We start from the raw sequence: 70,459 nt of genomic DNA, 5'->3' as shown, positions 1-70,459 counted from the left end.
ATATATGCCTAGGAGGTGGGCTCAATTTTCTTTAAGGGACTCACCACCAGCAGTTTGACCATGCTCTAGAGAGTATATGGGCAATACCAATTGGACTTGTCTCTCTTCCTCCTCCTCCTTCTCCTCTTTTTCTTCTTTTCTTCTCCTCCTCTTCCTTCTCTTTTTTTCTCCTCCTCTGGACTTGTTCTTCCTCCTCCTCCTCCTCCATCTACTTTTCCTCCTCCTTCTCTTCTTTTTCTAGGGGGAAGGTGGGGGACCTGACGGGGAGAGGCAGACCTGGGAGGACTGGGAAGTGAGTGCGCTCACTGTTCATGACGTGCAAGTCCCAAATAATCAATAAAACTATTATGAAAAAAACAGAAAAGAAAAGAAAAGAGAGGACACTAGAGAATGTAGGATGTGAGAGAAGACTGCAGAGAATGGCAGGGTGTGAGCTGGTAGCACCTCTGTTCCCCCTCGTCTTCAGTGTTCTTACTGTTCCTACTTCAGATTCCCACGTGCTTTCCAGTGTTGTTTTTGAAGCAGAGCCTGAACATTTTCGTAGAGAGCCAAATCGAGCACATCTTTCATTAGTCCCTGTTGCGCTTGAGCAGCCTTTGCCTGCTTTATATCATGTGGAAACTGTGTGTGAGTGGAGTTAGGGAAGTGTACAGCTCGTGAGGTCTGTGAACACTCTTTTGATTTCAGGAGTGACAGTTCTTCTAAAGGTAACAGCCATAATCCTCCATCCTCTTTATTGTCTGACTTGAGACCTCAATACTTTTTTTGTACATCGGGATTTCTCCTCTCATAAAATAAGGACAGGTTTGTAGGTTTGGGTTTTCTTGTTTGTTTTTGTTTTTGTTTTTGTTTTTCCTTGCAGCATTGTTGCAGTGGTGAATAGAAGAAAGGCTTATCAAGCATTGTAACCACACAGCAGAATTCTCTTGTTTGAGATTGTGGTTTTAGGGTCAGGGTCTTTGAATCCCATTTGCTTAGCTGACTAGTCTGTCTCTTTGATAACAGTGGTTAGAGTTTTATCCATACGGGGGAGGGACAAAATGATAAGTTGTTCTCTAGCTCATTAATACATTTATACTTTCTTTACAGATCTCTCTGGCTACTGCGTGGAGAGAGCTTGGGAAGGTAAAAAAATGTCAATGAAGGAGACCAGTCAGGCAGCTGGTGCATAAGCCAGATAGATACAAGGCAAAACCCAACTCGAGAAGTAAGTTCATTTATACGAGTCATGCAGGTAAACATCGGTTGCGCTGATGCCAACCCTCTCTCGCTTTCCCACTCACCAGAGGGGAACCATTCAGCTCAAACTCTAAAACAAGGCTGTCTTGTCTTCCTTCAATGCCAGCTTTGGCCACATGGTGGGACATTGCTTGGCTAAAACACTTGGTTATCGGACTCTGCTGTCTGATGTTTAAAATGGAGCAAATACCAGCACCCGCCTCACTGAATTGTGCTGAGCAACAGGGGACATGGCTGTGCGACATTCAAAATGGTTCTTTTCTGGAAGGAAGCACCGCCTGCTTTCGGGCTACCGCATCAAGGACAAAAACGGGACAATGAGGCTCATGACCCCTAGAGGCCAGCAGAGCAATAATTACAGAGGCACACAGCGACACATGCATATCAAAGATGAGGCATTGTCTAAAGAGAAAAAAAAGGGGGGGGAGGGTAAGAAGAAAGCTGCTACCTGCCATGCAACATGGAAGCCAGGAACCACTGAACACCCTTGGCCTGAGAAGTCTTCAAAATACCCTGAGTGTAAGCAGAGTCAAGGACATGAGTAAGTGCCCTGACAGGGAGGATCCGGGCACAGCTGTAAGGACACTTCTGAGGAGGCATATTGAGAGGGCCATCCAGGTCACCTTGGCTGTTGAAGCTGAGGGCTGGCGACCCTGTTTGTCTCCCTGTGACCCGGGTTTTCTCAGAGCATACCAGCTGGGTTATAATAGAACGTATCAAGGTAAGGACAGACCACATCACATTTTGTGGTCCAGCCTCAGACAGGATACGTGTCACAAACCTGCCAACTTAGAGGGGCACAGGATATAACCCCACTTATTTTGTGGTTTTTTTGTCACTTTTCTGTTGTTGTTTGCTTTGAATCGGAGTCTCGCTGTGCGTCCCAGGCTGTGCTTGAATTTGTCAACTCCCTGACTCAGCTCTCAAGTGTCAGGATTATAGACGTGTGTTACATTCCTGACTTTAGGCCTCACGTGTTGCTGAAGAGTTTAGATGAAAGATTCTGGGGGAGGAAGGGGAAGGGAGAAAACATGGTACAGGAAATATTTTGCCTGTTATTTTTAAGACAATCAAACATCAAGTAATTTTCTGCAAATGTGTGCTAGCTTCTGTGCTTCATTTTCACACATAAAGCATAAGCACTCCAGGTGCATCTAATCCCACTGCCTCCACCATTCCTAACAGCAGTCAGTCGCTGGAGGTGCAGGGACCTGCCCTCTGCAGTAGTCAGGATCCTGATGGGCTCTGCAGGAAGGCTGTCAGGATGATCAGTGTGGAGCAAAGTCCACGTTCATTGCTCTCCTCTGGTTTCTCACTTGAGGATCCCCAAACCCACTCCAACCGCATCTACCGCATGATTAAACTGGGCCTGGGCATTGATGAAGATGAAGTGACAGCAGAGGAGCCCAGTGCTGCTGTTCCTGATGAGATCCCCCCACTGGAGGGTGATGAGGATGCCTCTCGCATGGAAGAAGTGGATTAAAGACACCCCCTCCACCCCCCAGGCCTCTGTGCCCTCTGTATAGTTCTCCCTGTGGCTCCCCAGCAGCCTTGACTCACCCGGCTCTGTTCATGTCTAGAGGAATTTCTTCTATCCTATCCTTGTGGCCTTGTGCCTTAAGGCAGGAAAAATCCCCTCCCACAGAATAGCAGGGTTGGGTATTGTGTATTGTGGGTTTTTTTGTTTGTTTTATTCTGTTCTGAAATTAAAAGTATGCAAAATAAAGAAGATGCAGTTTAAAAAAAAAAAGAAAAGAAAAGTTTGGTGCATGCACTCCCAAGGGATGAGTGTGGGCTTCTCGGGAAAGGAAGTTGGGTCGAAATGTCTTTGCAGTGGTTGCATATATGGTTCTGTAGCTTTCAGAGATAGCGTGCTTGTTTGTTTGATTGTTTTCTTGTTTTTCAGTTTAAACATGTTTATTTAGCAAAACAAGGCAAAGACTCAAGGACTCCAGAGATAGACTGGCCTGAGCCTGGCTGAGGGGCATTAGCATACCATTGGGTTCTATATTTGAGATTTTCAAAGAACTTTTTGTGATTATTTATGAGGTGAATAACTGACCATTTCACCCTTCTTTTTTTAAACTTTATTTTATATATATATATATATATTATATTTATATAATTTATTATATATATATATCTATATTTACAATTTACCTGGTATCCCAATTGTTACCTCTTCAAGCCTCATCTCTTACCAGTCCCACCCTTCCTCCCTCTTCTCCCCTATGCCCCTCCCCTAGTCTACTGAAAGGGGGAGTCCTACTCCCCTACTATTTGACCATAGCCTAACAAGTTTCACTAGGACTGAAATCCTCTATCTCTCTGGGCTGGCAAGGCCACATCACCAGGGGGAAGTGATCGAAGAGCAGGCAACTAAGTTCATGTCAGAGATAGCCCCTACTCCCCTTACTAAGGAACCCACATAAAGACTGAGCTGCCTATCGGCTACATCTGAGCTGGGGGTCTAAATCCTCTTCATGCATGGTCTTTGGTTGATGTATCAGTCTCTGCAGGCCCCCGAGGTCCAGATTTTTTGGCTTTGTTGGTCTCTTTTTCAGCTCCTGTCCCCTCTATGTCCTTCCATACCCCACACACTTCTTCCATATAACTCCCTGCACTATGCCCAAAGTTTGGCTGTGGTTCTCTGCCTCATATTTTACCCCTGCTGGGTGGAGCCTTTCAGAGGACATCTATGGCAGGCTCCTGTCCGGTCCCCTATCTTCCACCACTTCCAGTTTCTATCCTGTTTGCCTTCTGAATGTGAATTAAGCATCCTCCCTAGGATCCTCCTTGTTCTTTAGCTTCTTTAGGTCTGTAGATTTTAGTATGTTTATTCTGTATTAATGGCTAATATCTGCTTATAAGTGAGTATATACCATGTGTGTCTTTCTGCTACTGGATTGCCTCACTCAGGATGATCTTTTCTAGTTCTATCCATTTGTCTGCAAATTTCATGGTTTCCTTGAAGCTATTAAAAACAAAGACATCATTTCACCTTTCTAAATCACCCTAGACGGGATTTCTTTTGCAGAATCCAGGATGCTTTCAAAAGCCCACAAGGCAGGAATCACATCCACATGTAAATATATTATAATGAAGTCAGGGTCTCCTGAGAATGTAGAGCCTGCTTGTGCTTGCATGCATGTGTGCATGAGTACATGTGTGTGTGTGCATGGGGATGGGGACAGGGAGGTAATGGAGAATTTCCCTGGGAAAGCACCAACCTAGGTTTCTGACGCAGCATAAAAATTCAGCTGAAGCTTCAAGAATGTTGAACCACATAGAGCCATTCTGACCATCAGGAGACACAACTGTCACAATCGAGCTGCAGTGACCTCTTCTCTACAGAGTTAGACTGCTTAAGGGATTGGGATCTGACTTACATCTAGGTTTAAAGGTCACAAAGGTTTTTTTTAATTGGTTAATATTTAAAAGTTAAGTAACATAGGATTTGATTTGCTTATATCTTATCTTTGAAAACATATTTTATGTGTGTAGGAGTGTTTGCTGCGTGTGTGCATGTGTACTGTGTGCAGGCCTGGCCAGCAGAGGTAGCAGATGCTCTGGAACTGGAGTCACAGTGGGTGTGAGCTGCCATGTGGGTGCAGGAAACTGAAGGCGGGGCCTCTGCAAGGATAGCAAGTGACCCTAACCATCGAGCCATCCACCAGCCCTGATATTCTTATCCTAAGGAATTTCTTTCTGTAAATGAAATCTCTCAGTTAATGAGGTGCCTTGCTCAGGATCATGGAGGACAGAATAATGGTGATAACCTAAAAAGCAAGGTCACAGAGGTCAAAGACATTTGGTTTTGGCCTAAAACAGATTTCAGTAGCTCTCAATTCTTCTGTTTAAAATGTTTCTCATAAAAGAGATCATTGTCTCTACATAGGCAATCATACAATAGGGACTTTTTTTTAACCTCCAGCCAGTGAGAAATAGAAACTAGAAGCCAGGATGTAAGGGGCTCTTTCTTCTTAATGTCCTTTTAATTTTCTGTGTTTCTGTTTTGTCTAACTCCCATCTTAGTTCAACCCAGCTTGCATTTCCACGTAGATTATCTTTCACACTTCCATCATGATCCCACACTACCTACAATGTTCACCTTAGTATTAATTACAGAGATTTTGGTCCTGTTACCTCTCATCTTGAATGTTCAATAGTTTCCTGATACACTCTGAACAAACGCCACGCCCCTAAATGCAAACCAAATGCCCTCCATGTTGAAGGTCTTGGTTAGCAGACCTTCAGGCTTTTTCTTCACACACACACACACACACACACACACACACACACACACACACACACACAGCCTGGCCTCCAACACCTGTGTGCATTTTTTTTTGTCCCAGGCCTCTCTCTTCACACCCATGCTATCTCTTCATTCAAGTCTTTGCTGAAACATTACCTCCCTAGCCCGCCTAGTATAACAAACACACCCTCAGACACTTTCTATCCCTTCATGCTCCTCAGTGCTCTTCAGCACTCATACTGTTGCAGGTCACACGAGGCACACACGTTATTCCTCCAATGCTGACTGTTTCCCTAGGAATGTAAGTGTTCCACAGGCAGGGCTGACGCCAGCTTGCTTTACTACTTCCTCAACAGTGCTTAGATTCATCCAACAGTTCAGATGAATTTTTATTAAACGGTGTGGTGTTTTGAATGAGAATGGCCAGGGCAATGATGTTTTGCTTCAAGCAGGGTAGCTAGCCCTGCCCATGTCTCCCTGGAACACAGCTGAGGTCAGGTTCCCCAGGGGCTCATCCAATTAACCACAGTGACTGGAATGGCCCACTCTTAGTTTCTTTTCTAACAGTGGTTCTCAACCTTCCTAACACAACAACCCTTTAATACACCTCATGTTGTGGTGACCCCCCCACCATAAAATTATTTTGTTTCTACCTCATAACTGTAATTTTGCTACCATTATGGAGTTTAATATAAGTCTCTGCTATGCAGTCCCTGTGGGAGCCGAGACCCACAGGTTAAGACCCACTGAACTGTTAGAAACTGCGAATCATTAGAGAATTTCTAACATAATCTGAAAGACTGAGGAGGTTGGTGGCAACCCTCTCTATATGCCCTGTTAGCATCATATACTTTTAATTGCCTGAGACGTTAATAAATGGGTCCATCAATGTCTGCTGTAACCTCAGTCTTGTGGAGAGCAGCAACTTGGGTTGATCACAATCAAGTCTGTGCCTGGCTCTCTAAGCATTGTCTGTGTGCATCCTCTGTAATTTAGCAATGAACCTGTAAGAGAGTTCTTCAACATCTGTGTGCCTCCAAATGCACAGAATAGGAAGCTCATAAAGCTGTGAGGGAGCTATTTCAATGGCAAGGAGAAAGCCTGGGATGCATGAATTATAGAAGGTCATCTACTCTGTAAAGGTTTTCCTTCCTGGGCACACACTCAGCAAACTAATGGGTTGTTCCCCTTAGCTCTGACCCAGCCTGATACAAGGGGCTGGAGTGTCAAGTGATCCTGGAAGCTTGAAAGACATGAGATGAAGAAGATCAAATGCAAACTCAAGAAGACAAAAACCTTAGCAAGGAAATTTCTCTCAAATGAAAGAAACACACACCATCTTGTCATCAGAGCTTGGCAAGTTTTTTTTTTTTTTTTTTTCATAGGAAGCAGACAGGCATTGCAGATGAGGTGAAACACTCACTGCCCACAAATTCAGGGAGCTCATATATCCCAGCAGAATAATTCCGCTTCATCATCCTTACTGCCCAGAATAACCGGTACACATCACCTGCCACCCTTCAATTGAGGTCCAGGGTAGTGCAATCTATAGTCTTCTAGATATAATATGAGCAGGCTCAGAGAGCAGACAATGATCTAGTCAAGGGGTGGGCCAAAAAACCATACAGGGCATTGACAAAGCCAGGATCCATTATACCATAGGTGCAAAGACATCAGAAATGAAGCTGTTTGTGTCTCCGCCAGGAAAGCTCTTCTGGGATGCCTTTAGTAGTCGAAACTAGATAGTACAACAAGATGGAGCCTGCCAGTGTAAGACAATTAACTGCATTTCGACAGTAGAAGGTGGGTGAGACACTGCAGAGCCAGGGTGGGGACAGATCTAGGGCAGAGAAGGTATCCGCTGCCTTCAAATCCAGACCACAGCAAGGCAAAATTCAGCACCTGCCTGTTGTCATCATCATTAAAAAAAATCATCTCTTAGCTTAGCATACATAGTGAGGTGCTCTGGTGTGGCATGGTCATACATATGTGACACAAATTAGTGTTTCCAGTTGTCCCCATTCCCCAACAGTGCTCTGACAACAAAGGAAGCTGTTCCCTCATAAGCAGGCATTTGTGGTACAGAAGATAACACAGCAGGCTCCCGTTCACCCGGCCCTATCCAATTGTTTCCTGTGATACCCGTTCCCTCTAAAACCTGGGTTCACGGATGTCAGCCCACCCTACGTTCTCTGCTTCCCCAACCTGAATTAAGTATCCCTTCTTTGTCCTCTTCATCACCCTCTACTCACTCTTGTGGTTGCGTTGGTGACAGTGGACTGTGGCCTCCATCTCTTGACTCTTTCTCACTTAACTCTGAGGTGCTTGAGGACAGGGTCTCTGGGGTTCCTCGGGGTATTTTTATTATGATTGATAATGAAATCAAGGCTGCTTGAGTTCTGTGTGTAAAATAGTGCAGTATTGCCACATGTCTATTGACTCTCCTGTCGATTTTAGGTTTCCTCTAGATTAATGTTAATGCCTTATGCTGTGATGCTTATGAAAGGACAAGAAGCAATTCTATGCGGACATATTCCCCCACCCCGCCCCAGGACATTTCAACACTCAGTTGATTGAATTATTCAATATGGAATCCGAGAACATAATGTTTTTAACTATCTGAAAAATCTATTTGAATAAATCGTTTGACTCCTGCTAAAGATGCTGGTTATTTATAATGTTCTAGCTCTCTCAGTAACTAAATAGAATAACCAAATAACGAAAATACAACCTTACTCATTGTTTACCTTGTAAAACGGGATCCTGATTATTACTTGAATTCTATTACTATACTATAGCTTTCTTATTAAGTCTTTACTCTTTCAAATCCATCTTGACCATAAATACCACAGTTCTTTTCCCAAAAAATACCATCGTGTGAAGCTATCCCTCTAGGATGGTTAAGGGAGATACAGCATGATGGGTGCAAGAAGAGAGTAATGTTTCTCTTCACTTCCTCTGAGGGATTTTACTCAGCATACACCAGGAGAACTAACCCTTTAGCCCCTTATCTAGTTAATTGCTCAGACCCACGAAGGCCAAATAGCCTTGACATGGTTCCTAGGCTAGGCCTCAAGGGTTATGAAGGTGGGAGCGCTCTTTCCTAAGGCATTTGTGGTCAATAGGGATGAAGCTCAGACTTGAGACATATCTCCGGTGATAAAAGCTGGAGACACCAATTGTGCCTTTGAAAAATGTGGTTAGAGTGAGCAACCAGGATCCAGGACTCTCCCAGATCTCAGAGGAACAGGGGAATTTTTGCTGTTGTTTATTTCTTTCTGTGTGTGTGTGTGTGTGTTTCCTCTCTCAGGAAGGGGAGCAAACATCTGTGTCTTAAATATAAATGGAGGAAATTCATTACTTTCCCCTCACCTATAGAAAATCCAGCTACTGTTAAAGAATGACTGGCTTTTGTAGGGGTTTTAGTGATTGTTTGAGATTGACTCTCACTTCATAGCCTCAGCAGGCCTTAAACAATCCTCCTTCCTCAACCCCCTGAGTGCTGACATCATGGGCAAGTACTAGCTCTCCTGGCTTTCTGCCTGATTTTATCATGTCACCTCAGGATTACTACAGTTTACATATGACCTCAGTAATACAGCCTGGGACAAGAGCAACTGGCTCACCTAATCCCCCCAACCCCCACCCCAGGAAGGTAGCTATACCTGTCTCTTACCCAGAATCTTATGTGTGCATTTGAAATTTTAACATTTAAACTTAACAGGCTCTCCAGGGTTATAAAAATATTATCTTCTTGGAAATTTTTAGCTTTATTCCACATATTTAAAGATTGGTCCATCTGTACTGTATTTGAAATATGGATGAAGATATGGATTTAGCTTTTCCCTGCAAATGGTTTTCTCATTGCCGTAAGCCCATTTCCAGAAATAATCAACTTTTCTTCCATGATTTAAAGTCTCGGTGGGATGAGAAGTATAGACAGATACATTTTAGCCTCATTTTATAATTAAGTCATCTTCACTGGTCAAGGATGGTTAAATGACTTAAAGTTAATAATAACAATAATAAAAAAAACCAATGATCCAGGAATAAAATTTCAATTAATACTTGCTCCAGAAAAAAAAAAAAAAGGCTTTCATGTAGTTGGCTTATTGAACCTAAAAGTAATCTACAGGGATATTCAATGGCAGAAGACAATGATATGTAGCCTTGATGGTTGGTCTTAGTCAAAACTATGACCAGTGTAATTTCGTCCTCCTGCAGCTTCTCAGAAGGAGTTCCAAGGTGGCATGGTACACTCCCCTTATCTATCAGCTCCACAGAACTGTCTTTTCTGATAATTGATGGCAAAAGTTTAGGGAATGTGTCAAATATGAATAAAAGGCTATGCTGACTTGAACACCAAATTAAAAAAAAAAAAACACTGCTATGGAAAGCAAAATGTTTAACTCTTTCTGGTCATAAAACAGTTTTTTTTAACATATAAAAGAAATATTTATTAATAACAAAATTTTGACATACAAATGATTTTGTCTCAATTTAAAAACATGGAAACAGTGACTTCTAGGCGCAACAGGACTGATGCACAAGCGAGGTCACAAAGACTGCAGCAGAACACGAAACATGTGCCACAGTTTCAAACTATGCATCCTGGGGAGCAAGTAGACATGAGCTCCAATCCCTGACCTAGAAGCTATCTGTAATTTATACCCACCACCAAAGGGAAAATCTGTTTTCTCTAATGGAGTGTCATTGGGTATACCAAGGCCCCATGTCCAAGTGTAGTTGGCCAACACAAAATAAATTCTAGGTATTTATTTGTGTGTGTGTGTGTGTGTGTGTGTGTGTGTGTGTGTGTGTGTGTTAAGGTGGGACTTTGTGTCTTGGCATTATTGTCTTATTTGTTTTTTTGTTTATATATTTGTTTTATGTTTTTTTTTTAAAGATAGAGAAGGGAAAACATAAACTTGGGTGAGTCAGGTAGAGGGGAGGAACTGGGATGAATTTAGGGAAGGGAAAAGAATGATCAAAATATCTTGTATGAATTTTTGAAAACCAATACTATTTAAACATTGACAAAATATATGATTCTAAAGAGTATAGATTTTTTGGTTTTAATATTCACAATGTTAATCTCATAAAATGGTTTCTTTGATATGTTAGATTTTTTCTTTTATTATTATTATTATTAATTACACTTTAATCATTTTATATCCCCCCATAAGCCCCTCCCTCCTCCCCTCCCCATCCAACCCTTCCTCCCCTTTCTGCATGCATGCCCCTCCCCAAGTCCACTGATAGGGGAGGTCTTCCACTCCTTCTTTCTAATCTTAGAATATCAGTTCTCATCAGAAGTGGCTGCATTCTCATCTTCTATGGCCTGGTAAGGCTGCTCCCCCCTCGGGGGGGTTATCAATGAGCAGGCCAATCAGATTATGTCAGAGGCAGTCCCTCTTCCCATTACTATGGAACCCACTTGGACACTGAACTGCCATGGGCTACATCTGTGCAGGGGTTCTAGGTTATCTCCATGAATAGTCCTTGGTTGGAGTATGAGTCTCTGGGAAGTTCCCTGTGTTCAAATTTTCTTGTTCTGTTGCTCTCCTTTTGGAGTTCCTGTCCTCTCCAGCTCTTGCTATTTCCCACTTCTTACATAAAATTCTATTCACTCTGCCCGACAGTTGGCCATCAGGCTCAGCATCTGCTTTGATAGTCTGCAGGGCAGAGGCTTTTAGAGGCCCTCTGTGGCAGGTTCTTAGGTTGTTTCCTGTTTTCTTCTTCTTCTGATGTCCATCCTCTTTGCCTTTCAGGATGGGGATTGAGCATTTTAGTTAGGGTCCTCTCTTTTGCTTAGTTTGTTTAGATGTACTGATTTTAGTGGGTTTATCCTATGTTGTATGTTTATATGAGTGAGTATATACCGTGTCTGTCTTTTTGCTTCTGGGACAGCTCACTCAGGATGATCTTTCCAGGTCCAAACATTTACCTGCAAATTTCATGATTTCCTTATTTTTCATTGCTGAGTAATATTCCATTGTAGAGATATACCACAATTTCTGCATCCATTTCAGTTGAGGGGCATCTGGGCTGTTTCCAGCTTCTGGCTATTACAAATAAAGATGCTACAAACATGGTTGAGCAAATGTCCTTGTTGTGTACTTGAGCCTCTTTTGGATATATGTATAGGAGTGGTAGGGCTGGATCTTGAGGAAGCACTATTCCTAGTTGTCTGAGAAAGCGCCAGATTGATTTCCAGAGTGGTTGTACAAGTTTACATTCCCACCAGCAGTGGAGGAGGGTTCCCCTTTCTCCACAACCTCTCCAGCATGTGTTGTCACTTGAGTTTTTCATCTTGGCCATTCTGATGGGTGTAAGGTGAAATCTAAGGGTTGTTTTGATTTGCATTTCCCTAATGGCTAATGAGGTTGAGCATTTCTTTAAGTGCTTCTCTGCCATTCGATATTCCTCTACAGAGAATTCTCTGTTTAGCTCTGTTCCCCACTTTTTAAGTGGATTACTTGGTTTGCTGCTTTTCAGCTTCTTTAGTTCTTTATATATACTGGATATGAGTCCTCTGTCAGATAAAGGGTTGGTGAAGATTCTTTCCCAATCTGTAGGCAGTCGCTTTGTTTTGATGACAGTGTCCTTTGCTTTACAGAAGCTTTTCAGTTTCATGAGGTCCCATTTATTGATTGTTGCTCTTAGAGCCTGTGCTCTTGGTGTTCTGTTCAGGAAGTTGTCTCCTGTACCAATGAGTTCTAGGGTCTTCCCCACTTTTTCTTCTAGCCGATTTAATGTGTCTGGTTTTATGTTGAGGTCTTTGATCCACTTGGACTTCAGTTTTGTGCAGGGTGATAAGTATGGATCTATTTCCATTTTTCTACATGTAGACATCCAGTTGGACCAGCACCATTTGTTGAAGATGCTATCTTTTTTCCATTGTATGGTTTTGGCATCTTTGTCAAAACTTAAGTGTCCATAAGTGTGTGGGTTTATTTCTGGGTCCTCTGTTCGGTTCCATTGATCCACCATTCTGTTTCCATGCCAGTACCATGCAGTTTTTATAACTGTTGCTCTACAGTACAGCTTGAGATCAGGGATGGAGATACTTCCAGAAGATCTTTTATTGTAGAGGATTGTTTTAGCAATTCTGGGTTTCTTGTTATTCCATACGAAGTTGAGAATTTTTCTTTCCAGGTCTGTAAAGAATTGTGTTGGCAATTTGATGGGAATTGCATTAAATCTGTAGATTGCTTTTGGTAAGATGGACATTTTTACTATGTTAATCCTGCCAAGCCATGAGCATGGGAGATCTTTCCATCTTCTCATATCTTCTTCTATTTCTTTCTTCAGAGACTTGAAATTTTTTTCATACAAGTCTTTGACTTGCTTAGTTAGGGTTACACCAAGGTACTTTATGTCATTTGTGGCTATTGTGAAGGGTGTTGTTTCCCTAATTCCTTTCTCGGCCATTTGTCTTTTGTATACAGGAGGGCTACTGATTTTTTTGAGTTAATTTTTTATCTGGCCACTTTGCTGAAGGTGTTTATCAGCTGTAGGAATTCCCTGGTAGAGTTTTTGGGGTCACTCACGTATACTATCATATCATCTGCAAATAGTGATAATTTGACTTCTTCCTTTCCAATCTGTATCCCCTTGATCACCTTCAACTGTCTTATTGCTCTAGCAAGGACTTCCAGCACTATGTTGAAGAGATATGGAGAGAGTGGGAAGCCTTGTCTTGTCCCTGATTTCAGTGGGATTGCTTTAAGTTTCTCTCGGTTCAGTTTGATGTTGGCTATAGGCTTGCTGTATATCGCCTTTAATATGTTTAGATATGTGCCTTGTATCCCTGATCTCTCCAATACTTTAAAAATGAATGGATGTTGAATTTTGTCAAAGGCTTTTTCAGCATCTAGGGAGATTATCATGTGGTTTTTTTCTTTCAATTTGTTAATATGGTGGATCACATTGATGGATTTCCGTATATTGATCCACCCCTGCATACCTGGGATGAAGCCTACTTGGTCATAGTGGATAATATCTTTGATGTGTTCTTGGATTCAGTTTGCAAGTATTTTGTTAAGTATTTTTGCATCAATGTTCATAAGGGAGATTGGCCTGAAATTCTTTTTCTTTGTTGAGTCTTTGTGAGGTTTAGGTACCAAGGTTACTGTGGCTTCATAGAATGAGTTTGGTAATGTTCCTTCTGTTTCTATTTTGTGGAATAGTTTGAAGAGAATTGGTGTTAGCTCTTCTTTGAAGGTCTGGTAGAATTCTGTGCTGAAGCCATCTGGTCCTGGGCTTTTTTTGGATGGGAGACTTTTGATGATTGCTTCTATTTCTTTGGGGGATATAGGACTATTTAATTGATTTACCTGGTCCTGATTCAGCTTTGGTAAGTCAAATCGATCAAGAAAATTATCCATTTCGTTTAGATTTTCAAATTTTGTGGCATATAGATTTTTGAAGTAAGTCCTAATGATTGTTTGGATTTCCTCAGTGTCTGTAGTTATGTCCCCCTTTTTATTTCTGATTTTGTTGACTTGGGTGGTATCTCTCTGCCTTTTAGTTAGCTTGGCTAAGAGTTTGTCGATCTTGTTGATTTTCTCAAAGAACCAGCTCTTGGTTTCATTGATTCTTTGAATTGTTTTATTTGTTTCTAATTGATTGATTTCAGCCATGAGTTTGATTATTTCCAGCTGTCTACTCCTTCTTGGTGTGTCTGCTTCTTCTTTTTCTAGGGTTTTTAAGTGAGCCATTAAGTTGCTTGAATGAGCTGTCTCACATTTCTTCTTGAAGGCACTTAGTGCTATGAACTTTCCTGTTAGCACTGCTTTCATTGTGTTCCACAAGTTTGGGTATGTTGTGTCTTCATTTTCATTGAGTTCTAGGAAGACTAATTTCTTTCTTTATTTCTTCCCTGACCCAGCTGTCATTTAGTAACAAGTTGTTCAGTTTCCATGTGTGTGTAAACTTTTTGCTATTTCTGTTATTGTTGAGGTCCAGCTTTATTCCATGGTGATCAGACAAGATACAGGGGATTATTTCAATCTTCTTGTATCTGTTGAGGCTTGCTTTGTGACCAACTATATGGTCTATTTTGGAGAAGGTTCCATGAGGTGCTGGGAAGAAGGTAAATTCTTTTGTGTTTGGGTGTAAAGTTCTGTAAATGTCTGTTAGGTCCATTTGATTCATGACCTCTGTTAGTCATTGTTTCTTTGTTTAATTTCTGTTTTGTTGACCTGTCCTTTGTTGAGAGTGGGGTGTTGAAGTCTGCCACTATTAATGTGTGGGGATCTATATGTGGTTTAAATTTTATCAATGTTTTTTTAACAAATGTGGGTGCTCTTGTATTTGGGGCATAGATGTTCAGGATTGTGATGTCTTCCTGGTGGAATTTTCCTTTGATGAGTATGAAGTGTCCTTCCCCACCTCTTTTTATTAATTTTGGTTGAAAGTCTATTTTATCAGATATTAGAATGGCTACTCCTGCTTGCTTCTTGGGTCCATTTGCTTGGAAAGTCGTCTTCCAACCCTTTACCCTCAGGTAATGTCTATCTTTGTGCCTTAGGTGTGTTTCTTGTATGCAACAGATTGCTGGGTTTTATTTATGTATCCATTCTGTTAATCTGTGTCTTTTTATTGGAGAGTTGAGTCCATTGATGTTGAGAGAGATTAATGACCAGTGGTTGTTAGATCCTTTGATTTTGATGTTGGCTGTGGTCATAAGGTTGTGTGCTTGGTTGCTTTTTGTTTTACTGTAGTAAGGTTAATTATTTCCTGTGTTTTCTTGAAAGGAGCTAATTTTTTTGGGTTGTATTTTCCCTTCCAGTGTCTTCTGTAAGGCTGGATTTGTGTGTAGGTATTGTTGAAATTTGTTTTTGTCATTGAATATCTTGTTTTCTCCATCTATGAGGACTGAGAGCTTTGCAGGGTATAGTAGCATGGGCTGACATCTGTGTTCTCTTAGGGTCTGCATGATATCCGTCCAGGCCCTTCTGGTTTTCATAGTCTCTGTTGAAAAGCCAGGTGTGATTATAATGGGTTTGCCATTATATGTTACTTGGCCTTTTTCCCTCGCAGCTTTTAGTATTTTTTTCTTTGTTCAGTATACTTACTGTTTTGATTATTATGTGGCGGGAGGATTTTCTTTTCTGGTCAAATTTGTTGGGTGTTCTGTAGGCTTCATGTATTCTAAATGGCCTCTCCTTTAACTTGGGGAAATTTTCTTCAATGATTTTGTTGAAAATATTTTCTGGACCTTGGAGAAGGGAGTCTTCTTTTTCCTCTATACCTATTATTCTTAGGTTTTGTCTTTTCATATTGTCTTGGATTTCTTGGACGGTCTGTGTCAGGAATTTTTTGGATTTAACATTTTCTTTGACAGATACATCGATTTCTTCCATTGTATCTTCTACACCTGAGATTCTTTCTTCCATCTCTTGTAGTCTGTTGGTTATGCTTACCTCTGTAGTTCCTGTTTTCTTCCCTAAATTCTTCCTCTCCATTATTTCCTCCATTTGTGTTTTCTTTAATTTTTCCAGTTCTATCTTCAGGTCTTGAGTTGTTTTTGTTACTTCCTTAACCTGTCTGATTGTACTTTCCTGTTTTTCTTTTAGTTCCTTCAACTCTGTTTCTTTTATTTCATTCAGTGCTTTAAGCATTTCCTTTCTAAAGGCCATAAACTGTTTGGCTGCAACTTCCTCTATTTCTTTATGGATGGCAATATTCTGTTTGAGTTTATCTTCCTCTATGTCTTTACGTATCTTATTTATTTCCTCTGTTATCATCTTCATGAGCATAGTTGTTAGGTCATCTTCTTGGATTTCAGTTATGCTGGGGTGTCCATGGCTACTTGCCCCTGGGTAACTGGGTTCTGGAGATGCCATATTGCTCTGTTTTTTGTTGCTTGAGCTTTTACGCTGGCCTCCACCCATTGTGCTATCTTAGGTGTTTGGGGTTATTTTCTGGTGGTTCCTGGGGATTCTGTGGTGGAGAGAATACCCTTGGCAGAAAGCTTGTTTTTCCTGAAGGAAGTCTTCTCAGCTTTTTGGGTATAGTCCCTGGATGGCTGATGTTTTTTCAGGAGTTGCTGCTGCTCACCTCAGGGATAGAGACCTGGTAACTATGGTCTTTGTTATTTGAGAGGGTTCTCCTCTCACCCAGGGAAGTCCTGAAGACAGCTGCCCTGTTTCTGGGTTTCTTGCTGTAAATTTAATGATCAGGTGCTGTGACCCAGTTGGACACCTGGCACGCAGCAACTGTTTGTGCCTGTGTCTGGAGCACAGCTGAGTGATGGAAGTTCAGCCCCGCCAGTCTGTGAGACTTTTTCCAGGGAAGGATTGGGTGATTTAAGTCAGTACAGTTTCCTTCCTTCCTTGTGAATTCTCTGGAGACAGGGACTCCCAGTCTCTTTTATGCCTTGGGGCGCACCGCTCCATCTCTGCCAGCTAGCTGGCGCACCGAAAATGCCTGTGTCTGCCTTTCCGGCCTTTGGGAGCCTGGGCATCTGCCTAAACTGAGTAATTTTCCTGAGACCTTTTCGGGGTGGGGGTGTCGGCTGAGTGCTCTGAGATCAGACCAGCCATTTCCCTCCCTGTGTGTTTGCACTGGACAGTGAAATGCAGTCTCTGGTGCCCTGGGGCCCACAGTTCCAACTGAGTCGGCAAATTGGGCGCACAGGCAGGGCTCTGTGCCGGAGCCTGGGTCCTTGGCTCTGGCTCCGGGCTGGCTCCTGGGGCGCCCTCGGAACCCGAGTCTTTTCCAGGGGATGTCTGGGTGACCTAAGGTCAGTCCCAATCATTTCCTGCACCGTTGGGTTATCTCTCGACTGAAAATTCCAGTCTCTGATAGTGTGGTGCACATGGTTCAGTCTGGGACCGTGACCAGAGACACTGGCTTGTGGCTCTGGGCTGGGGCTGGCAGCCAAGCGTCTGGCAGAACCGGGATCTCTTCTGAGGTTTAGCTGGGTGAGTTAAAAGCTGATTGAATCCCCCACTGTGAGGTATCCTCTCACCTGGGAAACAGAATCACCTGTGTTTAATTGCTGCGAGTCCTGATTGCTAATCACTGTGCCGATCCTGCCATGCTGCTGCTCAGAATGAGAGTCCCGCCACCATCTTCACAAGTACAGTTTTTAAAAGGGCTAGTCTGTGAGTTGTTTCTCTCCTAGGACCATTATTTCAGCTCTGCAATAGGGAGAATTTTACAAAATCACACAGTTTATAGTTAATATTTTATTTTTAATTAAAAAAATACTTAACAGGTCAGTGTAACTTATTTCACCTTTCCTTGAAAACCCACCTATTCACTAGAAATCTATTCGAGTAGGATTGAAAAAAAAAAAAACAAAACAGATTTTGAAATGTTTCTGGCCTGATCATGAAGCCAGCAGGGGGTCCTTATGAAGTGGAAACTGTCCTTCTACCCACAAATAAGTGTAATCTTCTGAGAGTGCCAGGGATGTCATGCCCACCCTGTGCTGGACACAGACCACAGAATCCACCTGCCCTAGAGACCGAGGAAAGAGTGTGTGTGGCAGACACTTTATCTCTAAGGTATTGCTGAGAACAGGAGAGCGGGGAGCTCTGAGGCAGTTACCCAGAGATCTTCTGCAGTGCCCCCAAAGCCAGTCCTCTTTGTACACGGTGTGACTTTATCCTTAAGAAGGTTCTCTAGCCAGGTGGTGGTGGCGCACACCTTTAATCCCAGCACTTGGAAGGCAGAAGCAGGTGGATCTCTGTGAGTGTGAGGCCAGCCTGGTCTCTACAGAGTGAGTCCAGGACAACCAGGGCTACAGAAAAAAACCCTGTCTCAAAAAAAAAAAAAAAGAAGAAGAAGAAGCTTCTCCTTTTAATAAGACTAAAATAGTTCCCATCTCTAGGACAGAGATGTGCCACTAAAGATGACAGAACAAAGCTAGTCCTACTTTTCTGTGAGCCTCCCCTTACTGCATGTGCAATGCCACCCACAGACCTTCTGTAAGACTCGAGTGAAGAGGAATCTTCAAGTAAACTGAAGAAAACCGCCAAACCTGGACCTCTGAGCTAGACTCAGAATAAAAATGCTGGTTTCATTTTTTTTTCTCCCTGGATCATTTCCAATCACCTTAGCATATTACTTATAAGATGAATAAATTGTCCACAATGTCCCAGAATTCTCCATGTCAGACATACAAGTTTCCATCAGCACAGCTCTAAGATCTTCCTTCCCTGTCATCTCAAGGAACCTTAGAGAAGGAATGTCTCTTTCTCTGGACCAGTCTCTTCATACATTAATTTTTTTTCTCCCCAGCTCCTACCTAGGATCTCATGGCTGACAATGGTAGGTTCAGACAGCTCTGTTAGTTCCCACAGAGTTACCCTATGACATCAAAGCAAGACGACTTGAGTTTACTTGACAAGATCATTACAGTAATATGGTATTTCATTATGCGTGAAGTATCCCCCAATACATACTGTCTCATTTCTCTTCTGTGTAGAAAGTATTATGAAAAGGAAATTATCTATAAATTCAATTATATTGGATATACATATAAGAAGACTCAGTGACAGCTTAGGCAAAACAAGATTCTTTTATTTAATGTGAGAAATGACCTTAGGGAGGGACAGAAATATAGTTCAGTGATCAGATACTTGTCTAGTGCCGATGAGATCCTGGAGTTGATTTCTGGTAACCTCTACCTCATCACCCCCAGAAAACTAAAAAGACACTAAGGATGAAGTTTTCTATGCTTGCCCACTTGACAGCAGCAGCCCAGATTCTGTTTCATCCTTTCTCAATGGGTGCTTTCCGCCCTCACGCCGACCTCAGGATAACCTTTCGGTTGCAGCTGTGCCCACCACAGTCTTGCTCTGGGTAAGAGGAGGAAAATGGAAGAAAGGTCACATCCCCCAGATGAGGTGCTTTCATCTGAAGTGATTTCTCATTGGTTACTTCGACCTGCAAGGGAAACTGGGAAATGCAGTTTGTTTGCTTAAACATTGACACTGCTCTACCCCTGTCTTTATAGCAGTTTGTTGTTTAAAAGGTAGGAGGACAGATCATCGGGTTCATAATTAGTAGTCTCTAACAGAGGTTGAAGGATAGACTGCGTGAAGTGGGCAGCTGGTTTCTTAGACCCGCCCCAAGATGCCTTCAGAGTATGCTTCAGTTGATAAATAACCCTAAGTGAGGTAGTGATATCATATTGTATCTAAGTGGAACTCTTTTGTACTTCAAAGGGTACCAATTGCTTATGCATTTATAAATGGCAGCATGTATCATTTTGCTACACTTGGTAAAATTTTGTATGTGCAACCTAGAGGCCTGGCTTGCCCCACGGTAGAGGTAGAGACTAGCGCCCATGGCTGCGTGTTTCACTATGAGGACCATGTGGTACCCTTTTATTCTGAGTAAGTCAGGCAGTTTGTACTGCACTGATTTGCTTCAAGTTGTTGTTGTTTTGGATGTGTTAATTATCCCTGACAGAAACAAGAGAGGAGAGGTTTATTTTGGCTCATGGTTCAAAGAATATAGTCCAGCATGGTGGGTAGGGATGACTGGGACAGCTCATGACAGCTGGCCACATCCCAGCCACCAGCAAAAAGCTCAGGCCAGAAGTGAATGGACTATAACCCATGAGACCTAACCTTCAGTGGCCCAAGTCTATCTGCTAGCCAGGCCTCCTGTCTCAAAGGCTCCTGAACTTCTCAAAACAGTGCCACCAGCTGGGAGCCAAGTGTTCAGACACTCAATCCTATGGCAGACACTACACATTCAAACTATAACAGAAAGTGTATGTGAACTGGAATTTCAGACTCTAATTTCTTTTTTCATTTCTCCTTTGACCAAGCTGCCATTGAGTAGAGAGTTGTTTAGTTTCCATGAGTATGTAGGCATTTTGTCATTTCTGTTGTTGTTGAGGTCTAGTTTTAGCTCATGGTGGTCTGATAGGATACACGGGATTATTTCAATCTTTGTGTATCTGTTGAGGCTTGCTTTGTGGTCAGTTTTTGAGAAAGGTCCATGAAGTGTAATTTCAGAGTTTTGTGTCCTGTGCCCCTCAGAAATGGTGCACACTGGTAGCTGCTATCTTGGACTCCTCCTCGAACTTCAGTTTTTTTGTTTGTTTGTTTGTTTTTTGGGTTTTTTTTAACTATTATCTGTCTCAGGAGTTGTAGGACTTCTGTGGCATTAATGAGGTGACACTTTGATTTTCCTCTAAGTATGGTCCATGAGTGTTGTTTTCTTTTTTATAATTATGAAGGATAAAAAGAAGCAGCTAGCACCATTTACTTTTTTTCCTTTTAATGAAAATAGAATCTTTTCTTATACCACACATCTTGATTACCATTTCCCCTATCTCTGTTCCTCCAAGTTCCTCCTCGTCTCACCTCTCTGGATCCATTCCCTTTCTTTCTACAAGAATAGGGTTGCAAGAGATAACCACCAAACACAGTAAAATAAAATATAATAAGAAAATTAAAAAAAAATACCACATGGAGACTAGACAAGGTAATGCAACAGAAGGAAGAGACTCCCAAGAGCAGGCACAAGAACCCACTCACTCACACACTCAGGAGTTCCACAAAATCACTAAGCTGAAAGCTATGACACATACACAGAGGACCTGGTGCAGATCCGCATTGGCCCAGCACTAGCAGCTTCAGTTTCTGCGAGTTCCTATGAGCTCTGATCAGTTGATTTAAAGGAATGATGTTTTGTTTTGCTGTTTTGTTTTGGGTGCCTTCCAACATCCCCCACAGGCTCTTACACATTTTTTTTGCCTCTTCTTCAAGGCACCTGAGCTGATGAAGGAAGGTATCTTGTCTAGACATCCCATTTAGAGCTGTGTGTACAAAGTACCCCCCGTCTCTGCGTAATGTCTGCTTGCAGGTCACTACGTCTGTTTCCATCTGCTGCATTATAAATAAAAGGAAATGTTTTCAACCATGGTTTTTAAAAATTATGTATTATATTTTTATGTTGCTATGCCACAAAGGAATAGTTTTAAAATAACTAGATGTATCCCATCCCCCCAAAATATTCTCTCTTCTTTTCACAATTGAATTTGGGTTGGAGTACAGTAAAAGATTCAGGTTAAATGAATTCTATTGTTTTAGGTTTTATTTTATTAAGTCAAGAGTGAAATCCCACTGGGATGTCGCTTTCCTGATAAGATGGAATATGGAGACGCCTTCATTATGCACAGATGTCTACTGAAGATGCATGGGGATGGGAGGGTTGTGATGTTAGGAAACAAGAAAGCCAATAGAGTCGTACAGTGTCTCTTGGGATCTTTCTTTAAGTGGAAACTAACTGAGTTAGAGAGGAATCTCTGGGAGAGGCCAGCAGAGTACCATGAACCTAGTGTGACAGAGAATTTCAAAGACTCCTCAACCACAGCACAAATGTGCTGCTGTCCATCCCAGGAAAGTAGAGGCAGTGAGTATTGACCACTCGCTCTGTTCACATTGTCCCAGAAGAAGAGGTGGTTAATATCACCCGCCTTCCGCTCCAGGGGCTCCCCGTGTTTCAAGAGTCGGGCTCTTCAAACCTTCCTTCCTCTTCAACAGAAAAACGTAAAGTTGAAAACAATTATTTTAAGTTTGGAGAGTACTCACTGAATACACTCGCTTTTGTTTCTATGGTGAATAGAGAAAGAGCCTCTGGAGAAGTGGATACAGTAACACATGGACGGATGACCACCGCATTAACTAGTAAATTACTTATCTAGTAAACATGCCATGGAGACTTTAATTCAGATGTTCCACTAAATGAATGAGTAACGAGTGTTTCCCAAAAACATTTCATTTCTAAGGAGAATTATGCCTCAGAAAAATCAAAGTCATATAATCAATCAAGGTCCAAAAAGCCAATTAAGTCAGAAAATGTATTGGCATCATCACGTCCTCACTGTGTTTCTTGTTACCTATGAATTCATGTTTTTTTAAAAAAAAAAAAAGAAAGAAAGAAAAAGAAAAAGATATTCCTTTAAGGAGCTAGGCAAGACAGTGCAGACATGCAACCCCAGGACTCTGAAGCTGTGGCAGGAAAATCCAAAACATCTTTACTACATAATGTGAGACACTCTGTCCAAAACCCAAACAAAAAGCCATCTACTTAAAAGTCAGTGTGGTGGGGGGCATGTGCATGTGCGTGTGTTTGTGTGTGTGTGTCTGTGCGAACATATGTGTGAGTATGAGTGTATGTGTGTTTGAGTGCATGAGTGTGAGAGAGTATGTGTGTTGTGTGTGTGTGTGTGTGTGTGTGTGCATGTGTGTGTGTGTTCTACTGTTGCTGTTTTTGTTGTTGTTCAGGAAAGGCAGAAGTTTGCCTCAATTACTTACTCAGTTTGGGAAAGACAAAAATAAGAAGTCACTGGAAAAACTCTTGACCAGACAAGCAGTTGATTCGTAAACTAGCATCAGACTGGCTTAGCACTGTTTAGCTCCTGCTACAACCACAGAGATGGGAATGGAAAGTCTATAAATTCAGTTAGTGATTTGCATACTGGAGCCACATGCAAATACTGGAAGACAGGCCCAGAACTTGGGCCTCTCTTGCATTTCCCACACCCTCTCTGAACTCCTTTCTCACTTGTAGTCAGCGCCAAACAGCTTACTGCATGGTCACTTGACAAGCTTGTTTGAACTCCACACACACACGCCGCAGAGACAAACGTCATGTCCATCCTGTTTCTTTCACAATTCCTTTCAGTTCCCTGCAAACATTCATTCATCCATCCACAAGTAAATATTAAAAGCCAGGACCTATTCTATCAATATGCCAAGAGAATGGCCTGAGCAAGGTTTCTAGTCCTAAGAGGTTTATGTGTAAACAAGATGAGTGAAAAATGCAAAGCATCAGAGGTGCTAAATATGGTGGCAGGATGGAGACAGAGAAAGGAACGTTGAATGAAATACCTCTCCACAAAATAGTGTTTAGATAATGACCTGAATGACCAAGAACACTCAAAGCCACCTGGGTTGATGTAACAACAGATCCACAGGAGCCAGAGAACAGCAAGAGAAGGCGTGTTTGAAATGAGCCCCGGAGACAGCAAGAAAGAGTACTCATGGTTTCTAAAAGCCACCACTAATCATGTGGAGTGCACTCTGAACACTGTTCAGGATTTAATTGAAAAAAAAAAAGAAATGTTCTATTTTAAACTTTTAAAAGGTTGCGCTGCCTGGTGTGTACAATTAGAAGTAACAAATAAAGAGAGAGAGAGAGAGAGAGAGAGAGAGAGAGAGAGAGAGAGAGAGAGAGTAGTCACATTACCACAATAGTCCATGAGAAAGATATTATTTGAGTCAGAGCAGTGTTAACAGAGATGAAAAAAAAATGTGGGTTCAGGAAATGTTTGGAAGATCTAGTCAAGAAGATTTGCTGATGGCACAGAAGCCTCAGATGACTAAGCTGTTAAGAGTAAGTGCTGCTTTTGCTGAGTACCTGGGTTCAGATCCCAGCACCCATGTTGGGCAACTCACAACTGCCTCTAACTTCAGCTCCAGGGAACCAACACCGTCTTCTGGCTCTCACACACAACTGCACACACACACCCCACAGAGACACAGAGACACAGAGAAATGGAGACACAGAGACAGAGATAGTGACAGAGAGATCAAAGATTGCCCATATGGTTGACATAAGAAATGGAACAAATGAGGATGTCTTTTCCTGAGCTGGGAGGAGGATCAGGTGCGCAGGAGGTGAGAGACATCAGGAAGGAAATCAAATTATTTTTAGTTTGAGATGCTCACTGAAGACACCAAGATTGAAATGTCAACAAAGCAGCTGAATACAATATCCAAATGAGAACTCACCAGCCCACATACGGTATCTGAAACCATGAAATTACATAAAATTACATCCAGTGGCTAAGTGGACAATTGAAAAGGGTGGGTGGGGGGATCCCTAAACAGGAAATAAACTGGCTGTTAGCAGAGACGCAAACTAAATACATAAGATGTAAAGTGAGTTTTCACAATGTATCAGAAGGCAGAAAATGAGTATCCAATTTCTCTCCAATGTTTAGCGGGAAATGACATTAATTAGAACATTGCTTTAATATCTTCACAAAGTCATTCAAAATAAGAGACTTTGATGAAAATCATAGAGTAATAGGAGAACAGACACAATTGCTTCATTGGAATTCCACTTAAGTGAAGATTTGTGTATGTCTCACATAGTTCACAAACCAGGCTGTGAGTGAACTCATTATTTTTAAGCAGAACATTGGAATGACATCTGCCTGCAATGTTCTATAATTCTCTTGATCTAAGAAATATAAAAAAAAATTTTTAAAGGTTCACTGGAATTTTATTGTAGCTCCTTTCAAAAAGTTTCGGTTTAATAAGCATACAAATAAAACTGAAAGATGATAGATTGGAATAATGAAGTCCTTTCTTAGAAAAAAAAACTTACATTCCCCTCTCTTAAAGGCTTTTATATGAAGTATGCAAATAATAAAACATTGTTTTAAAAATCAAAGGTAAAACTCACACCCATTCTGTCAGCACTTTCCAATCATAGGACTGTCTTTAGATGAATCAAGTTGCCAGATTTTTATGAATATCTGGAGCCCCTTGCTCTTTTGCATGCGTGTGGGCTTGTGAGCATGTATGTGTGTGCACCTATGTGGGAAAGGGATATCACTGAGGGCATAAAAAGAAGTTGTTGCCGCTTCCTCTTGGTCCCCTTTTATGATACAGCTAGAGGTGACTGCTGATAACAGCCCTTTTCTTTGGAGAATTATTGATCAAAGAGAAATATGATCACCCCCCTTCCCGGGGATAGTAAGCAGAGCACACGCGGTGGAAAGTGAGCAGACACAGAGATACAAACAGTGAGGGATCCCTTCGGTGCTTTGTGAGCCCTTGAGCACCTCAGCTTGATAAAGCAAGCAAGCTCCTCCGAGTCCACTTTCCTGCTTAGCATCCATCTCCCATCCCAAGCTGCTTCTCTCTTCCCCCTTCTCCTTCGAGGAAGCGTGATTCAATAAAGGCCTAGACCATCATCAGCTTAGCCTCGGCTCTCTGAAACTCAGTTAAGATTGTTTCGCTATAGTCAAGACACGGAATTACTCAGATATTATAATAGTGTGTGTGTATGTGTGTTAATACGCATGTAAGTGTGTTTTACTGGGTGTGCTTGAGTGACTGTGTGTGTGTGTGTGTGTGTGTGTGTGTGTGTGTGTGTAAACTTACTGAGCCCATTTGGTGTTGCTTATGTGAACATGTGTTTCAGGCTGACCATTTGGAATTGGATAACCTATCAGACTGAGTCTACCTCTGTTAGAAGCCATTGATCGTTGCCTGTTGCTTGTCATTTAGGGGTAGAGCGTTAAAAGATTCCCCTTACCCCCACACACATTGGCATATAGCCTGTTGTTATGCTATCATTATGTGGGGCTTGTTTAGGCTGCCTTATTGCTGAGATTTCATGGCTGTAGTTTTCCTTTCATGCCTAGAAGACTGTATAGCAGCAAGTGCCCTGGTCCTATGGCCTTCACACTTTTTCCACCCCGTCTAGTAGATGTACCAGTCAGGGCTTGATACCCTACAATCACTTATTCCCTGCATTTTGACCAGATGCAAATCTCTTAGAGGTAGCCTCCAGCTTCTGCAAAAAGCAGCTTGTTTGGTGAGAGGTTAGAGCTATGGGGATAGGGATAAGTACTTAGAATACAGTTCAAAATTAGGTTTGGGAAAATGGCAACAGTAAGTGCTGGGCACCACACAGGGAAGTCATGTTCCTCAAAAGGGCCATAAAACTATCTAACAAGAGAGGAGTGGGGGAGAAGCCTCGAATTCCTGGTCCGGATGATCCAAGAGACTCTTAAACCAATACAAGTTATTTCCATTGTCCTGGGCTTCTTCCTAGAACATGAAGACAAAACCCTATTGCTGGACCTACCATATGCTGTAGACACCTGACTCGGAGGAATCAAGCTGGAACTGACCTGAAAGCCTCTTCCATAAGGACAATCTCTCAGAATGTGCTATGCAAGCTGCCAAGAGAAAAAAGCAATACTCTTTCCTGAGTGTAAAGCCTGTGAACTAAAGCAATGCTTGAGATTCCCAATAGTACAATGGTGGCACCATCATTTCGTAGCTTACCAACAGCTGTCTAATTGAACTCAGTGCCCTCTCAATAGGAAGGGATTCATGCCTGGTACTGGAAACCCAGCCAGCTACCCATGTCTGGAAGTAATTTCCATGTTTTAAGAGTAAACTTTGCAAAAATACTTTTTGGAATTTTTGTTGAGATTGTAATGAACTCATAATGTAATTTGGGAAAATTTCTATCATTGAAAGACTAAATCTTTTCAATCTTTAACACTGGGTTTGTTCCCTAACATAACAGCTATGCTGGCTAGTTTATGTCAACTTGACACAAGCTAAAGTCATCTGAGAGGGGAACTTCAATTAAGAAAGTGCCTCCATAGGATCAGGCTGTAGCTTTTCCCTGAGTTGTGCGGAGACGGAGGCTCAGGTTCCTTCAAGGTTCTGCCTCACCCTTAATCCACCGCCATGGCAGAGGAAGGTATTGCTGCTGAAGGTGTAACTTATGTCAGTACTGTTCTACAAGAGGTGCTGAAGACCCCCTCATCCACGATGGCCTAGCACGTGGCATATGCAAAGCTGCCAAAGCCTTAGACAAGCGCCAGGCTCATCTTTGCGTGCTTGCATCCAATGCATCCAACTCATCCAACCGTGATGAGCCCACGAATGTCAAGCTGGTGGAGGTGCTCTGTGCTGAGCACCAGATCAAGCTGATTAATGTTGATGACAACAAGAAACTGGGAGGATGGGTAGGCCTCTGTGGAATCCAGTAAGAGCGGAAGCCACGGAAAGTGGTTGGTTGCAGGTGTGTAGTGGATAAAGACTATGGCAAAGGATCTCAGGCCAAGGATGCCACTGAGGAGTACTTCAAATGCAAGAAATGAATAAATAGACATGTTGGCTCATTTTAAAAAAATCAGGCTGTAGGCAAGCCTGCAGGAAATTTTCCTAATTAGTAATTGATGGGGGAGGATGATACCATCCCTGGGATGGTGGTCCTGGGTTCTATGAGAAAGCAAGCTGAGCAAGCCAGGGGGAGCAGGCTAGTAAGCAGCACCCTCCTGGCCTCTTCATCAGCTCCTGCCTCTAGGTTCCTCCCCTGTTTGAATCTCTGCCCTGACTCCCTTCAATAATGAACAGTGATGTGGAAGTATATGTCAAATAAACCCTTTCCTCCCCAAGTGGCTTTGGTCATGGTGTTTTCTCACAACAGTAGAAACCTTCACTAAGACACCAGGTTTTCCTTCACAGGTTCTGAGATACAAAAATCTCCGTTTTCTCAATCTCCTCTATATTTACATTATCTCAGGACAAAGTATAATCATTTTCTTTAGACTTCAAAATTGCCACCAGCTGCTCTACAGTCAAGATTTATTTAAAAGAAAAAAAATGAGTAACTTCTTGCCCCAACTGCTCTAAGCTGCCATGGCTTTGGCTTATTTTATCACAACAACTTCCTTGTTGTGGTTAAAACATGACTTCCCTTCAGTCAGCCTGCTCAACACAGTAACCAGAATGAGACAATCTCCTGCCGGTCAGATAACATCATGCTTGGGAGCCTTTGATGGCTTTTCATTTCACTCTTATCATCACTACGTGGTAATTCTAGCTATTAGAATGACTCTTCCCAAACCTCTTCTCCAATCCAGACATCTCTCTTGCCAACTCCAGACTGGCCTCCCAACTCTCCACTGACCCTCTCCTCTCAAAATAGTTTGAACTAAGCATGGCTCAATCTGATCTTGTGATTTTCATGCTTTTGCCTAAGCTTACTGTTCCAACTGTCTTCTCCGGCTCTGTAAATGACATCGTTATATTTACATGATCTCAGGTAGAACATGATCATTCTCTTCAGACTTCAACTTCAGCTCTTCAAACTGCTGCTCTACAGTCAAGATTCATTTTAAAATAGTATCTAATGACTGTTTATCACCACTGCTCCATGCACCTCTGGTCTTTTTGTTGGCTTATTAAACAGCTTCCTTCTTGCTCTCGATGCTTCTCTGTAGTAACCAGAATGAGACTGCTATCTGTGAGTCAGACAACATCATGCATCTGCCTACGAGCTTCCAGTGTGTTTTTACTCAGGACTAAGCATTAGAGCCTTCTTCCTTGGGATTCTGATGTGTCCTGAAGACCAGCTGAGACATCCAGCTGGATTCTTAGTCTTTACATTGGTAGACAGCCATTGTTGGATGAACTGGACCACAACCTGTAATCCCTGTGTGTATGAATATATATATGTGTGTGTGTGTGTGTGTGTGTGTGTGTGTGTGTGTGTGTATTCATTCTGTTCAGTCAGTTCTGTTCCTCTAGAGAACCCTGACTAACCCTGACTAATACACCTTTCTTCCTGGAGTTGGTTTTGTCAGCCATTTTTGCTGTGACAGTTCAGCTTTGGAATTATCTTGACTAGGATGATGGGGAATAAAGAAACAGATACACATACAAAAAAGAAGAAGAAGAAGAAGAAGAAGAAGAAGAAGAAGAAGAAGAAGAAGAAGAAGAAGAAGAAGAAGAAAGGAAAAAGCTGGGATGGTTGTGTCATGCATTCTGATGGAGATGCATCAGCAGCCTGGAAACTCAGCTAATTTTTATATCCTGCTGAATGAGGAGGCGGGTTTATTATATACAGATGAACTAGGTTAAGTTAATCTTGGTATGAGGTCTCTAAGGGAAGCTATCACTAATACATAAGTTCTTCTTTTTAAAGGCTTATTTATTTATTACCTTTATACAATATTCTGCCTGTATGTATGCCTGCAGGCTAGAAGGGGGCACCGAATCACATTATAGATGGTTATAAGCCACCTTGAACTCAGGACCTCTGGAAGAACAGCCAGTGCTCTTGACCTCTGAGCCATCTATCCAACACCAATATATAAGTTCTTGATTTTAAAGTAATCAAATACCTGTTTTACTTTTAATATCTAATGTTCTTAACCTTTTTTTTGTTTTTTTTTTATTTTTTTATTTTTTATTTTTTTTATCAGTTACCTTTTATTAACTCTGTATCCCAGCCGTGTCCCGATCCCTCATTCCCTCCCAGTCCCTCCCTCCCTCCCTCATCTCCACCGTGCCCTTTTCCAAGTCCACTGATAGGGGGGACCTCCTCCCCATTCATCTGATCCTGTTTTATCAGGTACCTTCAGGACTGGCTGCAAAGCCCTCCTCTGTGGCCTAACAGGACTGCTCCTCCCTTCGGGGGTGGGGAGACCAAAGAGCCAGTCATTGAGTTCCTGTTAGAAATAGTCCTTGTTCCCCTCACTTTGAGAAACCAATTGGTTACTGAGCTACCACAGGCTACATCTGAGTGGAGGTTCTAGGTTATATCCATACATGGTCCTTGGTTGAATGTCAGTCTCAGAAAAGACCCTGTGCCCAGATATATTTGGTCCTTGTGGAGCTCCTATCCTTTCCCCATCAGACTAACTCCCCTTCTTTCTTATGATTCCCTGTACTCTGCCAAAGGTTTGGTCATGAGTCTTTGCTTTGAAAACACTGCTAGTTAGAGTCTTTCGGACAGAATAAGAGATGCCACACTAGCTTTGACCTGAGGGACAGCATAACGTAACAGAAGCAGTTTGGTGTGAGGATAATATTAGCCAACTGCTGCCACATAACAGCAAGCCACAGCTTCTTAGTGCCATGCAAGCTGCTTCTGTCTGAGCATGCCTAGACAGCCCACTTCATGGTCTGGCTTTGAGGTCAAGGCTGTAAGCAAGTGACCCTTGGTAAGTTTTCATGGAGCTTTCAAATGTACAAGGGCAGGAGCTTGGCCTCACAGTCTTGTTTTGTTTTTGTTGTATGTTTTAAAGATTTATTTATTTATTTGTGTGTGTGTGTGTATGTGTGTGAGAGTGTTTTGCCTATATGCTCTCAAATGTGTACCATGTACGGGCCTATGGAGGTCAGGTGAGAGCATCAGGTCCTCTGGAACCAGAAGCAAAAGTGATTGTGAGCTGTCATGTGATTACTGGGAGCTGAACCCAGGTCCTTCAGGAGCAGCAAATGCTCACAACTTCTGAGCCACCTCCGTGGCCCTGCCATCCTGTTTCAAGCCCTGTCTAGGGTCAAGTTCTCTAACATCCCATTGTAAAGTGACCCTGGAATCCAAAAAGGACATATTCTTCTCCCACTCTGAGACGGTGAGAGCACGCACACCAGAGGGAAGTATTAGGATCCGTAAGTCTCTTCTGTCACCATCACTGTGTTAGTGACTGATAGGAGTGGGCATCTGGCTGTGACGTTATATGGCGCCATCTCACTGCTTTGGTTGTGTCATTTTCTGTGTGGACTTAGTTCCAAACAGTCAGTGAGGAGCAAGGTTGAGGCTTAAGGGATTGAGGTAGAGCGAGATCCCAGCACACGGGAGGCAGAGGCAGGCGGATTTCCGTTGAGTTATTGACCATGGTGGTTTACAGAGTAGGACAGCCAAGCTCCACAAAGAAACCCTGCCTCAAAACAAAGAAAGAAATCGAGGCCGATCACTGTTGATGTGTGTGGGATAGGTGATGGGAGGTGAGCCAGGCAGCAGGGCTTCCCTGTGGACCCTGTGGGCCTCTGGAGGTGTGGCTAGTCTGCCAAGCCCTTTGGTTTCTTCACCAATAAGACTTGACCTCAACTCCTTAAACAGCAGGTTTCAAACATTGGTGCTTTCTGCTCCTACTTTTTGTTGCCCAGTTTGGGGGTGTGCAAAAGCTTGGCCAAAGCCCAAAGTCAACAGAAATGACTTTAAAAGCCAAATGTGGTAAGGCAGCTAACCAGAATAAAAAACATTGAATGTATGGACATCTGTTACCATAGAGTAGTGCTTTAAATAATGTAGAATGTTGAATTTTAGGGCTCAACCATGTTTATAGCAGCTCTATTTGTAATAGCCAGAACCTGGAAACAACCCAGATGTCCATCAACGGTGGAATGGGTACAGAAATTGTGGTATTTTTATACAATGGAATACTACTCAGCAATCGAAAAGGAGGAAATCATGAAATTTGCAGGCAAATGGTGGGATCTAGAAAAGATCATTCTGAGTGAAATATCCCAGAAGGAGAAAGACAAACATGGGATATACTCACTGACATAGACCTATAAGATATGATAAACATAATGAAATCTATACACCTAAAAAAGATAATCAATTGAGCGGACATGGGGTAAGATGATCAATCCTCATTTAGAAAGACAGATGGGATGTGCATTGAACGTATGTTCTTAACCTTTAATATAGGGTGTAGTTTAAATTTTTCACAGAACAAGGTAAGAAAATTTCCACTTCAACTCACTTCCAAAACCTTGAAGCATCAGCTTTCACATTCAAGGCTCTAGTTCATCTAGAACTGAATTTTACTCACAGTGTGAGCTTATATTGGAACAGTGTTCCTAGCACCAGGTACTGACCAGTCCCTCTTCTCTCTAGTCATCTGAGAGGTTAAGCAGGAACTACAACCAACAGCCTGCCTTCCTATGGCTCCTTTCTGAGCTCTGTCCCCTGCCCTGATCCTTTTGTTTTTCATTCATGAATACATCACCTTTCATCATCATATCTTTGTAAGTCATAATCTCTCACGGGACAGATTCCTCACCTACTTGTTCTTCAGTGGCAGCTGGGATTTCTCACCATCCCATTTCCTATTCATTCTAGAATTTGTTGATAAGCTCTATTTTAATATGAACAAAGACAAAAAACAGTTGAAATCACCCTTCAGTTTCTGTTGCAGAATAATTTGAGAAGTATTGGTATTAGTTCTACTTTGAAGGTCTGATGGAATTTTGCACTACAGTGAGTCTATCTGGACATGGACTTATTTTGGTTGGAATATATGTATGTTCTTAATTAAGTTTTTTATACAATATATTCTGATCACCATGGTTTCTCCTCTTCCAACTCCTCCCAGATCCTTTCCACCTCCCCACTCACCCAATGTCATGCCATTCATACTCTTCTTTTAGAAAATAAACAGGTAAGCATAATGATGATAATAATAATATTTTTAAAAACACAGGAAACATGCATGCACACACATGAACAAAACATATATTTAGAAACCATTATATATAGCCAAAAGGCTAATAAGACAAAAAAATGCCATAACAAAGCAATGTGAGAAAAAAAAGTCTACAGAAATACAATTGATTTTATTTTGTACTGGTCACCTAAAGCTGGGCATGGAGCTTGGAATGGAGATATTGTTGTGTGTATCTTTAAATTACTGCATCTTAATTTAGCTTCAGTATGTTAAATATATATATATGTATATATAAACTTATAATCAAGAAATCTGTTCATTTATTTGAGGTTTTCCTGTTTGGTGTAACTCCTCCCCTAATACAAAACCACACAAAGACCCAGAAAAAAAAGAAAATTACGGTCAAATATCCATATTTTCAAAACACATATACAAAAATCTTCATAATTTTAAACTAATTCAAGAACGCATTAAAAATATCAACTATTTGATCAAGCTGCCTTTACCTCAGAGATGTAGGTATGAGTCAATAAACATAAACCAATAGATATAACTCACCATGTAACATACTGAAAGACAAAAACTACATGATTATCTTATTAGATACAAAAAAGGCCTTTGGCAAAATCCAACATTTCTTCATGATAAAAGAGACTAGGGATACAAGAACCTCAACCTTAGGCCTGATATTCTGAACATGATAGAAGAGAAGGTGGAGAATGACCTTGAATTCATGACACAGGAAAGGACTTTCTGAACAGGACATTGATAGCACAAACACTAAGAACAGCAATTAATACATGGACACCGTGAAGCTGAAAAGCTTCTCTACAGCAAAAGACACCATCGTTTAAGCCAAGTGGCAGCCTACAGAATAGGAAAAAGTCTTCATCAATTAGACATCTGGTAGACAATCATTATCTAGACTACAGAAAAAAAAACTTAAAAAACTGACCTTGGGATTCTGATGTGTCCTGAAGACCAGCCGAGACATCCAGCTAGATTCTTAGTCTTTACATTGGTAGACAGCCATTGTTTCAGCATCTAAGGAGATGGTCATGTGGTTTTTCTCCTTCAGTTTGTTTATGTGGTGGATCACATTGATGGATTTCCATATATTGAACCACCCCTGCATGCCCCAACACAATTCTTTACAGACTTTGAAAGAAAAATTCTCAACTTCATATGCAATAACAAGAAACCCAGAATTGCTAAAATAATCCTCTACAATAAAAGATCTTCTGGAGGTATCTCCATCCCTGATCTTAAGCTGTACTATAGAGCAACAGTTTTAAAAACTGCATGGTACTGGCATAGAAACAGAATGGTGGATCAATGGAACCGAACAGAGGACCCAGAAATAAACCCACACACTTACAGACACCTGATCTTTGACAAAGACGCCAAAACCATTCAATGGAAAAAAGATAGCATCTTCAACAAATGGTGCTGGTCCAACTGGATGTCTACATGTAGAAAAATGAAAATAGATCCATACTTATCCTTAGCAATAAGGGATATTAAGACTTCCTTGAGATTTCATCTTACCCAAGTCAGGATGGTGAAGATCAGTGAAACAAGTGAAAGAAGATCCTGGTGAGGATGCACAAAGGGGGAACACTTCTACACTGCTGGTGGAGGTTTCTCAAAAAGCTGAGACTACTCTTGAGCGTATACACAAAAGGATGTGCTAACCCATGTTTCTTGCTGCTCTATTCAGAATACCCAGAAATTGGAAAGTATAAATGTCCAACAACTGGAGAACGGAAAATGAAAATTTGGCACATTTACATGCTGAAACACTTACTAAACTGTTAAGAAAAAATGAAATTTTCAGGTAAAGGGATGGATCTAGAAACAATAACCTTGACTGAGGTAATCCAGACCCAATCCAGAAAATATTGCATGTTTTCTCTGTGTGGGTGTTTGCTTTTAAACATTCCATATTAGTGCTTCAATCTGCATAACTGTAGAAGTTAGATATCTAGAAAGGGACCAGGTGGGAAGAAGATATCCCAAGGAAGAAAAAAAAAAAAGAATATAATTTTAAGGAGAGATAAAGGCAAAACTAAAATAGGAGGATTAAATAGGAAGAGGGAGAGGAGATGAGGGAAAGGAAGGAAGTAATCGGGAAGAGAATAACCCCACTAGCATCTTTTCCCACTGTGTTTGTCAGCATTCTCTAGAATAAGAGAACTTATAGAATAAATCCATGTGTATCAAACCCCAACCCAAACATCGCAGGCTATTGCTCACTCCACAACCCAAAAGTGAGGCCCTGTTGCCAAAAACAATGCTTAACTTACGCAGATAAATTGATCTGATCCCAGCTAAAAGCTTCATTCCTTCTGACCAGCATTCCTGATCTTGGTAGGTATTCAGCAAGCCACCAGAGGAGAAAAATTAATCATCAATATCATTCAGCTTCAAAACCTGAGATCTATATCAGAGATATTTCTACAAGACATAGTGATAGAAATGTTATGGTATAACCAACTACTTTTCATTAGATTTAAGGCCCACTCCATGAGATGAAACCTATACTTCTGACCAAGAATGACCAAGAATCTGACACTAGCTAGTTTTGTGGCCCTGCTGCTCCATGTCTGTCTCTTCCCCTGGAGTTAGCTGGGCCCTTTGTGTCACAGGCTAGACTGGAGGGAGTTAGGCTTGGCTGGGGAGGAGGGATGCAGGTAGGATCTTGGTTGGCATGGTTACAGTGCGGACAAGGAACCAACCGGGAATAGCTTTGGAGAACTAGTTGGTTTGGGGTGGGGTGGGTTATGCCTCTCAGGAGTTGGCCAGGGTCTCTGAGGCAAGGTTTATGTTGCTGTGTACCACGGCCAGGGCAGGGGTGTTGGAAGATGCTTCATCTGCATACTCAGGGGTGGGAGGGGTGAACCTTGAAGGAGGCAGGAAGCCTGACAGCTATCAAGGTAATAAATTCTTACTAGAGTTGATGGTGGGGCAGCTGACTTTATGGTACCAGGTTGGGAAGTGGGGAGGTAGCCAACGTGTGCCATCATCTGAGGTATCCAGGGTTGAAGATCTCCTGGACCCTTCCTTTAAAATCCTGGGCAATTATGGTCCCACATGGCCCTAGAGAGAAAACCTATGACTGTTGTTCTACTAAAAGAATATGGTGATAAAATGATTCTCAGCAAGATATTGTTAAAGTCTCATCAGAAAAACTGCTCATAGACAGTCATTGACACAGAGAGCCACAACTGGAAAACATGCAGAGAGTGAGAGTCTGGAACACTCAGTCCGTCAAACTCCTCCCCTCAGAGATCAGGCAACTATGTGGAAGAAGAAGTCGAAACATTTTAAGAGCCAGAGGTTATGGGTGGCTCCAAGGAAACAGTGCCATCCAAACACAACAAGACTCATGCATTATTAACTCAGAGAAACGATGGCAGCACCCACAAGGCCTGCAAAGATTAGAGCAAGAAAGAAAGTCAGAGCCCCGGCTCTGAGAAGGGGAGCTGCAAATCCCCATCTCTAACCGGAAAGGTATTTGTAATTGGTTCCTGTAGACAAAAAAAGAAAATCAGTTTCACTTCAACCACACTCCAGGATAATCTCCATGTTCAGGACCAATCTAAAACTGGCTCTATATTTGTTTAGGCTTCTTATCTTTTCTTTTGTTTTCTGCCTTACTGATTTTTTTTGTTTACTTTGATTTTTGTTTGGTTTTTTGTTGTTATTGTTGTTTGGAGAGAGAGAATATGCATTTGGGTAGGTAGAGTTGGGGAGGAATTGGGGAGAGGGCAGAGACATCATCAAAATATATTGTATAAATTTTTAATTTTTAAAATATTTATTTATTCACTTACATCCTGATAATAGCCACTCTCTCCTCCAAATCCTACCCTCCATCCCTCTTTCTTAAAAAAAAAAAGACAATAACTCAGCCACTCAGATCTAACAATCCCATGTTACCCCATGAGAGTAGATGAGGCTTCAGCTTTGGTCTACACTAAAGCTTGTCATTCTTTTCTTATTCTTTGTCTAACAAGGTAAGAAAAGCACTGTTTTCTCCTTAGAATCATCTTAGGAGTTCAGCAGTTATTCTCTCTCTCTTTCTCATGATGACAGGACCTACGAAGCATGTAAGAATGAGTCACATAGGAGTTCACACCAGGACATCTGTTATATGTAACTGGCATTCCCTCCCTCTAAAGGTAAAACTTAAAGCCAGGCCTCAGGGAAGAAGACTTACAAGAATGAATCAAAGCAGTGTAGTGTCAGTTCCTGCTGGGGATTGACGGTGAGTTAGTAGTGCTAGACGGATCCCTAAGCAATCAGAGAGAATTCCGGCACAAGCAAGGAGAAACCTGTCTGTTTTGGGGGCTAGGTTACCAGTGACTCAATAACAAGAGCTCATCTTCTGCTCTCATGCGACACAATGGCTATTAGGCCTTGTTACCAAGGTGTGACTGGGTTGACATTTAAGATGCTAACATTAGCCAAGTACGTACAGTGATAAAGAGAACAAAACCAGGGCTTTAAGTGGCCAGAGGTGAGTGAAGACTTGTGAGAAAATCACTTATCCTCCCCTTCCCCTTGCTTTGTTTGTTTTAAGAGAAAGGAACATGGAGCACATTTGGGAGGTGAGAGCAGTGACCACGGAGCAGGAGCCACAGAGGACCCCGGGAAGCCAGAAATGGGACCAAGTTCATCAGTGAACACAGAACAAAAAAGGGAAGAAGTTTTACTTCCGACAGAACTAATTTAGCATTGCCTCTTCGGTCAGTATTCCCGTTTGAAGCAGGGACACACTGGCTCACAGTGAATGAACTGCAGTGACACTCAATGATGGGGATACTTTATCCTGAGCCTAGAGCTAGTGGACATTCTGTTTTCTCTTGTTTGGGAGCTGAAACTCAACTGGATGTGGATTTAGAGTTCACAGACCTAGACCACAGCTCAAAGCCACTTGAAAGGCAGAGGAATCTCATATCATTTCTGCTAAATGTTAGCAGAGCCCACCTAGTGGCCTGATCACCCCAACTCGGCTTAGGGGTTTCCCTCCCACACATGCTTTTGACCATTAATCAGTAATCCACAGAGGGGGAAAAAAACTGTACTTTCGAAATTGGTTTTAAAAATCCCACCAGAGCTGGGTTTCTTCATGGTTTACCTGCCCCCCAACCCCCTAATATTACTTCAATGACAGCAGCTTAGGGGCAATAGGTAAGGTGGCGGTTGGTAAAATTTCTTTCTTGCAACTTAAAGCCAAAGCAATGTGGTAGGACCCAGCTGAGAAGCTCACTTCCTGTCAGTGCACAGTTCGCTCCAAGCCACTCTTGCTCTGGGCTGCCAGGGCCTGTGGTCTGAACTATGTGACACCAAGATTCAATTACTGTAAAGTGTCTGTTTACTAACTGACATTTCCAGTAATCTTGTTGTGGGTTCAACATGCTCTGAGGCTAATCAGAAAAGCTTCAAAGAGGAGACTAAAAAATGTTTTATTGACAAATGGTCACTCTCAGTTTTGCTCAAAGTATGGAAGAGTTCTCAGAACTCAGCAGGCATGACTAAGTAAATTTAGTTGAGCTTTGGGGTTGGGAGACTTGGAGGCCTGGAAGGCTGCAGTGCTTCTCTTGGTGGGAGAGGTCCGGAGAAGTTCTTCTGGAGTCCTCCTTCACTCTCCCTGGCCTGGTGACAAATGCACAGCCTCTCACATTGTTCCTCACTGTGAGCAAACAACACCATTCCAAACAACACTCGGCCCACCTACCATCAACGACTATAATTCAAACACTTCTTTTTATATACAATAAGGCGTGCTCATTTGGGGGAACTAATGTTTAGACTTTAACGAATTTATAAATGCACATAGCTTATAAAATAATGCAAACATCTCTTACAACCCCCCAAGTTTTCTTGGTTGGAGAGTCCTAATCATTTTGTTTCTACTACAGATTTTTTAAGTAAGTCCTCTCCTCCCTCTAGTTTTAGGGTATCAGTAAAGCCATAAATTCTTACCGATCTTGACCCTCAGAAATGTATGGGACTTGGTCTCAAAATATCAAATGTCACGCTATAAGATTGGTTGAAGGAAACTCGGTGAAAGTTCATATATCTTTCCTTTCTTCTTCAAGGATGCACAGCTGATAAGGTAAGATGAAAATGGCCAAATGTACCCAGACTTTTATGATTCAGGTTGAAGAGTTTTCTTTAATACTATTTTGTATGGTTGGCTATGACTAGTGTGACATATTACCTATCCCTGCATAGTTTCACTAGGAAAGTCTATGCTTGAACATCTCTAATAAAACAGTGTGGCACATGTTTTCAAGCCCAATGAAAGAACCATCAGCACCTGAAGTTGGCTTATTTCATCACTATTTTGGGAGTTTAGGGTCCAACATTTTTTTTTAGAATTAAACAACTCTTTCCAGGACAATTTTTGAGGCTTCCCCACATGACTAGTGGAGCCATCACAAATCCTTCACCCAACCATGTCCCCTAGGTCTTTTCATATGTTCCATGAAAAAAAAAATTAAACCTCAAAGCTTGAAAGGTGCCTAAGGAGAAATTTCTTTGTGCACTCAGGTTGAAAACATGTGCCGTACTGTTTTATTGGGGATGTTCAAGCATAGAGCTTCATAGTGAAGCGATGCAGGTGAGGGACCACCCGGGAATGAGAAAAACAACTGGAATTATTTGAACTGAAGCCAGGTGCAGATAGCTCTTGAAGGGCAGGGTGAACTGTTCTGAGAAAAACCATAAGCAACCGGCTGTAAACTATCTACAACCAGCTGTAAACTATCTTCATGCTATTCTTGCTGACCAATCAATGTATAGAGCAAAAGCGGTCTGATTTTCAGGTATAAAAACACTGTGCTTTGCATGTTTGGGGTCGTCTCCTGTCTTTGGAGGGGCGACCCCATTGTGATTGAAATAAACCTCTTGCTTTTGCATCGAGTTGTGGTCTGTGAGTGCTCCTGGGAAGGGTGTTATCCTGAGCTCCTGAGCTGTGAGACTCCAGGTCTTACACAGGGATACATAATATGTCATACTATTCATAGCCAACCATATAAAAGAGTTAGTAAAGGACTTTTACAACTTGACTAAGCTTCCTCCCCTCCAGCAGATGACCTGTCCCAAACCTGGCTCAGAAGAGAAAGAATCCCTCAGGAGACCAGAGGTGGCTTTCACTCCAAGTGGAAAAGGCTCCAGACATTATTATGGGCACAGGGATAATGGCAGGCAAAATTTGGATGTCTTGTAGGTAGAAGATAATCCCACGTCAAAAGAAGAAAATTAAGACATGTTGGACCTACTGAAGATCCATGTGGAACATGATAGGTGCCATTCAAATGTACTGCAGTTTCTGCATACATCACAGATGGGAATGCTTCTAAGAATGCAAAAATAAGAAATGGTTATAACAAACAACCTAATCCAGGTCTTTCTTGGTGCCAGTGTTATCTAGCAGCTTCTCTGCAAGGCTAGACAGTGCAGCCACGTTCTGATTTCTGAGCCATCCATGGTATGACAACACAAGTTTTGTGGTATATTTATTTCTCTTCCTTTTTTTTTTTTTTTTTTTTGTGCCCGGGTTCTCTTCTCAACTCTTCGCCAACAAGCTCTGAAGAAGCTGTGCAGATTGAATGTATATGAATAACTTAATGAAGTTTTCATGCTTGATTAGACCCAAAGAAGCACCGTGAGTCTCGAGTGTTTCTCTGGGCTTTGGAAGCCTGAGGTCTGAGATGAAATACAGTAATCTGAAAGACTGGGACTGAAGTATGGGTAGTTTGCTAGAATGTATTAATTATAGTAGACAATCAGATCGTTCCGGTTTTCGTAAGTTTGTAATAAAAATAAACCTGTGCTATTTGAATTTGTAGCAGCAAATTAAATAAATAGTAGAACTGAAAATAAATAGTAGAACTGAAAAAAAACATCTCCTAAAAGAGCAGGTCCAAGTCCAACCCCAATAGATACATCTACAAAACACCCCCACACCTAATGCTCGGAGAACACTAAGGAAGAGGAAGCTGAAGGATTGTAAGGGCCAGAGGATCAGGGCATTTGCTATGAGGTGTGTCTCCTAGTAACGTCAGAAGCTATGATCATAAAGTCTTATCCACATGACTGCCCAGGTGTGAGCTGAACAAGGAAGACACACACAAAAAAATTACAGACTGGATGAAGATATGTTCGTGAAGCCGCAACCCTACGCAAAGGTCTCAGAAAACTGAGGCAATCTGGGAGCAGAAGAGGTGGGTCGTCCCAGGGGAGAGTATACCAATTGGTTGTCCAGTGCCAAATGGTCAGCACTGAAACCATACATACAGGTAGCAGGATAGGGTCTGAACAAGTCACATTTAAGAATACATGTATATGAATATATGTGTGTGTGTGTGTGTGTGTGTGTGTGTGCATGCAATAACAATTAATGAATTTGTCAATTTGAAGGAGAGTGGCAAGGGGTGTTTAGCAGGGTTTAGAGGGAGAAAAGGAAGGAAGAAATGTGGTTAATTTATAATCTCAAAAGTTAAATATTAAAAACGAACAGTTTATCCCGACCTGTGTTCTTCACAAGTATGTGACTAGACTCTATCTTCTCCAACAGGGCTTCAGTGTTTACACGGGGAAAAATTATTCTCAAATTTTAAAATAAAAATACAAAAGTAGACAGAAGCATGCTAGTAATAAATGAGCTTCGATGAATTTTTTTATCCTTGAAAAGTCAAATTCAGGAAGGGTTTAAAGGACTCAGTGATGCATCCTAATGGGAAATGATTACGGCTTCCTACACAGCACCTTTGCCTACAGTAGCTGCCCTGTGATTAGGGTCAGTGTCCATTTGTAGGTTTCTCCCAAGAAGATACAGAACACCACACAGCCTCTACTGATAGAACTTTATGACTTACAATGAGACCATTCATAACAGTAGCAAAATTAGTTAAAAAGTAGCAATAAAATAATTTTATGGTGGAGGACACAACATGAGAAACTGTATTAAAATGTCACAGCATTAGAAAGGGTGAGAACCACTGCTTTAAGAGAACAATGTAGCAACCAGCCTTACTTGCCTTGGATTTCCCAGGTAACCAACTTTTGAAACTTAAACTACTGCAGAGTACCAGTCTTCTGTGCTCTGGACCCAAGCAGTGCGTATATATGATTTGATGAAAGGAGCAAATTCAAAAGTTGAAAGCAACTTCCTTAAATAAAGCACAAAGATTAAAATTTCTGTACATTGGCTGATAGATAATGATGTTTGTTAGCCTGTTAAGTTAGGATCACTTGGAGCCAGAAACTTGACATCTTGTAAAACTTTATGAAAGATTTCTATAAAGAATCTCATTCTTTCCCCATGTGATGCCTTTTATGCTGCTTAATAAATACAGAGCTAGACAGACACCACTCATATGCACAGACACATACAGTCCGTACAGACACACACAGATCATATGACAAATAATGACACATAGGGATAGATAGACGCAGACACATGGACAAACAGATTCATGAGATAGGCTTCAGGCAGGCACAGACTCACAATGCACAGAGGGCAGAAGACACAGGGAGTAGGGAGCAGATTATTCAAATCTGGACTAGCTCTTGGTTAACCAATCCAAGGAGAAATGCTTTTATTTCTTTTCTTAATGCAGCACTATTGGAAACTCCGACTTAATCACTGATGTATTGTAATCTGTGCAGGGTACGGCAATACAGAGAGTGTCTGAGGTTAATGAATCAGAAAGCAAAGGTAATAAGACTACTGCACACATTAAAAAAAGTGAAACTCCGAGAAAGAAACAAAAATATGTAAACCATCAGGTACTTAAACAAGCAGAATAAAAGGAGAATAAAAAAATAAAATTATAAAATTTAAAAAATGGAAGGAGACATGAAAAGCCATCATGCTCATAAAATAGAAACATAGGATAATGACATGGTCAGCTTTGTGCAAATAACTACAATGGTAAAGGATTTGATGACTTCTAAAAAGCTAAAAAGGTCAGAGACTCATTCCTAAGCTGTTAGAGTAAGTCTAGATGAAACACTCACTGACTTAGCTATGGTCCAAAACCAAGACTTTTTCTTACTTTCCTGTATACAATTCAGCACCTTATTTAATATGGACCAGACTTCCCAGTATTCCTGGACACAAAAGCCCATCCCTCCTTCCCACACAACTCTCTAAAACACCACCTTAAAACAGCCTACTTACAGGCCAAACAGGTAGAAGGCAAATCTCATAGATGGCCAAGACAAGAGTGAGATAAAGAGGAAGAATAGGATATAAGATACATTAACTGGAGCAGTTTAAGGAGCAGCTGAAGGGTGACACCGAAAGTAGTGACAAAATGCATGGTAAGTCTGATCCTGACAGTCAGGGTGGAAGTGATGTCATCCGGCTGAGCAATGATAGACATGGTGGGACACACTAAGAAGGAGACAGGGACATAGAAGTTTACAATTCTATCATATATTTAAGGTGTATAAACTTAATTTTACCATATCTAGTACTTCTGATATATATATATATATTAATATATATCATATATATATATATATGAGATGGTGAACATTGTGAACATTGGGGGTATTTTGTTTTATTCAGCACTTCACCATGAATTTTCTGCCATTTGTGAATAACATGTCACCACCTGCCACATCCTTTAAGGTGATTACATCATGTGGTGATTTGAATAGGAATGGCTCCCATAGGCTCATCTATTTGACCACTTAATCACCAGGGAGAAGCACTATTAAAAAGATTAAGAGGTGTGGCCTTGTCCACTGAGGGTGGGCTTGGAGATTTCAAAAGCCATGGCAGGCCCCGTCTCTCCTTCTTCCTGTTGCCTTCAGATCAGGTTATAGGACTCTCAGCCACTGCTTCAGGACCTGCCTATATGCTGCCATGCTGTCCACCATGATGATAATAGACTAAAACCTCTAAAACTGTAAGCCAGCCCCCATTAAGTGTTTTCTCTTATAAGGGTTGCTTTGGTCATGCCATCACGTCACACCAACGGGACCATGGCAAGGACAGATCCATCCGTGTCATCTGCCTCTGGTAATCTGCATACAGCTGCCTTGGTCATGGTGATGCAACACATACTCACAAATATGCTCAGTAGGCTCTTATTTCCATATTTCAAATATGAAGAAAACGAGTAGTCAATATTCTGTTGAGTATAACTTAACCTCTTAAATTCAAACATATATATAGATGTTAGGAACTTTTTTTTTAAATGCCTCAGTATGCCTAATGTGGTTGTGCCCTAGCATAGAGAGATAAGATTAATTAATATTACATTTCCAGTAAGAAGCCTGGGTTAATTTTTTTTAATAATGTGCATAGTATCATTATACTCACCTATGAATTTCATTCTAGGAGTAGAAAGTAATATTACAAAGTAGTTCTTTTAATTATCTCCAACCTTCTTTCCCAAGGGGCATAGGCTTCCAGTAGGCTCAGGTCTTGGCAACACCTGTGACGATGTTCATTCTCATCACCAAATATTCTGTCATCCCCAGTCCTTCTCTACAAAACAAAACCATAACTCTCCCTCTGCAGATGGCTACACTAAATTCTGCAGTCCGGCCTCTTCTTCTGCGAGGATGGCAGGTGTTAGCCGGACTTCCTGTGCACACACTGGTATAGTTCAGAAGCAACTCTCACAACACCTTTGGGTAGCTTATAGCCTGGGAAGCAGCGAGTTAGTATACTTTGGTCATCAAGAAGTGTTACACAGCCACTAAGTGGGAAAAAAAATAGAAAGCAGCTATCTTCCCACTGCAAAAACTAAACAACACAAAATTCAAGGTACTAGTTATAGAACACACTGTCCCCCACAAGAGTCCTCAAAATTTCATTCACAGGATGGAATTGACTGAAAAAAAAAAAAAGAGTCATCTCCATGTCCTAGGAAAGCTGCGCCACTGCTCAGAAGATCTCATTCCCCTTTAGGGCAGGAATGAAGGGGACAATTATGCATTAACTCATTAACTTGAAGCTCCTGTACCCAGAGAGCCAAATATCAGACAGGGTCAGGATCCATTGCTACATTCACTCCTTCACCCATCCATCTGACCAAATACTTACTGTGCCCTCAGTCAAAGAAAAGCAGAATAAAACAGTAAAAACACTCTCTCTCTCTCTCTCTCTCTCTCTCTCTCTCTCTCTCTCTCTCTCGTGCTGTGAAACAGTGCCACAAGCTTACTAGATATTACTGGTGCAGAATGTTCCAGAATCACACATGAGTCACCTACTTATGGGGAGAACTTTAAAGCTTTTCTAAGATGAGGAGCCAGAGGCAGAGCAGCAAGCAGCCGACCAGAGGACCCCAGAGGAAGAACAGAGGGAAGGAGTGCCACAGTGTATGCACAATAACCCCTCAGGGTCCTCTGAGCATCATTCCAAGGTCCCCACACATACCGAAGCCCACTCATGCTCAAGCCCTTTACAGCAGACAAGGTAAACCGTTCATTTCCTTTCTGCTTCCTGCGATTTCAAGTACGTGCATGCAACTTCAAGCACACCCTTCCCCAGGACAAGGTTGTGGACAGCTCTGTCCACAGCCAATCCCCTAGCAGAAGCAAAGAGTAGCTGCTGTGTGAATGAAAGATGGGTGGGTATTTTGTCTACAAATTCGCAGTTTTTGCCTAAGCCACTACTTACATTTACTCAGAATATGGTTCAAAGGGGATATTTACGTACTTTAAAATGTCCTATTCTGTAGCTTACGCAGGAACCCAGAACACTGCACTCAGAAGCTCTAGGAATTCAGTGCACAGAAACCGTTTAAAGACTAAAACATTATGAGTTAAAACTTTAAAAATACACTTAATTTTTTTTGTGGCGGGTGAGAAAAAACTAGCTGTCCTAGCTGGGGAAATCTGAGCTGCTTCAATAAAACCCAGCTGTAGAGGCAGTATTTACCCAAGACACGGGTTATAGCTGGGGTTCTCAGAGTTGGTGTCTAATATGCAAGAAGAGGGTTAGCCTACAAACGTCTGCATGATAACGTAAGATGGAGTTTACGGATGAAAAGCTGTTATGTCTATAACGTATCTCCCAGCTCTGCAACCCAACACACGTACAGCTCTTTTTTCCATGAGAACCGGGAACTACTTTTCCTCAACTAATCACCATATTGAATTGATGATTTTAAATAGTGGTTCTCAACCTGTGGGTCAAGACTTCTTTGCAGGATCAAATGACCCTTTCACAGGGGCCTCCTAAGACCACTGGAAAACACAGATATATACATTATGATTCATAATAGTAGCAAAAGTACAGTTATAAAGTAGCAACAAAAATAATTTTATGGCTTGGGATCACCACAGCAAGAGGAACTGCATTAAAGGTTGAAACATTAGAACGGCTGAGAACTACTGATTTAAAAGAGAGGCTGCCATGCTACCTTGGGTCTTTGCTTTGGGGATTTTTTTCAAGATGCCTCCGTATAATGAAATTATCTATACAGAACAATTAAAGTATATCCAATGCTTTGACTCAGCAGCATCTAAACTTCTAGTCAATCTTCTACAGTGACATGTGTAAGTATTTGTGTTACAACAATAGCTCATAGAGCACCAAAGCCAACAGAGAAACTACCAGCTCAACCTGTAAATCAAGAGAGATGGTCGGGGGTGACACAGTTTTAAGCTACCTAACTTAGGAATGATTCATTTAAACAACTGTAATTACGCTAACAAAGAGGCCTCATAAGCAAAGATTATTATTTCATCTGTGTATCCATAAAACTTGGACCAGGAGAGTCCTCACTGCATACAGAGCGGATATTATGTCCTGTCTTTCAGGGGCCTGCTTAGAGCAATACCTGCCCTTCTGCTATCAGTGGAGTCTGAAACAGTTCCTACAGGCACGTATGGGCAAAGCTCAGCTTATCTCTCGGTAGTATTGGGGAGTAGTAGAAAATGGAAGAGGGAGACTCTGCCATTGGAGACATGTCCTTGAAGGAGAGATGGGAGACCACTCTACCTTTTTTTTCTTTTACTTCCCTACCATGAGGTGAACAAATCTGGCCCGCCTCCTCCTCCTGACATGTGAGGTAGGCTCCCACCAGAGACCTCAAAGCAAAGATCACACCTACTATGGGATGAAAAGTATAACTGTAAACAAAAATAAAATTCTGTTTGTTTGTTTGTTTGAAGTGACTATCATAGCAGAAAGCTAGTATTCCATCTATCCTACCATCCTATGACTAAGTGTGTCCCAAATTCATATATGGAAGTCTAGCCTCCTATGGCATGGTATTTAGTACTGAGGCCTTCAAAAGCTGGTTAGATTATAAGGAGGAGCCTATACAAACGGGAATAATCATCTTACAAAAAAGACTTCACAGAATTGCCACGTCATTCAGCCATGTGGCCCACAAGAACAAGACCTATCTCACCAGAAACAGAATCTTCCAATGCCTTAGTCAGAAACTGTTCAGTCTCTGACCAAGAGGAGTGCATCTTCTTTGCTTAAGTCACCCAGTCTGCATTATTTTTATTATAACAGCTCAAGGAAGTAATCCATACTGAAGACACTATAATGACATAACATAATACTAGAGGACAATAAACAGAGGAGGAAAATTAGATTCTCAAAACATAGATCTTTATTGGACAAATGCTTTCCTGGACCTGTCCCAAAGGTTTTCCATCAAGTACCCCCATACAACCTTGTCAAAAATCAAAAAAATGTCTAGTTGCTCGTGCCCCCAAAAGTGTCAAGGTATCTATCATCTTACTGACTTCCTTAAGCGTCTTCCTCCCATAGTAACCTCAAACCAGGGTTTCTGGAGAGAGTAGATGTCAGAGATAAGAGTAAAAGAAACTCCTCTAATCTACTGACATAGCAATACATCACTAGGAATCATTTTATTGCTGTGTCTCTATCAGAATAATAGTAATATGTATTGTCCTGGAGCTCATGATCTATGTAGTCTCCGTTTGTTAGCTACTTTAGCAGTGTCAGTTATGAGTTCCATCTCATGGAGTGGGCATTAAGGCCCATTTTAAAAAGTGGTTGGTGACTCCCATAATAACTCTGCTTCTCGCTCCACAGTGTTTGGTAAACAACAGAACCTCATCTTTAGTCTGAGCTCTTGCCTCTTCTCCATATCGAGGTGTGTTTCTCTTTTTAGCCACTCGGTGCTTATTTCCAATTCACACTACTCCTCTTTCCTGCTCTAGTGTCTTGTGTTTCATGCCTGTTTGTGTGTGTTTTTTTTTAACACTAGAATAAAATAGGCACTGTGCGAAACACATCACACAAATTATCTCACCTAGTCCTTTCACCAGCCCCATGAGCTATGTGTTCTTGTTCTTAATCTACAAGTAAGAAAACCTGGGCTTGTAGAGATTAAGCACTGAGTTCAAAGTACCACAGCTAATACAGCAGCCAAATGCAATACCTAAACCCAAACAGACATGTAATACAGGATCTGAGAAACTGGGAAAGTAATCAAGCATGAAGTTAACGCACGCCTTTGGCGGTAAGGAATGAGGAAAGATGAAGACAAGCAACAGATTTTTATGAAAACAAACATGGAACTTGTTAAGCATGGTACATACTGGATTGCCCAAGGGAAAAAATGCTTTCCTTCCCAGTTCTGTGGAGTATATGAGGAAGCCATCTTCCTCTTTTTCTTAGAACTCTTACTCTGCAGGGTCAAAATGAGCAAACAGCAACCACATAAGTGAAGAGGTGGATTGAGATGTGATCAGAAATTCATTCTTGTGGTCATCATAAAATTCTGTACCACAACCCTTCTTCAGAAGGCAGATCACGCAATCAAAAAGGACAGGCTTCTAAATTCTGCATGAAGTGCTGTACTGGGGCACAGGAATGGAAGAAGCTGACTCATTGCCAGGGGCAAAGAACACGTCTAGAGTTGCTGAGTTTTCTAGGCTGCTGTGAATACCCGAGGAGGTTAGCTAAAGATGGAACAAGCATATTTTAGTAAGATTCCTAACAACCAAATGCCACCATCCAGAGGTGAATCTCCAGATGTTTCAACCCGGTACCGCTCTGTATTTGCAACACATTGATAGACAGTAAATATTGCAGCCAAGCCAAAGTCTAACTAATGTGTGATCAGACTTTGTTTGCAACTGAGAATTTCACTTAAATCCATACAAGTCGTTAATTCTACCCCCAGAATTTCATTCGGTATCATGAAGATCAGTTTGACTGCTGCTGCTACACATTTCCCAGAAGGAAGGACAGGCTTCTAGCTGTCTGGTGCCAGTCCTAGTCCAGCTGGGAAACATGCAAACAAGCTATGGTTTCTAGTCATAAGATTTAAAAAGCAGCATGAAATGGGATTGTTTGGATCCAAACCCTATCTCTGCCATTAATCTACTGATGTAGCAATACGTCATTGCTGTGTCTTTACTAGAATAATAGTAATATGTATTCTCCTGGAGCTCATGATCTATCTAGCCTCAGTTCGTTAGCCACTTTAGAAGTGTGAGTTAGGAGTTCCACCTCATGGAGTTGGGCGTTAAGTCCAATTTTAAAAAGTGGTTGGTGACACCCACAATATTTGTGACACTAGATTGCACTAGTATATTTTGCAGGCAGGTAATGGTTGCAGGTCACAGTGTTTGTAGCTAAATGATACTGATGAATACTTTTCTCATCCAGTATAGTGAATGCTAGTCATTTGGGGTGAAGCTTCTGGCTAGGCATCTGGGTGACTTCTCTTTGTTCCATGACATAAGTACATGTAGTCTTCAGCAGCAGGACCTTACCATAGAATAACTAACTTGGGCAGATGACACTGTCCCTGCCACTTGCCAGAGCCATAGTCGACATCAATGGCTGATGGAGAGCCCTTGGACCGTGTCTCCTTCCAGCTGTTTGCAGACCAAGTTCCAAAGACAGCAGAAAACTTTTATACTCTGAGCACTGGAGAGAAAAGATTTGAATAAAAGGGTTCCTCCTTTCACAGAATTAATCCAGGATTCATGTGCCAGGGTGGTGACTTCACATCCTGTAATGGCACAGATGGCAGGTCCATCTACAGGGAGAATTTTGAGGGTAAGAACCTTGTCCTAATGCATACAGGTCCTGTCCATGGCAAATGCTGGACCAAACAGAAATGGTTCCCGGGTTTTTATCTGCGCTGCCAAGACTGAGTGGCTGGATGGCAAGCAGGTGGTCTTTGGGAAGGTGAAAGAGTGCATGAGCACTGTGGAAGCCATGGAGCATTTTGGGTCCAGGAATGGCAAGACCAGCAAGAAGATCATTTCCGACTGTGGAAAACTCTAATTCTTTTGACTTGCTTGCATCTTACTCACCAGACCCTTCCTTCTGTAGCTCAGGAGAGAACCTCTGCCCCCCTACCCCCCGTCTGCTTGCAGTACCCTGTAATCTCTGCTCTTGCTGAAGTTCTCTGGGTTCCACATTTTCCTCATTCCCCTCCAAGTCTAGCTGGGTTGCAGAGCTAAATTTATGATTATGAACAAAAACTAAATAAGGAAAAAAAGAAGAACTAACTTTCAAATTTTATTTTCCTGAGTCTTGTTTTCTCAGGAGTTTTAGAGGCTGTGAGGCCACTTGCCTTGTACAGACCTCTTGCCTTTTACAGTCTCCTGTGCTACGACTATGCCGGCCCTTTGCTCGTCTTCAAACATTGCAGGAACATTCCAACTTGGAGCTTTTGCTATTTCCTCAGATCTCACCAGACTGTCTTCTCCAGATAGCCCCCTTTCCAGTCTACTGAGATGCTGTTCAACGGCCTCTTGCTCACACAGATTTTTGACATCACCATCTCTCTAATAGCTGACCGTGTTCTCAGATTTGACCACGGCCACCTACTCTGACAAATCTTTGCATACATGTTTGTTATCAGGATCCTTCCACAGAAATCGAGTTTATGAGAAAGAAATGTGTTTGTCTGTTTTTCACCATATGCCTGACTCAGTGCTTCCCAGATAACATTTCTCTACAAGGATTTGTTAAATGACAGAATTTCAGTTCCTATGACAGCAGAAAGCTCTGGGACATATCAAAAGCACAGACCAGTATCAACTAAATGAGATTCCTGACTTAGGGATGGGAAGCATTTCTTATTGGATCAATGTAAAGCAGCCCCTAAGGGAAAGCAGAGAGTAAAGAAAGCAGAGACATGGGAAGGAGAGAAGCCCAATAACTTGACTCAAAGAGGGGTAACCTTATTACTAGACAGATCTGAAATATTTCAGGAGCTATGAGATGACCAGAAAAGTAAGGGCCTGGCTTGTTTCTCACTCTAGCAGGACCGAAGCTGAACCAAACACCACCTCTTCATCAGACAATGGCCCAGAGCCAGAGTGTAAGCCAAGGCATGCTATGCCATATCAGAGTTTAGTGTAACCACTTGAAGAGGGAGAGAGGAAGTTTAACCTGTAACCTGGCTGACAGGCTACTTGACCACCTCAGTGGTGGCAGAGGTGGGGACTAACAAGGAGGGATTGATCCTACTTTTTCCAGTCTCAAGATGAGATTTTTGGGACTGGACACACCTCGACATCACTCTTGCTCTAGGCCAGCTCTCTTAGGCTCTGTTCTACCCAGTCCTTGGGTCTCAAGCCAGGCCTATCATCCGATGACCAGCAGGAGCCTGGGATTTGTTGGGTACTCTCCCAAGAAACTCGAACCCCATTGAGCACCAAATCAGAAGTGCACGCTCTTCTGGGCAGAAAAGAGTGAAGCAAATGCTAGATCTCTGGAACCCGAACCAGGCAGCAAGGAGGGCCAGCCTGACTTGGGAGGGTCAGAAGCTACTTGGTGAGCAGCTGGTAACGGAGGTTGGCTCGGAGCTCCAAAACCAAGAGAGGCAGAGTCTGGAGCCCAGTTTTGTTTGGGCAGACAAAATGGCTACTTCAAGAACAGCCGGCTACTTGCTCCCTGTCACTCACTCCTGGCGTTTGCTCCCTCAGATGGGCACTGTGGTGGACACAGTGTTTGATCACTGTGTTTTATTTATTGGGGCTGGGGATGTCAGGGACCCTTCATCCACATTTATCAATACGTAAGAGGGGAACACAATACTTAATTACCCTATGGGTGAAGGAAGAACTCCAGGTACTGTTAAAGGTCATTGGTTGAAAGCCAGAACATCTCATTAGCATAGGGTTGTGCTCCCAAGAATCCCCAGGTGCCTGCTGAACAGGTTTCTTGTCAGGAAAGGGTCTGGCCTGTAATCTTCCCTGAGGGCTATGTGACTCCACTGAGGGGATCTGGGATGCCCCAGATTAAGCTGAGGTGGGGGGGGGGGGCTAGCTGAAAAAAGGAGTCCATCATCTGATAAGGAGCTCAGAAGCTATCCAGGAATGCCAGACTTCCACCTCAACAGCAGGGCCCCACAAGGGCCCAGTCCAGGCTCCAGCGACCCATACATATTTGCCTTCTACCTGACAGACCAAGAGGCACTCTTTAATGTTCTCAAGCAGGCATTGACCATTTGTGGGAATTAGGTATCTGGGAGAGGGGAAAGAGGGCAAACCTTTCTTCATGGTTCTTATGTAATCACAATTTACTATATATATTATCAAATGGGCAGACTATCTCTGTGTGTATGAAAATACAAGTAGCATAGAAGTAGACTGAGCACCAAATAGAGCCCATTTAGCTTTATTTAAAAAGCACTAAAACCTCCATGGATTAAGAATAGAAGAGATTTCAGTAATCCCTCCTTCCATCCATTATCTTAAAGCTATTTATTTCATGTTCCCGAACTGCAACCGCCCCGGATTAAAACATGGACTTGCTAAGACACGGTAACTGATGCCTCAGAAGGTGACAAAGGAGACAACGCCCAGGCCACCGTTTAAGTGCTCAGCAAATGCTACTATGCGTGTATTGGTGTTCCTAGAAAGTTTTCCCAATCCAGAAACTGATGACTGGTAAAAGACGCAGAAAGGAAATGACTGACTGTATTATGAACAGTACGGTAATGGTGTTTTAACTTTATCACTTGCTTTCCTCTAGCATCCTGGAAAATCAGCCACACCACACTCTACTACCCACACCCCAGCAGCTCTCCAAAGCCCTTCTTGAATGAGTCAGCATACACCCAGGCATCTTGGGCACTCATTGGCAGTACAGGGCTGCAGGTTCCCAAACAGGCGGCTGCTGCTGCTGCTGCTGCTGCTGCTGCTGCTCTCAGCAAAAGCACTCTGGCAACAAGGCAGGGGGAATTTGGTGGTGGTCACAGGTAGGCATTCCCCTGGGTGTGGATTATGGCTTCACATTATATAGAAAAAAAGAGGTGGAGGGTTCTACAGTCCCTGAGACAAGTGTGAAAAAAAGCCCAAATGGTCAGGGTGTTGCAAGGCTGCTCAGAATTGCTGGCTGTAGGAAAGATGGTTGGAGGAAGCCTTGTCTGCCCACATCGCATCTTACTGTAAACAACACTTGAAAGCCCCAGTTTCACACCTGCGAACTTCACTTGATCAGACTAACTGCTCTGTCAGTTCTTTCCCAGATTCTTCTCCTTCGGGTGGGGCACGAAGCTGTGGGTAAAGATACCTCAAAGATACCTCGCTAGAGTGCTAGGAAGTTCTGAGCCAAAACAGTGATTAAGAACTCAGAAGCTCTGAATGAAACTCCTTAAGCCTATTACACAAGAGGAAATGGGCTTCCCACAAGTAAAATAAGAATTGTCTCTCTATCCAACAGGGAGCACAAGGTCATGACCCTTTGCAAAAATAAACTATATATGTGTGACATACACACACTCATATGTAATATATTATGCAAAATCCTAATTAATGGAATACTCAGGTGGAAAGTGCCCTAGTCTTCAAACATAAGACCATTTCTAAACTTTTAGTAAAAGATTTTCCTACAAATACATTCAGCCATTGAAAAGGTACGCTGTAGCAAAAATGGTGTTTTGAGGATTTAAAATCCTGAAATGAACTAAGGACTGTTAAATGGTATATATCTTTTTATTTTGATCATTTATATTTCAAAACACAATTCTTGAAAAACCTCTGTCCATTCAACTTTCATCTATGAGTTATATTTTTAATGTGTTGACTTTTTCCTAGAGGAACATTGGACTAAAATGGGTTTTTCGTGTGAAAAGAAATAAAATCACTTCCATCTTTGGTTCTTAAGAAAAAAGTTCAAGCATCTTTAAAAGTTAAATTCTTGGCAGGGGAGGGGGAGACGATGAAGAATTGCACTGTGTACCAGAATGAGGTTGGAAATTTTGACTGAAATGTATTTGATGCCCTTCAAAAGAGACAGAAGTTAGAGGCATAAATTAAGTTCCAAAACAACAATAATGCTCATGGGGCACAGAAAGACTATGACTTGGCTAGATTTATCCTTAAGGCATATCTTTGTTACCCCCACGGTAATAATGCAAAGCTAGTACCTCCATAAGTCCTTGGTAGAAGGCATCACTGGACTACACTGGTTCCCACATCTTAACACGGACAAATGTTATTTATCTTTTGTCATGTTTCTGTTCAGCCCACTGCTTTCTAAGTTCTGCCTCCTAAGCTCACTGACATCCCTGACACTGTGCTTCTCAAAGGTTAGTGCTGACCACAAACTGGCAACACAGAGGACTGGTTTCCAGTCTGAGCACTTGCCAACCTGCCCCTCAGCATCTGGTGTGACCCACCACAACCTCTTCCTCTGCTGTCTATGGTACTCTTTTGAGCCTCTGCAGTTTATCTCTCTCTGAAGCCCCCCCTTCCTGTCCCTTCACACTGCTGTAGCTGAAGACTTCACTGTTGTCTTCCCCCTTAAAACGCCCCCGCTGGAGACTTCAGACCGTCGCACACTGCCACTGGAGACTGAGAGGCTCAGATCTCTCGGTCTAGTGCACGTGTAGCTGCTGAGCTCCAAACCTGTGTTCAACTGCAGCTGGGCCTGTCCACTTCTTCCTGTTTCTCCACTTGGATCTTGCTAAGTAACAGTACACATCAGAGGCTCAAAGAAGACATCCGGGCTTCACATTCACCCTGTCAATCACAGAGAGAAATCCTACCTCCTGGGCTCACTGACTGCCCCCTCATCCTCACCATCTGCCCCCTCATGCTCCCAGACCATCACCTCCAAGATATGCTTCACAGCAGAAAGCATCTCTGCCTTTTTTTTCTGTCTCATGGAGTCTACAAAACTCATATCGTAGGCTGAGGGCCTCAAAGTACATTGTTCCAAGTGTGTTCTACTGACAAAGTTCAACTTTCCCTGAATGTTTCAGCTCCCAACCAAAATTTTAAAACAAACAAAAAAAATGTTTTTGATTAATAATTCTTCCTAAAGAATGCAGAAGGAGAGGCTGAAGATGTGTCCTGATAGCCACAGTGCTTGTGAGAATTACAGAGACCGCCCTAGTGCAGTTCTCCACAGATGCGTCAGGCAGCACACAACCACTTATAACCCCAGCCCCGAGCAATCCAATGTTTGATTCTGGCCTCCATGCACACACATGTACACACACACACACACACACACACAGTATTTAAATTAAAATTATAAACATGTATAAGGAGAAAACATATACAGTCTACCTGTTGTTTTTTTTTTTTTTTTAATTGGCTTCTTAAGGGCAGGGTATTAAAGCAGATGCAGAGACCTATAACCAAACTTTGGGCAGAGTGCAGGGAATGTTATGAAAGAAGTGGGAAATAGTAAGACCTGTAGAGGACAAGAGCTCCACAAGGAGAGCAACAGAACCAAAAAATCTGGACACAGGGGGTCTTTTCTGAGATGGTACCCCAACCAAAGACCATTCATGGAGATAACCTAGACCCTCTGCACAGATGTAGCCCTTGGCAGTTTGGTGTCCAAGTGGGTTCCATAGTAATGGGGACAGGGACTGTCTCTGACAGGAACTGATTGGCCTGCTCTTTGATCACCTCCCCCTGAAGGGGGAGCAGCCTTACCAGGCCACAGAGGAAGACAGTGTAGCCACTCCTGATGAGACCTGATAGTCTAGGAACAGAAGGAAGGGGAGGAAGACCACCCCTATCAGTGGACTGGGGGAGGACTGTGGGTGAGACAGAGGGAGGGAGAGTGGGCTTGGGAGGGGAGGACGGAGAGAGCTACAAGTGGGATATGAAGTGAATAAACTGTAATTAATAACAAAAAAGAAAATTAAAAGAAAAGATATGTGGATTAGTTTTATTTTGTTACTTATTTCATTTTCTGTGATTCTAAAAATGGACAGGGGTGTTTGAAGAACAAGGCCTTCAGGAGCTGGAGAGCTGACTCAGGGGTTAAGAGCACTTGCTGCTCATGTGGAGGACCTGAGTTGGGTTTCCTATGCTCCTGTCAGATAGCTCAAAACAGCCTGCAACTCCAGTTCCAGGGAAATCTATGACTTCTTCTGGGCTCCAAGAGTATGGGCGCCTCAGCTTACACAACATTCTCTAAGAAAAACTGTGTCGTTCTACCACACTCCAAGTATGTGTGTGTGTGTGTGTGTGTGTAGACACATGCAAATTAAAATAAAATTTATCTTTTTAATACCTTCTGTTGTGGAGAATGTCGAGATGCGCCTTTTGGGGGCCCATATGAAATGGTGAGTGAAGCTTCAGAGGCTCTCATGGTTCCTCGAAAGGTCCTGATCCGCTGCACAGTGTTGATCCACTAGGGACTCCTAGCACACGAGTGAAGTCTCAAAGTGACCGCCTCCCCTTCTTTATGGAAGTCTCCTAAGGTGACCTCCCCTCCCATCTGCCACATTTCCTTCCAGTCGCACCAACCTCACTGATTGTTCCTGGTCCTTGAGGCTAGCATGGGATGGTCTGATAGCCCTTTCAGTCATTTAAAGGCTGTTACACTGGACAATAAAGTTAGATCTGCACCATCGAGTCTGGTCTCCAGAGTCTGATTCCCAGGATTCTGCGTGGGCTCCATCACCATTCAAACCCCTTTCACTGGTTCCTGATCCCCACATTCTGTGATCACTCAGGTCATGAAACAGAGCATCATCAACACTGTGAAGTTATTTTCACGTCCACTTCCATTTTACACATCCTTTCTAACACAAACATTCAGTTTTCAGCTGGGTATTTGTTGTATCGTGCAGTTAGTCATGCTCTTACTCTACTGAGAGTAACTTACAGGTGCATTTTTCATGAATTTAACTTTATATGCTTTCGGACTGTCCTCATCACCTCCACTTCCAAAGCAGAGGCAGAGTTGAGGGGAAATCATTTAAAATTTGATGAATAAAAGTAAATAATAAGCTTTTTCTATTCACAAACTCTAAGGCAGTTCTTCACTATTGAATGGACAAGTTAAACAGTGATACCTACATTCATTGGAGTGTCATTTAGGAAAAACAAAAAAAGAACAAGCAATCAATTAGTAACCCACCCTACAACATGAATGAATCTTTAATGCATTTTGTAAATTAAGAGAAGCCAGGATGAAAGTTGATGGCAGCCTTTCCATAATGATTTAGGCTAGAAAACAGGTAAGTGGTTCCTGATATTAACAGCTGAGAGCAGGGGCTGACTGCAAGCGAACAGGATAGGGAATTTGAGGACTAATAAAACAAAATGAACGTATGGTCCACCACATACAACCTTTTTGACCTTGGCAAATGCACAGAACTCCACATCATTAAAAAATAAAACCACTCAGGATGGGAGCCTAGAAGACAGACTGTGCATTTTGTACACGGATATCTTCCCTGTAGTGGTTTAAATGTAAAATGTATCCCCATCCACAGGCACATGTCTTCAACACCTGCTCCCCAGCTGGTAAGGCTGGCTTATGCATTTCTGGAATCTCATGAGGTATAGTACCTACAACAAACGTGAGATACTGGGGGGAGGGCTTCCAAGACGATATCCATACCTGGTTCTGACCCAAACTCTGTGTCCTGATCTGTCGGGATGCCCGTCACCTCGTAAGCCTCCCATTACAGATGGAGCTGTCCCCACTGCCCTGCTCTCCTTGCCACGATGGGCCGTGTCTCCCAAAACCATGAGCCAAAATATTTTTTTTTCCCTTTAAGCTGCTTTGTCGGGTATTTGTCAGCAGCAAGAAAAGCAACTGAGGGAAGTAGATAAGGAAAGAGGATGGAAGTAAGGAAAGACTGGTTTAAGTAGCTGTCTCTGTCTATGACTGTTTTTAGTAAGTACTATGGCTTAAAACATGTAGTTCATATTATGCTCTAGTGTGCAAATGTGTTCCCCTCAGGTATATGGTTTTACAATTCTAGAACTGTTCTACTTGTATGTGAAGCTAGAATAAAATTATAAACATACTGCAAATACTAAAATGAAGGCTTATGGCAGTTGGAGAAACAAACTAGAAATAAGGTGATGAAGAGAGCTGATAGATAAACAGATAGATAGATGATAGAGGCAGGTGTGCACGACTCATGAAACCAGCAAGCAATTTTTACTTCTGTTCATTGAGAACAGCTAGGAACAGTGACACTTTAGTAAGAATTGTGCACATTACCTGCACAGTGCGTAGTTGGGTCGGATTCCCTGAATGGCGCGTCTAGCGGGCTGTCTGTGAAGCTGTGACAATAAAGCTCAAATTGCCATGGTGATGAGCAGATTAGAAATATTAGACACATGAGGTGTTTGCCAAGGAAAGCTGCACTAAGCGGAGCTGGGCCTAGACGGAGGACACACATGACAAGATATATCGAGCCAGGGCTACCCACACCTGTTAAAGTATTATTGGATGCTGCATCGTGATCCCCAGATGACGAAAGTGGAGTGAGTTGTGTTGTTTGGCCTTTGAACCCTGCTGGGTTTCATGTTATGTTGATGTGGTCTTTTCTGCCTGTGGCTCCATTCTTCCCCTTTGTAATGGGATTGTTTAACCTATGCCATCTTATACTAGAAATATAAAGCTGTTTTTCAAGTTCATAGAGTAAAGAGTTTGTCTTGAGTCTCTGAAGAGACTTCAAAAGGCCATTAGCCTTTTGAATAGTGTTTAGACTATTAGAGACTGTGAGCCATTGGGTGGTGGGTTGACAAAGCGTGAACCTGTGGTAGCTGATCTCCATCCTCAACTTTACTGGGTTTAGAATCACCTAGAGGACACCCCAGTATTTCCAAAGAGGTTTAACTGAGGAAGGGAGCTGCACCTAAGGGTGCTTGGCATTATCCCATGAGCCGAGATCTACAAGAATAAGAAATTTTAAAAAGAGAAAGTGAACTGAACACCAGATTTTCTCTTTCTCTGCTTCCTGACAATGGAGACAATGGAGATCAGCCAAAGGTCTACTGCCAAAGCTAGGGTGGCTCTTGTTGTGGCAGACTGTGGCCCTTCAAACTTTGAGACAAAAGAAAGCCTTTCTTCAATTGCTTTTGTCCCATATTTTGTTACAGCATCAAGGAAAATAAGTTGGGGTGGACATAAAACATCTCATAGCTACAGAAGGCTGTTTAAAGCTGATAAAAACGGATCTTCAACAAACAGCAGCTCAACAGAGCCAGTCAGTGAAGTTTAGTTACGAAGTAGCCGCTTGGCAGGCAGGAGTCTCTCAGTTCATCTTCTCCCCCTGCAACAGCAACAAAAGAAAAAATCAGTATGTTTAGTGGACCCTCTCACACTCCAACTTTTTAGTTGCAAGTTGCATCTTTTTATGATGCATATTCTTAACAAATTATTGCAGCCATGTTATATTTAATTTTGCCTTTTCACCTTTCTGTGGTAATTTGTAGGTCATTACAGTTTTAGAGTATTCTGAATTTGAGTGTGCTATTTTTATGATTAGCTCCATGTACTAGTTAGTTTTCTTTTCTTTCAGTTTGTTGACTCACTTAAACATTAAAAGCACATTTCCTGTTTGGACCTTTCTATTTCCTTCAGGGCTTTGAATATATTGTCTCTCGTTGTCTTTTGGGCTATGAGACTTATTTCTGAGAGATCCATTGCCTGTTTTATTGAATATATGTTATTGTCACATAGGTCTCATATGTGCTGTTGTCAGCTGATAATCTACTTAGTAGATAAAATATACTCATAAAACAAATAACAGCTTAAGTGGAATAAAACAAATAAATATCTCACTAGGAATACCACATAAAACACTACCTATAGAAACCTTGTCTTTGCAAAGAGAGGCAATGGCTCATCACTGACGGTCTGCAAGCATTGGATGTCGCTAAAGCCCTTGAAGCTTCCCCCTTAAAACTGGGTTCTTTCAAAATCAAGACACCTGAACTTCAAGAATGTTCTTTGCATGCATCCACATTCTTAGGAAAACTCACTCCAAGTTCTGCACCCAATCAGGTTCTCTATAGAATATTAGTTCATCCGTTATTTTCCGACTAGGCTGGTAAGGAGAAGCAAAGAGAGCACACTCAGCTCCAGGCTTTTACACAGAGGACATCAGGTCTAAACGAACCATCATATAAACAGCCAAGTTCCAGGACAGGTACAGGAGAAAGAAAGGAGATCCACCAAAATTAATTAATTAATTAATTTTTAAATTAATTTTTAAATTTAATAATATAATTAATTAGTTAATTGATTTATTTTTAAATGATTTGGGGATAGAATACAGGATTTGTACTTTGAAAATTTAACCTAGGCTCTCTTTTTCATCCAGATTTGACTTTCCTGTAAGGTCCTTTCTGACCAGACCTGTAAGCTGGGCTTTGACCATGACCATTTCTTCTCATTGGGGTTGTACATTTCCCTGTAGAAGGGGGGTTATCACAGCTGACCAAGGAATTCCTCTCCTCACTTTAGAGGCCCTGCAGGAACACACAGTCACCCTGAGTAATGGCAGGATGGAAGGAGGCCCTGACAGAAACATGCTTTCCCCGTGAGTGAAAGGAGGATCGAGTCGGTGTGTGGAAGCTGCTGCCCAGTAGAATAAATGACTGGGATCCCTGCCCTTGTCCCGGCCTCTGCTCACCATCTCTGCTATAGCCCCTGTGTTCGCCATGCAAAGGAGACCCATTTCTCTTTTTATGAAAAAAAAATTATTTTTCATACAGTGTATTTTGATCATGTTTCCCCCTCCCCCAATTCCCATCTCCAGTTCCTGACTTGCTTCCCTTTCTTTCAGCAGAGGGGTACTGAAGGAGGGTGTGGCTTTGGGTCTGATATCTAAATTTGATCCCTGTGACTGCTACTTACTAGCTTAGGGAAACTAGGCCTCTGTTTTCTCATTTGTAAAGGGAAGTAGGAATACCAATCCTCTCATGGAGCTACCTTGAAGGATTCAGTACTATATCTAGAAGCTCCATAATGAAATACACACACACACACACACACACACACACACCAAATACAAAATAGATGTTCATCACAATTATTCCAATTAATCATCCGGTCAACACATGTTCACTATCAAGGCATTGTGTGACCACTGATAGCTGGCAATTAAAAACCTCCAGTAAAATTCTAGTGCCGGTTTTGGCCAGGTGTTAAGCTAGGCTGTTTAGAGATTTCTGTCATCTTTTTGCTTTCCCAGTCTGAAACCCTGAGAACAGAGAGGTTTCAGGGAGTGGGAGATATACTTGACACCTGAGTCTCACAGAGGCACTGGGCAGAACTTCCTCCTCACACCTCTAACCTTCAAAGTTTTCTCAGAGCTGAGCAATGCACCTCATCCAGCCTAACCCCCAGGACCAGGGACTGACTCCTGAATTGCCACTTGGCCTGCATTCCCAATCCTCTGATCATTCTAGAAACAGCTCTCTCTTCCCTTCTGATGAGCTGACTCTGATCATCTCTTCAGCCTCCATGTTTCCCACCAACTTTCCTCATTAAGAAGCAGAAATCTTAAAACAGTTAGACAGACCCGAAACCCTGATACTGCCTAGATCAGGTGCCTTCATGCTTCGGCATTTGAGGTACAGCTGTTTGGGGAGCTGTGTGGGAATCAGGCTTTGACAACACCATTCTGACCTCAACTTTGAGACATGAAAAAATGTTTCCACACTTTAGCATAGGAAATCCAGTCTGTGGTTTGGCTGGCACTGCCCACCACATCACTGAGAACTTCAAGGCATTCAGTCCCATGGTGCTGCGACTTTCCTTATTTGCTGAGCCGATGTTCAAAATAAAAACCAATTTCCTTAGTAGCATTTGATTTTGATTTTTACTGAAACTCGTGTGGTTAAGAACATTCCTATACTAGTAGATATGTGACCTTTAAGCTATTTGTCGGGGAAGAAAAACAAACCTCTTAAAAGCAGAACTTTTTTTCTCTCAGATCAGTCTCTTCTCACTTCAGAAGCAGCAACCCAGAGATGCTTCTCACAGCATCTGGACTCACTTCTCTACTCCTCAATTCCAGACGAACTCCAGGCCTCTAAACTGTCACTGTGTGGCAGTTACCAGCCAGAAGGTTTCAAGACTTGCCTTTGTGTCCTATGACCTGAGCTCACAGCAAGAGGCACGGAAAAACAGAAGATGGGGTCGAGGCAGAAGCAGCTTTGTTCATATACTATTTTTTTTATTATTTCTTTGAGAATTCCATACAACTAATTTTGATCCTATTCACTTCCTCTCATTTCCCTAACTCCTCCTAGATCCACCCTAATCCCCCACCTCCTCCAAACTTCATCTCCTCTTTTTTGTTTTTAATTCACTAAGTCCAATTTATTCTGTCCACATACTCATGGGTACAGGACCATCCAATGGACCTTGGTCCATCTAACAGGGACCATAGCTTTAAAGAAAACTGACTCTCTCTTCCCCATCAGCCATCCAATGTCAACGGCTCCCCAGTTAGGGGCAGGGCTCCTGAGGTCCTTCCTGCTCCATGTTTATGTATTAACTGGCTTAAACATGTTCAGGTCTTATGCAAGCAACCACAACTGCCATGAACTATAGCAGTCCCATCATATTAGAAGGCAATGTTTCTTTCTAGCTTTTCCAGACCTCTGGCTCTTCCAATCTTTCTGCCCCTCATATGAGATTGTCCCCGAGCCTTAGTGGGTTGGTGATGGCGATATCCCATTTATGGCTAACCATTCCACCAACACTTGCTCTAGGAACTTTGATCCATTGTAAGTTTCTGTGCTAAAGAGTGGCTTCCGGCCACACCAAAATTAAATGAGACTGCTAATTTTTCGCTAATGCACACATCAGTTGAGAGTCTAATAACTTCATGCTCTGGATAGATAAGTCACCAAGTCTCAGATGCTGAGACCACTGGTGGGAAGTCATAGGAACTTGAGGGGTGAGGAGCTGTGGTTTGTCAGTGACTAAAAACAGCATCCTCTTTGCTGTTGCTTTCTCTGAGTTTGTGTGTTGGCTTTTCTGATTCACCTCAGGTAGCCCAGAGTCATGAATTAAAGCAGAACTCAAAGAAACAGCCATGTCTTTCTACAGCATTATGACAAACTGGCTTCACTAGATTAGCTTGTAAACTGATCATCACTGCTCTAATGCCATGTAGACAGGAGGCACTGGAGTCTGACCCCTTAGTTAAATTGCATCCATTACAATGTTTTAGCCTAGGGAAACTAACTGTGGGGATTTCCTAGCTCCTAAGCCAGAGTTTCCAGCATGTCACTTTCCAGTTACTCAGCACTTTCTACTCTTTCATAGTATCATACTCAATGATCAAAAAACAAAGATAGCTGAAGTTTATTTACCCAGAGTTCTTGATGCCCCCAACTCACATTAATAAACAACAACAACAAAAAAAAATATTTGACACATAGTTCTGCAGAATCCAGTCCAAGATTAGGAAGCCAGATTTCCTTGGGCCTCCAGCATATTTGGCCTGAAAATTAAAACACACCATGAATCATGAAAAGAGAGAGAGAGTATGTACAAGAGTTCCACAGCCCCTAAGGACTGTGCTTTCCAAAGTTCCACTCAATGACACCACCAAAGTGTTTTCATCACTATGGCAAGACACCATGACCAAGGCAACTTATTAAATAAAGCATTTGACTGGGGGCTTATGACTTGATTTCAGAAAGTTCGAATCAAGGCAGGGAGTAGAATGGTGTTCACGCAGGCGTAGCCCTGGAGCAGTAGCCAAGAGCTTACATCTTGATCCACAAACTGAGATAAAGAGAACTAACTGGGAACGGCATGAGCTTTTTAAACCTCAAAGCTTTACCCCTACTTATAAATCTCCTCCAACGAGGCCAAATCTCCTAATCCTTCCTAAACAGTTCCACCAGCCAGGGACTACCATGTATTCAACTATATAAGCCTGTAGGTCAAACTAGCACACACTACAGATCAGGCCTATAACACGTGGGCACTTGGGGGACAGTACCTATATTCAAGCCATCACACTCATAGTCATGATTCCTATTCTCCCAGTGCTTTCAGTGCCTTGTGTGGAGTGCTCTCAAGGAAGGAGAAGAAATGAAATGCACTGTATTTGACATTGTCACAGCAAGTGCTTTGGAAAATTAATCACATAACATTGATAAAAAAAATAAAAAGAAGAGTGATTACAAAGATGGCTCGTTGATTAAAAGCACTTGCTGCACATGCATGAGGAACTGATTTCAGCTCCCTAATATCATGAAAATATATATATATACATATATATATGTATATATATATATATATATATATATATATATATATATATCATAGCATGTGCTTTGCCACCCTAGTGCTAAAATATGGGAACAGAAGAAACCTGTGCTAGTTAGCTAGGCTAGATGGCAAGCTCCAGACTCAGTCTCAGAAAACATAAGGTGTCATACAATAGAGAAAAATACCCAACAGCATCAACTTCCATGCACACGAGTGCACACCTGCACACATACGTGTGCATGTGCAGAGAGAGAACAGAACAGAACAGAACAGAGATTATGTTTTCATAGATGTACAGATTTAAAAGACCCTTTAAGGGAACTGTAGAGAGCTGCGTAATGCCGTGCCTTAAAGATGGAGCTGGTTTCCGCCTTCCACCTTCCCGATGGTGAGTGCTCTCTGTCACAAACAACTCCATATTTGACTAAGGCTGAGGATCTGGCTTGCTTCCGTGTATGTGGACCTATCTGCATTGCCCACGAGGCACGCTGGGGTTGGCTACCCAGAGGCTATTTTAAGCTGTGGGCTGGCTTTCCCCAGGGTCAGAAGATTGTTCAAGGTTCCTGAATAAACTGCATTGAGAAGAAAAAAATAAAAAAATAAAAGACCCTTTAAAATTCATTTAGCAATCAGTCATGGTAGTGTATACCTTTAACCTCAGCACACAGGAGGCAGAGGAATATGGACTTCTGTGAGTTCAAGGCTAGAATGGTAAATGGTAAGGTCCAGGCTAGCCAAGCCTATGTCTCAAAAAAAAAAAAATCAATTAGCATGTTAACCCCAGGGATAAATGAGTGGGGCCCACTGCTTCCTCACTGCAAGTAATTCTGGAAACATGAAATAATAAATGATAAATGTTTGATATGGTAAATATGTTCATTGCCGTGATGTAACTATTACATACTATGAATATACTATACATGCATAAAATACGTACACCAGGGAGTGGAGAGATGGTCCACAGTTAAGAGATTACCCTGCTCTTCCAGAAGACCACACAACTGCCTACAACTCCAGCTCCAAGGGATATAATGTCCTCTTCTGGCCTCTCTGAACATCTGCACATATGTCACACACACACAAAATAAAATAAATCTACAAAAAAATACATACATCAATAATATATGTAATGTATCATGTTCTGTGTGTGCATGTATCAGTAAATCACATTTTACCCAATAAATATTTGTAATTGCCAGATATAGGATACAAACATATGTGTGACCCATGCATGAGAATGACGTGTTATACTCCCCTAAACATGCCCAATTGTTAGGTGTCCGTTTAAAACTTTTTAAATGAATTTTTATTTTCTTTTTAGTTGTGTTTACAGGGAGTTATACATACATAAATACGGACTTTCACCGGGTTCAGAACAGGATGCTGGATCTCCTACAGCCCGGCCCCAACATACATGTGCTCACCATAAAGAAGTACTCTTAACCACTGAGACATTTTTCCAACCCCAATTTAAACTCCCCCCCCCCTTTTTTTTAAATGAAAACTAACAAGGCTCTGTCATGTAGAGAAAGCCAACAACTCGACGAAATTAATATCAATGATAATTATAATAATCATGTATTGAGCATGGAATTTTTTGAAGCATTTTCTTAAATAATTCTCCCAACTGACTCATGACTTCCCACTTCACACACAAGAAGAGAGACAGTAAATGATGTCCCTAAAGCTCTGACGATGATAAAATCTACGGTTTGATGAACCCTATCAAGGGCTCTTTCCTACAGCCTTACCCACAGCACATAACCAATTGCTCATCAGTACTATTTGACTGTTGTCACACATGGGGGAGGGTTGCCATGCCCAGAACACCAAAGGCTGTCTAATGTGGCTTTATAGCTACCGTTCACATGAGATTGGCACTTTCATCTTTAATCCTTTGTGACCATCTGACCAGAAGAAACCCTACTTGAAGCCGCCAGGCCCACGTTCCAGGCAGCTAAGCAGTGTGAGACCAGATACTGGTTTTCTCCCAGAAAATTCATATGCTGGTCACACTACAGGTGAGCCTCACTTCCTGCCTATGTTTTCTATCACCAGGGATGAGTGCATTATTTTAGAAAGTCAAACTTTTGTCTGGGTTGCATCTGAAAAGAGATGCCACACATCAACACTTGAGTCAGAGGTTATAGGGTAGGCTGACAACTGGGTCATTTATAACAACTGAGGCTAGTCGCATCTACAGTGCTGACTCAGCAGAACTGAGCCCCAGTTCCTCCAGCACAAGGTGACTCAACTTCCTGTTGAAGCAGGAAGACTACAGGAGGTTTAACTTAGAGGAGTGTGCTTCCTAGCATGGTCCTTTTACAAAACTCTGATTTTGTTTGTAGACTCTTTTACCAGTTACCAGCATAATAGTCTGGCCTTGGCAGCCCTAACAGGCCAGGCTTGGCTACAGATCCTCAATATACCCAATAACAGTGAAAAGCAGGCAAAAAGAAATCTATTCAATGTGGCCACTCTGAGAATAAAAACAAAGAGGTTTAATGAGCCCTCCTACTCTGACGGGGCCCTAACATGAGAATAAGGTTTAAATAGAAGGCATAAGGTGGGCATAACTAAGTGGTCCTCTCAAGGTTTGTGTCCCCACCAACCATCAGTATCATCTCGGGCCAGACTTTCCTGCAAGGTCATCAAACAAGCTACAAACATTGTTGCAGAGACAAGGGTCTCATCTGGCTATCCGCACGACCTCAGCCTTCTCTTCTCAGCATTCAGTTCTTGGGGAAATTCCTATTTCTAGGAGTCTCTCCTATCAAAAATCCGATCCTAAGGAGGGTGTCCTGAAAATGCTGTGTCAAAAACATAGATACATGTCTGTATCTTTCCATAATGTCTGCATTTATTGAATAACAACAAATTCATAAGTGTGTTTGTGTGTGTGAGTGTGTACATGCACTCAGGCACAGATGTAGATTACAAAGTGGCTAGGAAGAGTTGAAGAGGCTAGGAGTTTCAGGGAGACAGGAGCAGCCAAATATGGGGAGCCAATAGGGATGCATGAGTCTCCTTATTGACAAGATAACAAAACCACAGCAAGCTTCGGGGAAGAGGCTGCTGTAGTGGGTCAGACTGCTGCGGCTCCCAGGTTTAGAGTGAGACTGCGCAGATCCATCCAGCCACAGAGGCAAAAGGGCAGGACCATGGCCAGATAAAGAGACAGGTAGATGGATGGCAAGATAGGTGGCAGGGTGTGTCGGAAGGAGGGTGGACAAGAAGCAATTTGAGTAGCTGCTTCAAAAACAGGGTCCAAGATGAGCTGAAGCCCATGGGATTGTCCAGAGTGCTCTGCTTACACACACACACACACACACACACACACACACACACACACACACACACACCACGGTGGTCAGTCTGTAGGTAGGTGAGGCCAGCATTATCACAGCCCTGGTCTCCAAGTTTCTCTTGGGTCCAGACCCTTTCTTTGTTCTGGTGTGTCCTCATAGGTTTCCTCATAGGATGACATGCTAGGTACTACATGTCTTTTATTAGTCTTTTATTAGTCTTTTATTAGTCTGTCCCAGTGGGCAGTGCTGTTCACGTGTTGATCCAGGTGCAGCGCCATCCTCCCTCCTCAAAATAGATTCTCTCACAGCAAGGCACAGTCTGAAAAGGACGACCGTTAACAAACTACAGAGCAACTTAAAGTAGGGCACAGCCTAATCTCATAGAGAGGCAGGAGTGTTTCTTTAAAATACCTGCATCCCTATTAGGGCCAATACACTCCCTTCTCCTCTGCAGCCATAGCTGCAAAGGACTCTCTCAGACTGTGCCGCTACATATTGGCGATGATAGATAAAGCTTACGACAGCATAGGACCATTCTCAACCTGTGGGCTGCAACCCGTTTGAGGGTTGCAACCTTTTCACATATCAAATATGCTGCAAAGGAGTCACATATCAAATATACTGCAAAGCAGATATTTACATTACATTCATCATGGTAGTAAAATTACAGCTATGGAGTAGCAATGACTATAATATTATGGATGGGGGTCAGAACAACATGAGCAACTGTATTAAAGGGTCACAGCATTAGGAAGGTTGAGAACCACTAACATAGAGAGAGGACTTCTAACCATTGTCCCTCCCAGCCCAAATGGAGCCTCCAACAGCTCATCAAAATCACCACTGAAGTGTGTAGCCTGCTGGTTTCTAGTACAAGTAAACATACTGGGGCCAAAAACTCAGCTCAAGTAAGAAGTGTCACTAATTTTCAGCTTCCCCAACTTTTCTCTATTTTAAGTAATGGAACGACAACTTCCACTCTCTGTATATGTCAATGCTGAAGTTAGAAGTATGTCCTGGTTATCTTTTCTTTTTGAGTCATAATCAGTTTCATGTCTGAAGCTAGAATCATCTGAAGGAGTCTGCGTATACTTCAACCTGGAGAGTGATACTGGTGCTGGGTGGAAGCCTCACTGGGACTGTCAGCTAGAATGTTCACATTTGGCTTCTCAAGGCTGCCTCAGTCTTTTAGAATAGTGGAAGGTTCTAAGTAGAAAATGTTGATGTGAAAAAGGAGAGATAGATAGATAGATAGATAGATAGATAGATAGATAGATAGATAGATAGATAGATAGATAGATATGGATAGATGGTAAATAGATGGGTGATATATTGGTTGATAAATGATTATTAATAGATAGATTTAAATTATAGATAGATGACAGATACATGATAGATACATAGTCAGATGATTGATATATTTGATTGAGAGACAGAGATAGATGATAAATAGACAGATAGTTCATTGACACACAGATAGATGATTATTAGACAGACAAATAGATTGATAGGTGATAGGTATAAATTGATAGAAGACAGATAGATGAAAGATAGATAGATAGATAGATAGATAGATGATTGATAGATTGATTGATATATAGATAGATGATAGATAGATAGATAGATGACTTACAGATTTATTGATAGATGATAGGTAGACAGATAAGTAGACATAAATTGATAGATGATTGATTGATTGATAGACAAATAGATGATAGATAATTGATAGATTGAGTAACAGGTAGATAGATATAAATTGATTGATAAAGATAACTGGTAGATACATAAATAGATACATTGATATATAGATTATTGGTAGATAGGTAGATTGATAGATTGATTACTGATTGATAGACAAAGATAGATTATAGAGATAGACAGATAATAGATATATAGCTACATAATGATAATAGGTAGGTAGATAGATAGATAGATAGATAGATAGATAGATAGATAGATAGATAGATAGATACACATACTTGATTTAGAAGTTATACAGCTGCACTTCCAACACTTGGGGAAGACACGAGCTTCTGGTAGGATAAGGAGAGGGACACACCTATATCTCAATGGCAAGAGAATCAACCACACTATATGAAGAGTATAAGAATAAGGTGAGCATATAGGTATATGCTTTAGAACTTTAAACCTGATTAACCCTGTAACATATTGCATATAGATGACTCAGCATTGTATAATATGATTGAAATAAATACCTCAAAAGTTTTTAATTCACTGCCTGTAATTATGAAAATAATCTCATGATAGCTTTGCTGTATCTTATTTTTTAACTAAGTGGACTCATAGAATAGTTGTGCAAGCTATATAGTTCCCAAGTCATCTCACAGAAGTTGCTGACTCGATGACTTATCATTTCTGAACGTTTTCCTGTGCATTTCCCACCCACAAAAATTTTCCCAACATAACCATAACACAACCATCAAAACCAAGAGGTTTACACCAGTATAGAACTGCCGTGAAAATCCTCAGATCTTATTCTGGTTTCACAGAATGTTCTAAAAACACCTACCCCTTTTGCAAATATCTAATTCAGTATCATTGTATTCAGCTGACATGAATGTCTAACCCAGCTCTTCTCAAAACCTGTAGGGTGTGACCCCTTTGGAGGGAGGGGTCAAATGATCCTTTCATGGGAGTCACCAAAGATGATCAGGAAGCACAAATATTTCTATGACAATTAACAACAGTAACAAAATTGCAGTTGTGAGGTGGCAATGTAAATAATTTCATGGTTAAAATGAGGAGCTGTAGTAAAGGGTCACAGCACTAGGAAGGTTGGGAGCCGCTGGTCTAATGTATAGTGGGATGATATTAGTACTTCCTCTCACCTTTACTTTCGTAGCGCTGTGATAACTACCAGGCGTCTTACAGGCTTTGCTTCAGTTTCCATTTGTATGGCATTTTCTCGTGATTAAAATACTTGTGTGTCTCTCCCTGGGATGCCACAGGGCCGGGTTTTGTTTATTTCATTACGTCCTACAAGGTTCTGTGTCATTTTCATTTATCCTTTTACAAACATTATTTGCTTTATCCCTGATTGCTATGGTGTCTGCTAGGCTTCTCCAGCTTAAAGTTACTCTTTTCTCATTCAGAATTAATTCACATCCTATATTTACAACCATACAAATGTTTCATTCCTCATAAAAAGTGCTTATTTGTTTGTGTGAATATGCATTCATAATTTCCTATTCTATTCTGCA

General features: G+C 41.9%; 2 pseudogenes; both read left to right on the top strand.

Moving 5' to 3' along the window:
* The first annotated feature begins 26,979 nt into the window (after positions 1 to 26,979).
* Positions 26,980 to 27,395, top strand: LOC110562601 (small ribosomal subunit protein eS12-like; annotated as a pseudogene).
* Positions 27,396 to 48,413: 21,018 nt separating this feature from the next.
* Positions 48,414 to 49,925, top strand: LOC110562602 (peptidyl-prolyl cis-trans isomerase A-like; annotated as a pseudogene).
* The last annotated feature ends 20,534 nt before the right edge of the window (positions 49,926 to 70,459 follow it).

The sequence above is a fragment of the Meriones unguiculatus genome, chromosome 2 (assembly GCF_030254825.1).
Source record: "Meriones unguiculatus strain TT.TT164.6M chromosome 2, Bangor_MerUng_6.1, whole genome shotgun sequence".
Classification (NCBI taxonomy): domain Eukaryota; kingdom Metazoa; phylum Chordata; class Mammalia; order Rodentia; family Muridae; genus Meriones; species Meriones unguiculatus.
This window is presented reverse-complemented; position numbering and strand designations above follow the sequence as displayed.